The 68,993-nt window shown below is 44.8% G+C and overlaps 1 long non-coding RNA gene across 5 annotated transcripts; it reads left to right on the plus strand.

Moving 5' to 3' along the window:
* The first annotated feature begins 9,685 nt into the window (after positions 1-9,685).
* Positions 9,686-32,694, plus strand: LOC121104595. Of its 5 annotated transcripts, XR_005836923.1 has the most exons (5): positions 9,686-9,919; positions 13,090-13,180; positions 13,281-13,409; positions 18,043-18,283; positions 28,792-32,694. It is a non-coding gene; the product is annotated as an uncharacterized LOC121104595 (long non-coding RNA). The 5 variants fall into 5 exon arrangements; XR_005836922.1 differs by having other exon boundaries at positions 13,090-13,409; XR_005836925.1 differs by lacking the exon at positions 9,686-9,919 and having other exon boundaries at positions 12,550-13,409; positions 28,792-28,970; positions 30,450-32,694.
* The last annotated feature ends 36,299 nt before the right edge of the window (positions 32,695-68,993 follow it).

The raw sequence follows: 68,993 nt of genomic DNA on the forward strand, positions 1-68,993 counted from the left end.
CGGAGGAAGTAGGAGAGGTTGAGAACATTTTGCAGGTGGCCTATTATTCAAGGCCACCTCGTCTGTTGGCTCATATCTCTCTGAGTTTCCCAGTGTACATTCCCTGCCAAGGTCAGGCTGATGTCTAGCCCCGTGCTCCTTGCTTGTTCCCACCCTAGTACTTTGGCTCGGGGTATATCCCCAGCTTTCTGAGAAGGTTCCAACCCCCCCATCTCAGCTGGGCTCAGTGGAACAAGTATAGAACCACTAATTACAGCTGGATAAGCACTGCCCAATCCTGGGGGGCACCATTCACAGTCCAGTGTTCAAGCTGTCCAGTAACACTCAGCAGATTATCCTGCAGGGGTTCAGAAGATTCAGGCTTTGGGGTTAGATGGGCCCAGGTTGAATCGTGGCCCTGCTCACTATTAGCTACGTAACTTTGGACAAAGCATTAACTCTTGTTGCCTGGTGTTCTCATCTGCAAAATGGGGATGTGCCATATTTTATTGATTCTAAGATGCATGGTTTTTCACATTTTACATCTCTGGAATTGGGCTGTATCTCACAATTGATGGTACGCTGTATTTTTAAGCAGTAGCATTTTTTCTTTCTTGGTGGTAACAAAATAATGATGTGTGTTTTGATTGATACCGTTGTAGACTTGTTGAAATACGGAATACAGAAATAGTATCTATCTCACAGGAGGACGGACGAGATTTAATGTGTGAACCACAGCGTCTCATTTGGATCAGTGTCTTGCCCATATTCCCTGAGCCCACCCTGGGGGTCACCAGAAGCTTCGGTGAGCAGTCCCTGTACTTTTTTGTTTTCATTTAGAATTTTTATGCATTTTTACACATATGAGTAACCTTTCTGTCCAAATTGTCGATGACAATAAGCAAAAGTAACATACAGTGCAGCCAAACAGTTCATTTATAACTTAGTTTTTGCTTTGTGTTGTGGTTGTTATGGTGGTGGTTTTTCCAAAGATCAATCCCTGAAAATGGATGATCCTGGAATATGAATAAAGAACCTACGTCTGAAAGGTGAGGATTTCAAACAGTCAACTTCTTTATCCTTCTAACTGCTGAACCGGTGATGGTAGAGATAACACCTTCTGGCTCCTGCTTGCCCTCTCTTTGTAACTTACATTCCTCAGCTCTGGGTGGGATCAGGCCAAGGCTGAAGTCTAGCTCTTGTCTGCCCTTTTCTCCTGCCTGTCTTCCACACCCACATCCAGCTTCTCGTAGGAGCACTTACTTAACAAATCACTGGTACAGGAATCCTTCTTTGGGTCTGCTTCTAAGACCATCCCACCCCATGAAGGGGATCAATGGCTCTAGGCAAAGTTGGGTGTGATTGTGTGACATTTTCCCCAGCTCATGCTTGGGAGGGCCTAGACCCCCACTTTTGGATGTTCTTAAATCAATATGGCTCAACTTTTCAGATAGTCTTTCTTTCTTTCTTTCTTTCTTTCTTTCTTTCTTTCTTTCTTTCTTTCTTTCTTTCTTTCTTTCTTTCTTTCTCCTTCCTTCCTTCCTTCCTTCCTTCCTTCCTTCCTTCCTTCCTTCCTTCCTTCCCTCCTTCCTTCCTTCCCTCCTTCCTTCCTTCCTTCCCTCCTTCCCTCCTTCCTTCCTTCCTTTTTTCTTTCTTTCTTTCTTTCTTTCTTTCTTTCTTTCTTTCTTTCTTTCTTTCTTTTGTCTTTATGTTTTAATAGGAAAATACAACCTAATTTTTTTACATTTAAAAATTATTTTATTTTTAAAAATATTTTATTTATTTATTTAACACAGAGCACAAGCAGGGGGGCAGCAGGCAGAGGGAGAGGGAGGCAGAGGGAGAGGAAGAAGTGGGCTCCGCTGAACTCGATCCCAGGACGCCGAGATCATGACCTGAGCTGAAGGCAGATGCTTAACCAACTGAGCCACCCAGGAGACCCTAAAAATTATTTTAAAATTTATGTACAGTTAGAGTCACTCTTTTTGGTGTATAGTTCTAAGGGTTTTGAAAACGCAGAGTCGGAAACCACCATCACCATCCACAGTGAAGATCCTGAACAGTTTGATTTCCCCCCCGAATTCCCTCATGCTGCCCCTTTGTAGTCAAACCCTCCCCTCTCCCTGAACCACTGGCAACTACCCATCTGTTGTTCATCACCATAGCTTTGCCTTTTTCAGAATGTCTTATAAATGGGACCACACGATAGGTGACCTTTTGTGTCCGGCTTTCTTCACTTAGCACTTGAGATTATCCAAGTCGTTGCAGGTATGACTCGATTGTGCTTCTTACTATTGCGTGGCAGTCTGTGATACAACTGTATGACAGTGTGTTCATTCATTCCGCAACCGAGGGGTGTTTGGATTGTTTCCAGTTTCTCGTGATTATAAATAAAACTGATATAAATATTTGCATGTGGGTTTTTCATTTCACTTGGTAAATACCAAGAGGTGGGATTTCTGGGTCATTTGGTAACTGTATGTTTAACGTTGTAATAAACTGTCCAGGTGTTCTCCAGAGTGGTTGTACCATTTTACATCACCACCAACAATATGTGAGAGTTTCTGTGGCTCAACATCCTCCCCATCTTGGTATTGTCAGGTTTGGGTGTTTTCTTTTCCCCATTCTGATAGATCTAAGGCCTCAATTTTAAAAAATCAGGTTGGTGTGCCTGGGTGGCTTAGTTGGTTAAGCGATTGACTCTTGGTTTTGGCTCAGGTCATGATCTCAGGGTCATGGGATAGAGCCCTGTGTTGGGCTCTGGGCTCAGCAGGGAGTCTGCTTGAGGATTCTCTTTCCTCCTTCTTCTCTGCCCCTTCCCCCACGCTCTCTCTCTCTCTTTCAAAAAAAAAAAAAAAAAAACTTCAAAAACAAATAAATAAATAATCAGGTCCGTTGAAACCCTCCAATTTAAACCCTCCAGTGGCTCATATCACCCCTAGAATAAAATTCAAGCTCTTACACGGCCTACAGGGCTCTTCTTGCCCAGCTGCTGACAGCCCCTCTGGCCCCTTCCTCTGTTCTCCCTCTCCCTACTCTGGTCTCCATGTTCTTCCTGAGACCTGCCAAGATGCCCCCCCTAAGGGCCTTTGCCCTTGTTGGTTCTCTGGAATGCTCTTTCCGTGGATTTTCACATGGGCAGCTTCCTTCCTGACATTCCAGTATCAGATGGAAGCCACCGTACTGAAGGGCCTTTTCGGGCCTCTCTACCTAATATTGCCCATCTTCCACCCCCACCTTCATATAACCCTCCGTGTTACCTAGTTTTATTTTCTTCATGTCTCTCATCATGATGTGAAATTATTTCAACTCTTCATTCCTTAAGAATGTTCGCTCTTTTAGAAGTTTAATTGAGGTATAATATGCCTGGGTCAAGTACCTATGTCTTATGCGCACAGGCCAATGAATTTGTACATATGTATATGCATAACCACTTTTTGTATCAGGACGTGGAATGCTTCCAACGCTCCTCTGCCTCTTCCTCCAAAGGTAATCACTATCCTGACTTCTGATTTGTCATATTCATTTTGCCTGCTTTTGAACTTCGTATAAATGGAATCATATGGTTTGCACACCTTTTGTTCAAATTCTTTCATCCATCATTGTTTGTGAGGTTCAGCTGTGTTTTTGTGTGTGGTTACATGCAGTAAGCTCTTTTTTATTGCTATGCAGTATTCTACTATGTAAACATACCCCAATTTATTTATCCATTCCTCTGATGATGGACCTGATGGCTATTCCTGATTCGGAGCTATCAGATAACGCTGCTATGAACATTTTTATTCATATCTTTCAACAGATGCACACTCATTTCTCTTGGGTGTATGCCTGAGAATGGAATTGCTAGATCATAGGGAGGGATTATGCTTATCACTTATTTATTCTTTTGTGTGTTTGTTCTTTTTCCCATTAGACTCTAAGTTCTGTGAAGGTAGGAAACAAAACTGTCTTGTGCACACCGTATCCTCAGCATGTAACACAGTGCCTGCCACATTGTAGGTGCTCATTAAATATATGTTGAATAAATAAAAGATCAGCTCAAAGGAAGTTATGGTGGAGCCTGGACTAGAGCAAACTCCTCCTGACTTCCACCCTCTGCAAGCTGAGATTCGGGAGCCCAGCGGACTGAGAAGTAGACAAAGCTGCAGGTGCTGGCTTGGTTTCAGCAACCCGTTATTCTTTGAAGGAAAAGCGCTCCCTCTCCCTCTCTTGGCCTGCATTGTCACAGCTTGAAATATTCTTTTGATTATGAGAACATTTCCCATTAAGTGTACGTCTCCAGCTTCCCCCCCAGGATTTATGAGCCCATAACTCCAGGATCTGTCACAATCAGTGTTACAAAAGTGTATCTGAACGTAACGAAATAATTCGATGAGAAACGTGGCAAGGAGACAGTCGGAATTTTCTCTTGCCTTATAAACCATCCCCAGGGGATGGGTGTATATAAATCAGCACCTCCCTTAATTAAGTAAAACATTTTAAGGAAAAAACAAATTAATTACCACTTCATGGCACCACCCCAGCCGATTACCCAAACGGTTCACGTTCCATAAACCTCGCCTGAATTTAGAACTAATTATCACTCTTTTGGTTTGTTTGTACTTCCCAATACAGCAAAGATCTGTATTAAAAGTGGGTGGTGTGGGTTTTTTTTTTTTTTTTTCACTTTCAAGATGATGTAAGTTGTCATAGACTCAAGAAGTAAGTTTCTTTTCTTTCTTTTTTTTTTAAGCTGAAAACACGTGGTATATAGGTTGTAGAGCATCCGAAGGGGGAAATAGAAATGATCTTGGGGTCTTGGGGTATTGCTGGAGTGGTGGGAAGAAACCCATAGCGTATAGAATGTGTGGGGTCTTGACCTGGATCGGTGGCTGACTTGCTGTGTAACCTTGAGCAGGAACTGGGTATCTCTGGTTTCCATCTGGGCTGGTTGAACATCTTTCATCCAGTCTCCTGTCCCCACTGTAAGCCCAGGCCTCCTGGCATGTGGTCCCACTGGGAGGTGAGAATCCTATTAACAGGAGTCAGACACCTCACCAATTCAGCCACCTAGGTGCCGCCTGATGTCCTTTTCTAATGCTCCTTCCTGCTGACTCTGGCCTCACCCTTGCCCCATGGGCCAGCTCCATTCTTGTCTTTGATCCAGACAGATCCCTGTGGCCAGGGCACCTGTTAACTAACGCTTCATCTATTCCCATCCCAAAGTGACCCTGCCCATGCTGGCCTCTTGCGTCTGGCTGCCTTCTGACTGAGCCAGTTGCCTGATGGAGTGGACTGTCCAGGCCTGGCCTTGGCTCTTTCGGGGCATGTGTGTGTGGGAACTGGGATCTCAGTGGCATCGAACCTGATTGGCCCTGGGTAGTCCCCTCCAGCTGTGATCCTTGTTCTAAGTCCAGAACCACGTGCCAGCTGCTTGTGGGTAGAAAGCCAGAACCTGACCTACCTTTGCTTCTGCCACTTGCCTTCCCTGAGTGGCTGTGTATGCTGTAGATAGTCAGTTAGTGTTGAGTCACCATCCAGATTTTAGTGAAAGGCACGGATAACCAGAAAGACATAATAAGCCAACTCTTCAAAACATGTTTATTAAGGTATGAGCTGTACACGTAAAGTACATACATTATAAATTTATCACCCAGTGAATTTTTACTTGGGGTACACCCACGTAATCCCCTCATAGATCAAGACGCAGGATAGTTCCAGTCCCCCGAATGTTCCTTTGCAGTCACTAGCTTGAAGAGAACCATTATCCTGACTTCTGTCACCAGAGATTGGTTTTGTCTGTTCTTGAATTTCATATAAATGCAATCACCTAGTATCCGGTTTTGTGTGTGTGTGTGTCTGGCTGCTTTTGCTCATCTGCAGCGTCTGGGAGATTCATCTTCAATGCATAGAGCAGTGTTTTTGAACTTTTTTTTAGATTAAAATTTTAAAAGTGATTATGCTTGTGATTGCTGGTTATTGGTATCTAGTTTGACAGTATGTTGTCCTTTCTAAATGCCAAGATATTTGCGGATCTAATGCGGTCATGATAGTATGTACCCCCCCAAAAAAGGGGAATAATTTATATTTTGAGAGTACTCAAGTGCATTCAAGTTCCAAGTGGAAAAGGGGTGAGTGTGATTAGGAAAGTGTCTGACCACATTCCTTCCCTCTTGAGAACCTTCCAGGGAATCTTCTTATAGCTTTAATTTTGATTTCCTCGGTTACTAGAGAGGTTGGGTGTCTTTTCTTGGGCTCATTTGTCATTTATATTCCCTCACATCTTCACATTCCCGCACAACCTTCTCTGGAGGACTGGGGGAGTTGGGAGGTTGAAGGCTACTTCCTCTGGGGGCTGGGGGAAGGGATGGGAATGACCTGGACACCCCTTTGGGGTTCCCCCTAAAGGGTCACTCACCCCTGAATCCAAGGAAAATCAGTGCTCAGGGAAGGTGGGGGGAGTCAGGCTCTACTCTCTCTCAGACTCAGGCTTTGTCTGTCCCCACAGAACCCTCAGTTTCAAGGCTCACCTTTAGCCTGGAGAGTGTCTTAGAGGTTGATGCCTGGGGCCATACTAGAGGCTCTGCTGTGCAGATCCAGGGTGGATCCAGAAATCTGGTATTTTATTATTTATTATTATTATTTATTAAAGATTTTATTTATTTGACAAAGAGAGAGCATGCACAAATAGGGTGAACAGCAGGCAGAGGGAGAGGGAGAAGCAGGCTCCCCGCTGAGCAGGGAGCCCAATGCAGGGCTTGATCCCCTCGATCCCAGGACATGGACCGAAGGCAGATGCCTAACCGACTGAGCCACCCAGGCACCCTATTTATTATTTTTTAAATTTTATTTTGGGGGTGCCTGGGTGGCTCAGTCGGTTAAGCATCTGCCTTTCAGCTCAGGTTGTGATCCCAGGGTCCTGGGATTGAGCCCCACATCGGGCTCCCTGCTCGGTGAGGAGCCGCTTCTCCCTCTCCCGCTCCCCCTGCTTGTGCTCTCTCTCTCTCTGACAAATAAGTAAAATCTTTTAAAACAAAAAAGATCTTATTTTTAAGCAATCTCTACACCCAATGTGGGGCTCAAATTTACAACCCAGAGATCAAGAGTCTCATGCTTTACCGACTGAGGCAGCCAGGCGCCCCACTCGGATATTTTAAAGCTCTCCCAGGGATTCCCTGGAATGATCTGGAGCCAGACTGCTTGGATTTGAATTCCTGCTTGCCTGTTATCACTGTGACCTCAGGCAAGTGATATGCTGTAATTTCCTCATCTGTACAATGGGGATAATGGTAGTATTGATAGAATTAGTTGCATTAGTGCACTAATGCTAATAAAGGACGTTCCTTTTTTAAAATATTTATTTATTTCAGAGAGAGCAGGGGTAGAGAGGGACAAGCAGACTCCATGCTGAGCACCGAGCCTGAGAGCCTGACATGGGGCTTGACATAGGGCTCGATCCCACATCCCTGAGATCATGACCTGAGCCGAAATCAAGAGTCAGAGGCTTAACTGACTGAGCCACGCAGGCGCCCCCAAGCTAGAGGACATTCTGCTAAGTGAGATAAGCCAGTGACAAAAGGACAAAGACTGTATGCTTCCTCTTACATGAGGTATCTACAGTAGTCAACACTCACAGAAACGGAGTAGAATGGTGGTTCCCCAGAGTTCAGGGAAGCGCAAAATGGGGGAGTTGTTGTTTGATGGATACAGAGTTTCTGTTTTGCAAAATGAAAAAGTTTTAGAGATCTTTTGTACAACAATATGAATATAGTTAATACCACTGAACTGTACAGTTAGAAATGGTTATGGTGGGGGTGCCTGGCTGACTCAGTGGGTAGAAAATGCAATTCTTGATCTCGAGGTCATGAGTTTGAGCCCCATGTTGGGTATAGAGATTACTTAAAAAAATAAAATCTTTTTAGAAAAAGTGGTTAAGACAGTAACTTTTTAAAAAAGATTTTATTTTTAGGGGCGCCTGGGTGGCTCAGTCAGTTAAGCAGCTGCGTTCGGCTCAGGTCATGATCTCAGGGTCCTGGGATCGAGCCCCACGTTGGGCTTCCCTGTTGTCATCGGCTTCCCTGCTCAGTGGGCGCCTGTTTCTCCCTCTCCTCCCTGCTTATGCTCCTTCTTGCTATCTCTATCACTATCTGTCTCTCTCTCAAATAAATAAATAAAATCTTTAAAAAATATATTTTATTTGTAAGTAATCTCTATAACCAACGTGGGGGTTCAAACTTCTAACCCCAAGGTCAAGAGTTCCATGCTCTACTGACTGACCCAGCCAGGAGCCCCTAAGATGGTAAATTTCATGTTACATGTTTTTGTTTTTTGCCTCAATTAAAAAACAAAAACAAAAACAGAAAAACACCTGCAAGGCTCCCCATAACCTTTAAGGCAAACCTGGACCCCTTCTCCTGTGAGGCCCTCTGCATCATTTTGGACCCTCCTTTGCAGCTACCTCCCCTCAGTCCCCTCCAGCTACTCTATTCTCCAGCCCCAACAAGCTCTTCTGCTTTCCCCAAACGCAGCTCGCACTTCCCTGGTGGTTTTCTCTGTCTGGAGTAACCTTCCCCACAGATGGTCAACCTTTTGAAATTCTAATCATCCTTCAAGAACCAGCTGTCCTCCTCTTTGAAAGCTTCTCCTAACCCCTCCCCTCCAGAAAGAATCAACGCCCAGAGTATGTGCCTAATAACACTACCCACAGCCTTAGCTAGCATTTAACGGAGAAGGGCTCACTATGCGCTGAGCACCATGCCAAGCAAGCTATATGCCCCATTATTGCAGTTAATCTTCATGATAACCCATATCATCCCCATTTTACAGATGAGGAAACTGAGACTCAGACAGGAAAGATATCATGCCCAAGATCACACAGCTGGTAAGTTGTGGCCCTGAGACTTAAATCTTCCTAATTCCAGAGAAAAGCTTTTTAACGGCTCGACTCTACTTCCCATATACACCCAAATTATTGCGCTGTTCATACATTGTATATTTTTTTGTCTGCCCAATTAGGGGAGGGTCCTGTCTTTGTCATCCTGCTTCTTATGCACTACCTCTGGCCCAGGGCCCGGCCCAGAGGGGGTGCTCATTTTGTGGGAGTTTTGTTGCCCACCCTTGAATAAGTCGGTGTCAGTGCTAGCTCCCCTAATTCCACCACTTCTACTTCCCCTCCAGGAATTGGCAGATTGGCAATTGCAAAAGAAACATCCTCCGCTGATCAATAAATAATAATGTTGGAGAATTTAAAATAAGAATCTGGATTATTAAAGTTACAAATCTTTGGTCTTTATACCTTTAATAAAACATGCATCTATTAATAATGGATACTGGTTCTGGCCTGCTTATGCTGAAAAGGGGAAAAAAATGACCAGTTGAAAGATGCTAATATTTTTTCTCCTTAGCGGGCTTGGCTGCCAACTGCTTCGCTGACAAATTGCTCATCATTTAAAAAGGTTTAAAATTTTTAACAGCACGAAAGGGAAATTAAAGATGAGATGTTTAGCCTTGTGGGCCCTCAGTAAGAGATTGTTTCTTCTGGAGACATCTCTCTCCTGGGCTTTGGTGGACCCATCTCTGCTGGCTCCTCTCCTAGTCCTCTAGCTGCCCCTTCTCTGCTCACTTTTTTTCCAACCTCTTCCCTGTGCCCTCTCCTCTCCCCTCCCCTCCCTCTTCTCTTCTTTGCCCTTCCCCTCCCCTCCCCTCCCAGTTCATCCCCTCCCCTGCCCTCCCTTCCCCTTCCCTTATCTTTTCTTCTCTTCTGGCTTAACTCCCCTGCCCTGAGTGACCTCACCCATTCCCATGACCACTAGTCATCATCTTTGCATGAAGCCAAGTCACCCAATAGGAGACAAAGTCAAAGAGGTAACAAGAAGACGGACCACGTGGGGCCTTGCAGGCCACATATGTACTTTGGCTTTTACTTCCAAGCATGATGGTGCCGCTGCAGGAGCAGAGGAAGGTACAACCTGACTTACGGCTTAATAGGAATCTCTTTGGAGACTAGGAGTAAAATAGACTGGAGGGTGATAGGGGCAGAAGCAGGAAAAGCATTTAGGAGAATATTATCATGATCCAGGCAAGAGATCATGGGGATTTGGAATAAAGTGGAAGCAGTGAGGAGGTGAGAAGTGGTTGGGTACAAGATATATTTTATATTTTAAAGGTAGAGGCCATAGGATTTGCTGATGGCTTGGAGGAGGGGATACGAAACAAAAAGATAAAGGAGTCAGGGATGTCCCCAAGGGTTTTGGCCTGGGTAGCCAAAAGGGGGGGAGTTTTCATTTTCTGAGCTGGGAAAAGCCATGAGTGGAATAGGTTTGGGGAGAAGGAACTCAGTCTTGGATGTGTTTAGTTTGAGGTGCCTGTTGGATATAGTGTTATAGACTGAATAGATGTTCCCTTAAAATCTGTATGTTTTGCTTTTGTTTTTAAGTAAGCTCTACACCCACCATGGGGCTTGAACTCATGACCCTGAGATCAAGAGTCCCATGCTCTACTGATTGAGCCAGCCAGGTGCCCTTAAAATCCATATATTGAAGCTCTAACCCTCATTGTGACTGTATTGGAGATAGGGACTTCACGGAAGTAATTAAGGTTAAATGAGGTCGAAAGAATGGAGCCTCAATCCAATAGACTGGTGTCCTTATAAGAAGAGGAAGAGACATCCAGTGAATCTATCGTCATGCACACAGAGGAAATACTGTATGAGGACACAGTGAGAAGGTGACTATCTACAAGCCAGGAAGAGAGGTCACATCAGAAACCAACCCTCCTGGCACCTTGATCTTAGACTTCAGCCTCCAGGACTATAAGAAAATAAATGTCTACTGTTTAAGCCACCAGTCTGTGGTATCTAGTTATGGCAGCCCAAGTTGACTAATACAGATGTCTAAGAAGATTTATAAAATTGGCAGTTGGACGTATAGGTTCAGAATTCAGGAGGAAGGGCCAGGCTATTGATAGAAATTTGGGCATCATAATCAGGGAAATGGTCTTTAAAGTCCCAAGGCTAGATGAGATTGCCAATGAAGGTAGTATCACAAAGATAAGAACATGATGAGGTACCAGACCCTCTGACCTTCCTATGTTAAGAGGTTGGGGAGAAGAGGAAGAATCAATGAAAAGACTGAGAAGTTGCCAATGAGATAGGAGGGAAACCAAGAGCTTAAATGGTGCTGAAAGCCAAATAGAGAGAGAGAGAGAGAGAGAGAGAGAGAGGTCATCTGTGTTCAGCGCAGCTGATGGGATAAGTAAGCTGAGAAATGAGAACTGACCATTGGATTTAGCAACATGGAGGTCACTGGTGACCTCAACAAGAACATTGATTTAGTTTTGGGTCCCCTGGGTAAAATCAAAAAAGGAAACCCAAATGGATTCCACAACTATCATTCTCTTCCAGAAATGAACCTACCAATTATTCGAGACAACTTTTTCTGGGAATTTATCTTGTGTGTTCTTACAAAGGGGGCATTGGTGATATAATGAAATCTTGTCAACAACCACTGAAGGTTTTTCCCTCTCTCCCTTCTGACAGTTTGACTCAGGTGCAAGTGAAAGTCCTATGTATCCATCCCAGTCCAGTTGTGGAGGGTCCCCAAGTTAAAGGTATATGGAGAAACTTCACCTAGCAACCCACCACAAGGGCATGGAGGAGGGAGTGACTGCCTGCCTCAGGAACTGAGAAAGAGGAGATGCCACTAAGATGGGCTTTGAGAAGATAAATAGGAATTCTCAAAGAGAAAAAGAGGACAAATGATATTTTACACATAGGAAACAGGTGCAAATTCTAGCATGTACTTTCACTAAAAAAATTTTTTTCCTCTGTTTCTCTCTCTCTCTCTCTCTCTCTCTCTCTCTCACACACACACACACACACACACACACCTATATTCACAAACACACCAGATAACTGTTAGAACTCTTGTCTGCAGCTGATAGAAAATGCACCTCAAAATGGCTTAAAACAAATAAAGGGAACTTTTCGGTTCATGTAATCAAAAAGTCCAACAGTAAATTTAAGACATGGCTAAACTTGGGGACCCAAACAATGGTACTATAATTTGGTCTCTTTCCATCATATGGCTCAGCCTTGCTCCATGCTGGATTGGTGTTCACACTTCACATGTGCAGGAATGGCTGCCAACAATCTTAGGCCTGAATCATCCCAGTGGAACTGAACAGAGCGCCTCTCTGTTGTGCCTCATTGGCTCTGACTGGGTCAGTTGGCCATCCCTGAACAAATCCCTGTGGTCAGGAGATTGAGATGCTCTGATTGCTGAAGCTGAGACAAAGACCCACACTGCAAGGCCAAGGGTAGAATCAACCCTGTCTAAAACACAGGGACCAAGATCTGGGATGGAGAGATTTCACAAAGGAAAATCTTGTTGCCAAAGAAGGTGGAATGGACCTTTGGCCACAAAAGGTTTGTATGTCCACTTCCAGGGACTGACTGTTGAGGATCTCCCTGAGATACTAGAACCCTACCTATTGTGTGGACACTTAGGCCTGGATGCTTTAATTGCCCTCACAGCAGTAGAGCCTGCAGGCCTGTGCTGTGAGGTACAAGAAAGGGAAGGGCCAAGAAATGTAGCTGGTGTGGGACTTAGCTGTCATCCAGCCTTCTCGTTAGAGAAGCGTATGACACCAGAGAGGGTGAGGAACTCGTCTGAGGCCATAGAAAGTTGAAGCAGAGTTGGGATTCGAATTTAGCAGATAAGAAGGCCAGAACGAGGCTCTGTCTGTGTGTCTGGCAGCTGTCACATTCATTAGCTCCCTGACATCTATCTCCTTGTTTCCTTGTATATTTTTACGAGGTTGTTAATTACCAGCCATAAAGCTCAGCAAACATTTTGATAGGCTTTAAAAGCTCATGAAAACAACATTATATTTTAAGGCATGGTTTCCTAATTAATCTAATTAACTGTCAGCTTCACATCCTGCTGTTTTCAAGACAAGGCGAGCTATGCCTCTCAACGTCTGATTCAGCCCCAGTGGACAGGGGGCCTTTCGAGATCACAGTCTTCCAGCCCAGAAACTAGCCAACACATGGCCTGAGCTGTGGGTTCTCTGAAGCAGCGTCTCGATGTTGAGCATTGCTCTGGCTTATTTCCCTGGATGATCTATTTCTAGGATAAGGACACAGTGGCTGGAGATGCCCAAGAGTAAAGCAAGCACACGGATGACTAGCCACCTCAGCTTAGGACTATCGCAGAAGGCCAAGGTGCGGACATATTTGGGGTGCCTTCCCCAACGATGCTTCCTTTCCAGAGATCAGTCCTCACTCACAGTGCGGGCCATGTGGCCCTGTTTCCCCCCAACAGCTGATTGAACTGAAACGGACACCTCACCCAAAGATGGCTCAGTCACTTCTGACTGGTGGCCTGGCTTGAAAAGATGAGCTGGTCCAACCAGAGGCAACTCTGCAGATGAAGAAACAGAAACAGGGAAGGGTGAGTTAGTTTGCATGGGCTACCATAACAAAATGCCACAGGCTGAGTGCTTAAACAACAGAAATGTGTTTCTCAGGGCGCCTGGGTGGCTCAGTCAGTTAAGGGTCTGACTTTTTTTTTTTTTTTTAAGATTTTATTTATTTATTTGACAGAGATAGCAAGAGAGGAAACACAAGCAGGGGGAGCTGGAGAGGGAGAAGCAGGCTCCCCGCTGAGCAGGGAGCCCCATGTGGGGCTCCATCCCAGGATGCTGGGATCATGACCTAGGCTGAAGGCAGACGCTTAACGACTGAGCCACCCAGGCGCCCCAAATGTCTGACTTTTGATTTTGGCTCAGGTCACGATCTCAGGATTGTGAGATTGAGCTCTGTGTCAGGCTGTGCTGGGTGTGGAGCCTACCTAAGATTCTCTTTCTCTCTCTCTCCCTCTCTAAGAAAGAAAGAGAGAGAAAGAAAGAAAGGAAGAGAAAGAAAGAAAGAAAGAAAGAAAGAAAGAAAGAAAGAAAAGAGGGAAGGAAGGAAGGAAGGAAGGAAGGAAGGAAGGAAGGAAGGAAGGAAGGGTGGGAGGGAGGGAACTTCTCACGGTTCTGGAGGCTAGAAGTCAAAGATCAAGGTGCTGGAGGGTTGGTTTCTCCTGAGGCCTCCCTCTCCCTGGCTTGCAGGTGGCCACCTTCTCTCTGTGTCCTCATGTGGTCTTTTCTCTGTGTGTGCGCATCCCTGAGGTGTGTCCAAATTTCTTCTTACAAGGACACCAGTTAGGTCAGAGCTCACGCAAATAGTCTCAATTTAACTTAATCCCCTCTTCAAAGACCCTTTCTCCAAATACAGTCACTTTCTAAAGAATGGGGGGCTAGGGCTTCAACATATGAAGTTTAGGAGGACATAATTCAGCCCATGACAAAGGGCAAGCACTAGTGATGAAAATTTACAGAGCATTTCGCCGGGGCAAGGAAGAAGCCATGACTGATGCAGCATCCATGTGAGATCCCCTGCTCAACACCCTGAACACCATTTACTGCAAACACCTGGGACCTGCCACCTTCCGCCTGAGGGCTTTAATCTGGCTGCTTTCCATTGAAAGTGCATTCACAGGCATACAGGGAAAGCCGGAGTACCATAGGGTTAATGCTCAGGGGGGGGTCCTCCACCAAGGACTGATTGCTGTTGGGGGGTGAACACTGCAGAGGGGGGTGAATAACCCTCACCCCTTGGGTGGGTTAAATCTGACCCATGTTCTGCACCATGTCCAGAGCTCTCTGGTAGGTTCGAGATCCTGTTGCACAGTGGCAACTGGCCAATCATGCATCCTTCCCTTACTTTCCCTGTCTCACTTTCCATTCCCTGACCAGCATTTGCTGGTGTGCCTCTCGAGTAAATGACTTGCACGTGGATCCTTGTTTTAGGGTTTGCTGCTGGGGAAACACAAACTTAGGTGGCATGTGGACATTATGTGGAAATAGGAGCAGGGAAGCTGGCCAAAGGGAACGGGCGAGAGAAAGACTGGACCCGAAGAGGGGGAAAATGTTCCTGTGTTACCAGGTTCAAGTTCTGGTCTCCATGAGCACTGCCCTGGATTTATCCCTCTTGGCTTTCCAAGTAGTCATAAAGTGGGATGTTAGGTGTTCTGGACTGTAAAATAATTTAGCCACTTCCCTATCCAAGTGCAGCAGATTCTCCTGGACTCTTCTAGACCCTTCCCTCTGAAATTGCGAGTTACAAGGATGTTGGTACTTCACGTTCTGGGGAATTGTGCCACAAAGGACATTCTGTGCCTTCATAATTATGCCCCTCAAAGTTAACCCTTGGTTTGCAGAGCTGAAGCTGGGGATGACCTGGGAGAATTTGCATATGGGCCAGGAGCTACCTGGGAGGTCCCAAACCAAGACCCTGTGCCGTTTTCTTTTGAGATAAAACATGATCATAACCTTTCTGGTTGATTGGGATGAGCCCACCTGAGGGCCCTGAAAGAAAGGACATAAAGACCCACAGGGAAAATGACCATAAATGGAAAGGGAGTCTGTAACTGGTGACCAGTGTTCAAAACCAACTCTTAGGCTGTGGGGGTTTAATTCCAGCAGTTTTTGGAGCAGGTGGAGGGAAGAAGGGCCAACTGAGAGAGCATGGGTCCTTTTAGTGAAGGAATCCAATCTTGTTACTTTGAACTTTCCCTATTTCCTTTCCCTTTTACCCATGACCTTGGGCAGAGCTGAGTGTCAAGCTGAAGGGTCAAGATCAGACCCTACCTATAAGGTGAGATCTGGGAGTGTGAAGTCTTGCAGGAAAAGGAGAAAATACATTTCTCAAATCTAAACACTCTTTAACACTTCCTATGGAAATTCCTTAGGCTTTTCAACCCCAAAACAGCATTTGGTGAACGTGGGTATATGGGTCCTTTTAAGAATCAAAGGGAGGAATCAAGCCAGCAGGGGCAAGGGTCTGGAATCAAAGAGGAGTGGGTGGCGCAGTTGACTTCTGAACTAGAGGGGCTCTCAATACAGGGTGCCACAGTCACCAGTGGTGTGTGCCCAAGTGACGGGAGTCTGAAAAGCAGGATGTAGCCGTTGGGTCAGGGATAGCATGATATTTGTAATGATAATGATGGTGAACATGATAATCCTCATAAAATCCCCTGTTTTTTTGTTTTTGTTTTTTAAAGATTTTATTCATTTATTTGTCAGAGAGAGAGAAAGAGCACAAGCAGGGGGAGCAGCAGGCTGAGGGAGAAGCAGGCTCCCTGCTGAGCAAGGAGCCCAATGTGGGGCTCAATCCCGGGACCCTGGGATCATGACCTGAGCTGAAAGGCAGACGCTTAACCTACTGAGCCACCCAGACGCCCCATAAAATTCCCTGTTTAAAGATAAGAAAAGTTCACTACCCTCAGCAGGGCTGAATGTCAGTTCCAAGAAGTAAGATGAGACCCTAAAAAATATGATTTAATTGTCAGAAAGTAGGAAGATGGGGAATAGATTGGGAAATGGGAGTCCTATTTGGGTCAGGATGAGCTGTTCGAGGCCAAGTCTTGAACACTGCAGGGGTATCAGAAGTCAGCTTGGGGGTGGAGTTGGCTCTGGGAAAGGGCTAGTTTTGGTGGCCTGAGGCCCAACAGGATTGTCCTTCCAGTGGGTTCTATCCATCATCTAGCGATTCCTGGCCCCCACCCCGCTTGACACTCCCCTAATGGATTTAAATTGATACCCTCAAAATTGTAAAACCAGGGCTGGTTCTCCCTCCCTTTTGTACCCTCACCTTCAAGAATCTAATGAACTTGTCTAGGGTAAAATGTTTTATTCAAGCCCAATGCTGGTGGTATCACTGAGGAAGTAAATCCTAAACTAATAGAAGTTGAGGGTAATGTAAAATAGCAATTGATCTCTGTCACAGAAAGTAAGAAAAATTAAGAAACTGTTGTTCAAATATTTCTTAGCAGGAGAAACTGGACAGATACCCTTATTCTTTGACTGGAGGCAACTGAAACTCAAGGAATTGTCTTGTCCTAAATGGAGAGTTGGCTCAGAAATAGTTACAGGGGGTCAGAGGACCAGAGCCATCCTTGCGGGTTGGGGAGGGGTGAGACCTGTGGTCTCCGAGGCAGGTCAGAATAGGGGACAATGTCTCCAGATGCTTCTCTCCTCCCCTCTCCCCACTGAAATCAGATTATGGATTTCATCCTGACATGACTGTCACCAGCTCACCTCTGTGATACATGTAGGGGGATTCTGGCCCCTCCCCCATCCAAGAGCTGAGTCCTGAACCTCAGCCTTGACCTTCCTACCATTCTCCTGCCTCTAACAGCATCTACTCCCTCTCTGACAGCCTTGGCAGTCAGTGACGATTCTGGATTTTTCCTACAAATGCTAAGCCTCTCCCATAGACATCACCAACCACCTGTCCTCCTCCATCAGTCCCCCACCTAAGACCTACATAAAGGGGACCATAAAGGCTGGTACCTGGAAGAAAAACTCCAGTTTTCTGGAGTTTCTGGGAGATTGCCTCCAAAGACAGCCACTGTGAAAATTAATAAAGGGAAATCTTGTGAGGCACCTGGATGGTGCAGTCGGTTGGGCGTCTGACTCTTGGTTTGGGCTCCGGTCGTGGTCTAGGGGTTGTGGGATGGGGATGCTTGGGGTTCTCTCTCCTTCTCCCTCTGCCTCTCCCACTTGTGCTCTCTTTCTCTCTCTCTAAAGATAAATAAGTTAATTTAAGAAAAAAAAAATCTTGTTTAAAATGGAATCAGGAGACTGGGGCGGGGAGCTCTCCTGCCCTATCACTTGTGGTCCGTTGTAAACTGAACCGGAAGAGATGGCCTGCACCTGGATACAGCTTCACTGCCTGCTCTCTGGCTTTCCTCTTTCCTTAGCAACAGCCCAGCCAATGAGAGACAGTCACAGCTCAGCCAATGAAAAGACGCTATAATTGGGACTCCCAGTTTACTCCAATGGACTTTGTGTTTATAGCAGCCCGCCCAACTCCTTTCCTCTATAAAAAGAGCATTTTTCTCCTTTGTTTTGTGGACTTGCCTATGGTTTTGCCATAGTTTGCTTTTCTCGGGGTGCAGTTTTCTGCCATTCTAGAGAAAACAAGAAAAAAGCACTTTTTTTTTTAACGGTAAAATAATTGGCAGCTTTATTTTTAAGGTTAACACCATCTTCCCATCCCTCCCGGAGAAAGCGTGCTGTTCTTCCCGTCAAGAGGTGGTGTTACTGAGAAAGAAGTCCAACTCACTTGCAGGAGAGTAAGGCCCAGCCAGCCCCCAGTCATTCCAGGCACCGCCTTGAATGTTGCAGACCCAGGGGCGCCCCCAGCTGAATTTGTGAGTGACTCAGCAAGCATCCTGTGTAAGAAATGCGCAGCCGCGTCTGGCCATCCCTTGGAATGGTAAGAAATAATAAATCGTTGTGGTTTTTTTCTAAGATTTTATTTACTTATTTGTCAGAGATATATATACAGAGAGAGAAAGAGCGCATAAGCCAGGGGAAAAGGTAGAGGGAAAAGCAGGCTCCCCGCTGAGCAAAGAGCCCGATGCAGGACTCGATTCCAGAATGCCGGGATCCTGACCTGAGCCCAGGGCAGATGCTTAACTGAGTGAGCCGCCCAGGAATCCCAGTAGATGGTTGTTTTAAGCCATTAGAATTTGCAGTGTGAGGGCACCTAGCGGGCTCAGTCAGTAGAGCATGCGACTCTTGATCTGAGGGTTGTGAGTTCAAGCCCCACATTGGTTGTAGAGTTTACATTTTAAAAAAAGAAAAAGAAGAAAAGAAAAGAAAAAAAAAAAAAGAAAGCTTTTCAGTGGTCTGTGAAGTAGCAGTAGATACTTGAAATACCAAACCTTGTAGGACTGGAGTCTGACTTTCCCAGCTTTATATTATACTTTGCCGACTTCAGAGCCCCTGATTGACACATGTGTTGGACTTCTGGACTACCTGCCAGGGCTGCTCTGTTCTCCTGCCCGTCAAACTCCAAGCCCAAGTGCATCGTTTTCTTCAGCAGACACTGATTTGTATCTGTTACTTGAATCACACCCGTTTTGGTCATAGGGATTCAGAGACACACTCCCAGACTCCAAGAAGTTCACAGGCCAAGGAGGACACAGGCAGGAAGATAACATGCAAAGTGTGCAAAGTGCTGAAATAGCGGGACATAGTACTGGCAGGTGGGAAGGAGCAGTCATGCCCAGGTAGTCTTCATGGGGAGTATGTGTGTGGTCAGTGCGGAATTCTCCAGGCATGTCACTCCCAGGGTGTTGTGATTCTGTGCTGTGCCTTGCGGCCCTTCTCAGTGCTGCTGCCTGTCCCACCACCCCCTGGGCCTCCCGTATCTCACCCCTGCAGGCTCTGCCTTCACCAGGACTGGGCTCTACCGCTGGGGGAGAATTTTAAGTAGAGGAAGGGCATGATAGCTGATGTTAGGGCTACACGGGGAGGAACCAGGGACCTGGCCAGAGACAGGAGCTCAGTGAGGAGGCAGGTGAAGTGGTTAAGGTGAGAGAATCACCACAGGCAAGGGGCAGAGACTGTGCCTCGGATGGAGAGCCTAGGATTCAGAGGTTTAAGCCACCAGCCCAAGGTCCACTGACTCCCAATCCAGGGCTCATTCCACTACTGACCAAATGAAGATTAAAGGTGAAGAATATACAGGAGAGGGGCGCCTGGTTGGCTCAGTTGGTGGAGCATGTGACTCTTGATTTCAGGGTTGTGAGTTCAAGCCCCACGTTGGGGCTTGTTTTTTTTTTTTTTTTCTTTTCTTTTCTTTTAAATACACAGGAGTATGTGGAAGTAGGTACAAAAATGCTCCAGGCAGGGGTGCCTGGGTGGCGCAGTCATTAAGCGTCTGCCTTCGGCCCAGGGCCTGATCCCAGGGTGCTGGGTTCGAGCCCCGCATCGGGCTCCCTGCTCCGCTGGGAGCCTGCTGCTTCCTCTCCCACTCCCCCTGGTTCTGTTCCCTCTCTCGCTGGCTGTGTCTCTCTCTGTCAGATAAATAAATAAAATCTTAAAAAAAAAACAAACAAACAAGAACGTTCCAGGCAGCTTTGTTTGTGATGTTAAGAATTTAGAAATAATTCAGGGGCACCTGGGTGGCTCACTTGGTTAAGTGTCTGACTCTTCGTTTCGGCTCAGATCATGATCTCAGGGTCCTGGGATGGAGCCCTATGAAGGGCTCTGCACTCAGCAGGGAGTCTGCTCGGGAGTCTGCTCAGGATTCTCTCTCCCTCTGCCCCTCCTCCTGTTTACATGCATGCACAGTTCTCTCTCTCCCTCTCTCTCAAATAAATAAATAAATCTTTAAGAATTTAGAAATAATTTAAATGTCTTATCATTTGAAAAATAGCTACATAAATGTGGTCCATCCTTACAGTGGAATATTAGAGAGGAACTAAAAGGAATGTATATATACATTTAGCTACATGTAACAATGTGGGTAAGTCTTGTAAACATGTTGTTGCATTTAAAAAGTTCCATAATGATATACATAGTAAAAAACAAACAAACAAACAAACAAAAAACTATCCACTAAAAACACATAAAACAGTGTTACATATTTTCTGTCGCTTTTTATAAAATGGGTAAATGTATTTTTAAAAGTTCTGGAAGGCACTTGCCAAATTCAGTATTGAGAAAGGGACCAGGCACCAGGATTGTGTGAGGTGAGCAAAGAAGACTTGTGCTTTATTTATAATGCTCTATTTAAAAAAAAAAAAAAAAAAAGCAGAGAAGGATGCCTGGGTGGCTCAGTCAGTTAAGGTTCTGCCTTCAACTCAGGTCATGATGGGATTGAGTCCTGCGTTGGGCTCCTTGCTTGGAGGGGAGCCCGCTTCTCCCTCTCCTTCTGCCTGCCACTGCCCCTGTTTGTGCTCACTCGCTCTCTCTGAGAAATAAATAAATAAAATCCTAGAAAAAAAAAAAGACAAATATCTTATTATTTCACTCGTATGTGGAAATTGAGAAACAAAACAAATGAACAAAGAAAAAGACAAACCAAAAACAAACTCTTAACTATAGAAAACAAACTGATGGTTACCAGAGGTGGGGGTGGGGGTCGGTGAAATAGGTAAATGGGATTAAGAGCACACTTACCATAATGAGCCCTGAGTAATGTATAGAACTGTTGAATTATATTGTACACGTGAAACTAATATAAAACACTGTATGTTAACTTCTGGAATTAAAAAAGCAACGGCTCAATTAGAACTGATATAATTACCTTTCTCTTTAAGTTTTATTTATTTTTCTTAGTCGTCTCTACTTCCTACATGGGGCTCAAACTCACAACCCCGAGATCAAGAGTTGCATGCTCTACTGACTGAGCCAGCCAGGTGCTCCAGAACTGATATAATTAAATATTAATTAAAAAATGGAAAACAATCAATGGAGGGGAGCCTGTCTGGCTCAGTCAGTAGAGTGTGCTACTCTTGATCTCAGGACTGTAAGTTTGAGCCCCGTGTTGGGTGTAGAGATTACATGAAAATAAGGTCTTAAAAAAAAAAAAATGAGAAGAATGGATTAAAGATTTGATTCATAGCCATTGTTATGCCTCCAAATAATAAGCTCAAGCCTCTCTCTCAGAGAGCTGAGAGTGGGAGCTGAGGTTTTGCTACTGGGTGCCCCTTTATTCTGTGTCAAGCTCTGGGTGGCAGGAATGTCACTGAAGAAAGGAGGGGACAGGGACAGGCTATACCGAACTTGCATTGTCTGGCGTGCTCCGTGGGCGTGTAGCCAGTCCGGTGTCATGGTACCATCACAACACCTCTAGAGGGGGGTATTATTGTTCCTAGGTACAGATGAGGCAGGAGGGGCTCAGAAGGATCAAATAGGATCACACAGCATACAAGTGGAAGGGTTGGAACCTAGGTCTGTCTTATTCAGAGCTGTACTTTCTCTGTACCAAGGAGCAAGAAGATAGACAGGTAGGAAATTACGTGAGAGCTTTTGAAGTGAGCAAGTGCCAGGACCCCACCTTTAGAGATTCTAATGGAATTGGTCTGGGGTGAGGCCTGGACTTCTTTTAATTTTTATTTTTTTAAAGAGGTGGTTTGGGGGCGCCTGGGTAGCTCAGTTAAGCGTCTGCCTTCCACACAGGTCATGACATGACCCAGGTTCCTGGGATTGAGCCCCACATCAGGCTCCCTGCTTAGCGGGGAGTCTTCTTCTCCCTCTGCCCTTCCCCCTGCTCCTTCTCTCTCTCTCTCAAATAAATAAATAAAATTTATTTTATTTGTTTTGAAGATTTTATTCCTTTATTCATCAGAGAGAGAGAGTGGGAATGGCAGGCAGAGGGAGAAGCAGTCTTCTGGGTGAGCAAGGAGCCCAATGCAGGACTTGATCCCAGGCCCCTGGGATCATGACCTGAGCTGAAGGCAGGTGCTTAACTGACTGAGCCACCCAGGCATCCCATCAAACAAATTAATTAAATTTAAAAAAAAAAAAAAAAGGTGATTTTATTCTCTGCCAGGCTTGAAGACACTGCCTTAATCAGAGGCAGGTTCATATCCCCCTGGATCAGCCATCATGGGGTGACCTTTCACCTCTGCCCTGCACTACCGATGTTCTATCCTTTTCAACAATGACTTCGTGAGAAGTAAATGTTTCTTAAACTCTGGGATGCATTTTTGAGGGGTGACTTGCAAAGTCATTGTCAAGTTTGGGTTCCCAGTTTCTCATTGTCTTTAATAGGGATGTGAGACTGTTCTTCAATAAAAAAGATTACCCTAGGAAATGACCACCAGTAATAATTAATGAGTTTTAAAGTCGGCATTTCCCAGCTTCAAGCATTTGGGAATCACCTTCATATTTGCTGTATGTAGAGGCTGCTTTTAGGCAACAAGCTTGAGGAATGGACACTTGAGCAACACAAAAGGGCCCGTGGTGACCACTGACGTGAATGAAACAGGCTCATTAAATGACCCACCTCAGAATGACCATAGGCCCTCACTGACCAATTACAACCAGGTACAGTTCCTAAGATTACCAAAAAAGGGAAAATTCCATAGTGTCCATTTTCCCTCCCTCATGCTGTGGCTTCTCACCACTGCCCCATCGCAGTCTCTCCTTTGCTGCCCTGTCTGCTGCTCCCTTGATGTGTATTCAGTAAACTATTTCCTTTGTTCTGCCTCAGGTGAATCCTTTCTCTCGTTCTCTCTCTCTCTCTCTCTCTCTCTCTCACACACACACACACACACAGACACACACACACACACACACACCCCTCACCACTGGCCGCCATCCAGTTGGGACCCCCACACTATATGTGCTTATCACCCCTGCTAATTTACTTAGTATTGTACTTTAAACCAGTTCCCACTTTGTAAACTTAAAAACTTTTGTTTTAAAAGATAACTGTAGGGGTGTCTGGGTGACACAGTTGGTTAATCTTCTGATTCTTGGTTTCAACTCAGGTTGTGATCTCAGGGTTGAGAGATGAAGTCCCTCATGAGCATGGGCTCCATGCTCAGCTCAAAGTCTGCTTTAAGACTCTCTTCCCCTCTCCCTCTGTCCTTCTCCCTCTGTCCCTTCCTCTCTCGTTCTCATAAATACACAAATCTAGAAAGAAAAAGAAAGAAAGAAAGAAAGAAAAGAAAGAAAGAGAGAAAGAAAGAAAGAAAAGGAGAGGGAAGGGGGGAAGGGGAGGGGAAGGAAAGGAAAAAGAAAAGAAAGAGGGAGGAAAGAAAGGAAGGAAGGAAGGAAAGAAGAGAAAGAAAAGGAAGGAAAGAAAACTGTAGGGGTGCCTGGGTGGCCCAGTTGGTTAAGTGTTAGACTCTTGGTTTTTGCTCAGGTCATAATCTCAGGGTTGTAGGGTGGAGCCCTCCATTGGGTTGCTTGAGATTCTCTCCCTCTCCCTCCTTCTCTGCCCCTCCTGCTCTCGTGTGCACTCTCTCTCTCACTCTCTCTCTAAAATAACTAAATAAGGGGCACCTGGGTGGCTCAGTTGGTTGGTTGTCTGCCTTCAGCTCGGGTCATGAGCCCAGGGTTCTGCCCCATGTCAGGCTCCCTGCTCAGCCGACAGTCTATTTGTTCCTCTCCCCCTGCTCCTTCCCCTGGCTCATTTTCTCTCTCTCTCTCACTCTCTCAAATAAATAAAGTCTTAAAAAAAAATAAAAAGATAAAATAAATAAAATCTTTAAAAAGATAGCTGTATATCACCACTAAAAATGAATACCGAAAATACTTGTAATAAACACATAACTGTTAAATAATAGGCAGTATAGACTACTGTAAGATCCCTCCTGGCTCATTCCTCACTTCCCTCAAGTTGACTCAAGTGCTACCTTTCCATGGAGTCTTCCCTTCCCTGATCACCCTTTTAAACTTTGCACCCCCCCTCTTTGATTCTTCTCCAGAGCACTCATCACCTTCTCATCTACTGTCCATTTACTTTAAAAAGAAAATTGTCTCATGTCCTCCCACTCTAGTTGACACTCCGTTGAGGGTAGAAATTATTAAAAAAAAAAATTGAACTAAGTAAATTAATTAATTAGAGAGAGTACAAGGAGGGGGAGCGGCAGGGAGAGGAAGAAGCAGGCTCCCCTCTGAGCAGAGAACCTGACGTGGGACTTGATCACGACCCTGGAATCATGACCTGAGCTGAAGGCAGATGCTTAACCGACTGAGTCACCCAGGCGCCCCATCAACTGAGTAAGTTTAAATACCAAATTGGCTTTATCCAACGACTCACGGATCAGGCAGCATCCCATCTAGCAAACAGAAAGGAGTTCTGAAGAGCTGAACAAAGTGGGGGACTTTTTATAGCGTTAGGGAGCAAGAATTCCTGTCCCCTCAAAGATCCTTCTAGCTGGACTAAGAATCAAATTGACATGAGACAGATTAACAGGACAAATAATCAAATTTAAAGCATATGTACAGGGAATCCACATAGACACGGAAATGCCAAAGACAGGCAACATAAGGTATATACATCATTCTGAATTAAAGAGAAGGGTGTCTGTGATTTCAGAGTAAAGGAATGCATTTCACAGTGCTATGAGAAGAGCAGATGTTTGGTAATTAGATGTTTGCCCTACCATACGGATGAGTCACTCATAAAATTTATCTCTGCTAATAATCCTTATTCTGGGAAAGACCCCCCCCCCCAATTTAAATTCTTCTACATAGGAACGGACAAAAGTTTCTCTTGAGCCCGGAGGGTGTCAAGTGCCTTCAGCTTAAAACAGTCCCCATGTCAGAGTGGTACATTGGTGTGAGACTATCCTGAACCCCTTCACCAGGCAGAAGACCATGAACAAGGAAAAAGCAGAGTACCTCATCTTTGGGGGCAGAAAGCAATCTATCAGCAGATTGCCTCACCAGTCCTGACCAGGAAATTCCAGATTTAACTGATTTAAGATTACATTCTTGGGAGGGGCCCCTGGGCGATGCACTCGGTTAAGCGTCCAGCTCTTGGTTTCAGCTCAGGTGGTTATCTCAGGATCCTGGGATCAAGCCCCGTGCTGGGCTCTGAGTTCAGTGCAGTCTGTTTCAGATACTTTCTCCCTCTGCCCCCCCCAATAAATAAATCTTAAAAAAAAAAAAATTAAGAGGACATTCCTGGGAGAGGTTGAAGCAGCAATTAGGTTAGATAGTAAGTCTTGGTTTGCTGATGTGGGGCTTAACACAAGTGACTGCATTTTGAGCCTATTGTCTCTTTTTCTTTATTAAAATGTTTGCTTTTTTTTGTTCACTGCTGTGGCCCCAGTGCCTACAGCCGTGCTTCACACATAGTGGGTGCTCAGTAAATATTTATTAAGTAACTTGAGCAAAGGGCAGACCTGGATGTAGCCTTCAGAAGTCATCAAGTTCACTGGTCTTTAAACTTATTTCACGTGAAATCTGACATGGAAGACCTATATTAAAACAGATAAAAAGGAACAACACCCCCAAGTACCGTCTGCAGATGTCCTGGGGTTCCCCTCCCTGTGTTGGTCTTGTGTGCTTTTCCAACATTACTAAGCTGTTCTCCAATTCTCAGTGGATACTGATTGGTGACCTACAGATTTAACTCAGTTCTGACATGACCTGGCGATAGTGTCAGAAACCACAGGCCAAGTGCTCAGTCCCACACGTCTGCCCCCCGCCCCCCCATTCAGATGCCAGTCTAAATTCCAGGTTGTCACCTGTGCTTTCAACCAACCAACCGGCAATAAATAGGTTCTCATGACCCCCCTCCTCAGACTGAATTAATTTGCTAGAGCAGCTCACAGAACCCAGAAAACCAGTTGACTTACTAGATAACCAGTTTATTACAAAGAATATTAAAGGATACAAATGAACAGGTGGATGAAAGATTCATAGGACAAGGTAGGTGGGGAAGGGGCGCAGAGCTAACACGCTCTCTCTGAACAACCATCCTTCCCATACCTTCACGTGTTCACCAGCTCAGAAAGCTCATTAAACCCCATCCTGGGTTTTTATGGAGGCTTCATTACTTAGGGGCGGGTGACTAAATCATGGGCCATTGGTGATGGAGCCGTATCTCCAGCCCCCCTCCTCTCGTAGGAGGTCAGGGGGTGGGGCTGAAAGTTCTAATCCTCTCATTGTTGGTTCCCTGGAAACCAGCTCCCATCCTTAAGGGCTATTCAAAAGTCACCATTAACATAAATTCAGGTGTGGTTGATAGGGGCTTGCTATGAATAACAAAAGATGCTGCTTTCACCTTATAGCACTTAACCACTGGGGAAGTTCCAAGGGTTTTGGAGGCTCTGTGCCCGGCAGAGGACCAAATATGTATTTCTTGCTATAAATCACGATATCACACTTAGTGACAGAAACACTGAGCCCAGAGAGGGGATGTCTCTCCTCCCACATAACTCTACACTCAAAAATAACAGACATAAATAAGCTGGAGTTGCTTTTCTGTTTGGGACTATTGCTTGAAGGCCTAAAGAGAAAAAGGAGCACACCCTAAATGGAATGTTCCCTGTACTGAGAACTCTCCTAGTCTCTGCAAAATCCCTTCCTGAACCAGGAGCCAGGGAAGTCAAGTTCTCAGTTCACAGTGTCCTGGTTTACAGGTGCTGGGAGAAAACCCGTTATTTCAGAAGCAGTTTGTGCTTATTGCGCTCTATAGGCAGATGTTAGACTTCTTCCTTAAGAGAGTATTGATCTTTTTGGGGGGAAAATATTTCAAGAGACCTGTTGATTTGTAAAGGGATACCTGCTGAGGGGCCAACCTTGCTGTTCTGTTCTGGATTAAGCGACAGGGATTTTCAGTTTTACCTAAGTACTCTTTTCACACTTCCCTCATATATCTCTCCCTGACTTCCAACCTTTATTTAGCACTATTTTTTGAAGATTTTACTTATTTGAGAGAGAGACAGAAGCGAGTGAGAGCACAAGCAGGGAGGAGAGGGAAAAGCAGGCTCCCCGCTGAGCAGGACCTCCAGTATGGGGTTCAATACCAGGAGTGGGGGGGTGGTCCCTGAGCTGAAGGCAGACGCTTAACTAACTGAGCCACCCAGGTGCCCAGGACTTGTTTTAACAGATTTTTTGTACACAGTGTATAGAGGGAAGATGGGGAAAGAACTTGGGAAGAGGCCAAGGCAAAAGGAGTCAGGTATCCGGTAAGACGTTCCCAGGTGGGGAACATTGGCCACAGTGATGTCTAATGCTCAGTTTAAAGATATAGTTCATTCTGTGATGACACTGCCCCAGATCTTCAGGATCATTGTTATCCCAATGGGTTGAATTGTGGCTCCCCTAAAAAGATAACATTCAAACTCTAATCTACCTATAAATGTGACCTAATTTGGAAAAGGGGGTTTTGCGGATATAATTAAGATAAGGATTTTGAGATGAGATCATCCTGGATCATCTGGATGAGGCCTAAATCTAATGAATAGTAAGTGTCCTTATAAGAAACGGAAGAGGGGTGCCTGATGGAACATCCAACTCTTGGTTTCTGTTCAGGTCATGATTTTGGGGTCATGAGTTAGAACCCTGTGTTGGGCTCTGAGCTCAGTATGGAGTCTGCTTAAGACTCTCTCCCTCTCTCTCTGCCTCCTTCTCCTCCTGCCCCTCCTGCTCATGCTCTCTTTCTAAAATAAATAAATAAATCTTAAAAAAAATAAAAGGAAGAAATAGAAGAGAGGCACGTGGCTGGCTCAGTTGGCAGAGCATGTGGCTCTTGATTTTGGGGTTGTGAGTTTGAGCCCCATGTTAGATGTAGGGATTACTTAAAAATAAAATCTTTTTTTTTTTTTAAGAGAGAGCACAAGCAGGGGGAGCAGCAGGCAAAGGGAGAGGGAGAAGCAGGCTCCCCACTGAGCAGGGAGCCCGACATGTGGCTCGATCCCAGGACTCTGGGATTATGACCTGAGCCGAAGGCAGCCACCCAACCGATGGAGCCATCCAGGCAGCCCTAAAAATAAAATCTTAAAAACAAAAAAGGAAACAGAAGAGGAAAACATAGAGGAGAAAGCAAAAAGCCAGAGACAGAGATGGAGCCAGAGGTTGGAGTGACATGGCCCCAAGCCAAGGGATGCCTGGGGCCACCAGAGTCCGACAGAAGCAAGAAAGTATCCTCCCCTAGAGCTTTCAGAGGGAGCCAGGCCCTCATGTCCCCTTGATCTCAGATTTCTGGCCTCCAGAACTGTGAAAAAATAAATTTCTGTTGTTTTATAGCACCAAGTTTGTGGTTATTGGCTATGACAGCCCGAGGAAACGGATACACCCCCCACGGGCCTTGTGTTGGTGGAGCTTTGGGAATGCAGGAGCGGGCACAGTGAAGGCTGCCACAGGACATTAATGGGAAAAGATCTTTTACTGAAGATTACTCGGGAGACAGAGCAGGGGGTTTGCCTCTCACATCACACATCAGGCGCGAATTGGGCTTCCCCATCTATACCCTCCCACACTACTCACTTCTCCTGTGTCTCGTCTCCTCTTCTCCCTCAACAGCTCTCTGTTTTCCATGCTGCTCAGCCCCACCGGAAGCTTGCTTCCTGTTCTCAGCTGAACAAGAGTGCCATAGTTATCTGACTGGTGATTTTCTCTGCCTCCTCCTGTGAACCCTTGGGAGTCTCCGTTTTTGAGGAGTTTTCGCCTGATAACCAGCAGAGTCTTTACTAAGGCATAAGGTATGAAAGGAACCCCAGTGGAAGGAAAGAGGATTGTTTTCATTGACAAACCCCAGCCCTGGGCTGGGCTTCATCATGATGTACCTCTCTGGGCTTCTCACTGTCTCCCCACTCCCCACCCTCCACCCAATAGCTCCCTCTAAAAAGTAATGAGGTCTAAACAAATGCCCGGAACACATGGAATAAACCTCAGTATTTCCTGTTATTTAATATTTATTGGATTGGAATGAAATAGTGGATACAGTGAGGTGTGAACAGGTCCCTGGATCCCAAGGCACTGTGGAATCTGTTGCACAGGAGGGAAGCGATGCCATGCAACCAGTGCATCATTGCTGCAGCGACACTGCAATGTGCAAGGCACTGTGGCTTCGCAGATTTCCAGTCTGCCCCCACCCTGGGCCTGGCACTTAGCAGGTGCTCAGGAAATGTGTCAAGCTGAACTGTGAATCTGACTTGCACGTGTGGTTAGCTCCCACTCAGTACTGCTCTGAGATCCAGTGTGGGGGGGTATCCCTTGCTCTAGGCTCATGCCTCAGGAGCCTCGTGCTTTGGAGTGCGTTCCTCGAAGGATGTCCTCTTCTGGTGTCTGGAATCAGGTGGGGCTGGCAGTAGTATTCAGGCCTGGTACTCTTCGCCTGTACCTTGTCCTGTGTTAAGTTCTGGTTGCCAGAAGCACCTACCTCAAAATTTTCTTTCTTTCCTTTTCTTTCTTTCTTTTTTTTTTTTTAAGATACATTTTATTTTTAGAGTGAGCGTGCACAAGTCAGGGAGGGGCAGAGGGAGAGGGAAGAGAATCTCCAGCAGACTCTCCACTGAGCATAGAGCTTGACCCAGGACTTGATCCCCTGACCCCGAGATCATGACCTGAGCTGAAACCAAGAGTCAGATGCTCAACAAACAGAGCTACCAGGTGCCCCTACCTCAAAATTTCCTAAGAACCACTCTGACTGGCTAGGGCTGGCAGTGTCATTTAGATGGGGCTCCCTGACCCTGAGCTGGGGTTCACATGGATTCTCGTTCCTCTTTCTCCCCCTCGTTCAAAGTGGTCTCTAACCCTCTACGACTACTTAGGGACTTGACCAGATGACCTGAGAAGATCATGCCTGTGGGGTGTTCCTAGTGTCTTGTGGCTAGGACCTGCTTCAGAAGGATGATGTAGGAGCAGATCAGTACCTCTGGCTTGTGTGGTTTTTTCTTTTGTGGTATCACATGAAATCGCGTCTGCAGAATGATGCCGACACACAGATTTTAGGTGACTCTCACATCAGACACAGGAGGGGTTCAGAGCTCTGAGCTATGAATGATCTACCACTGACCCTTGGGTTTTACCACATATATGGGCCTGCGCTTTGGCTCTCGCCCATCTGTGTTCAGACGGTAGTGCCACCCCTGGTCTGCAGCACTCACAGTAATTTTAGGGTAGCAGCAAGTGTCCTTACTCTGTGTACTTTTTTCTGTTGGACCCAAACCACTCTGCAGGCTTTGGGTCATGTGTCAGTCTTCTGAGTGTAGCTGTGCCTACTCATTGGTCTGCAAGGCCCCTGAGCCCTTCCTATTGATGAGGGAGCAAAGGCAAGCTGAGGACAAAGCACAAGCAGACACCCCGCAACTGCCCCCCCCCCAACCTCCACCACTCCTGGGTGAGATGTGTGTGACAGTCCTCCTGGAAACTCCTAACTGTCTTAATGTTAATGCTAGAGGGAAAAACAACTTTAGCTTGACAACAACAAGGCCTCTGGGATCCCAGAGTCGTCTTTAGCATATGAAAGTCCTTTTGGACACCTCGCTTTTCCTTACCTTCTCTAACTCCCAAGTATGTCATCAGCCACCCCTCACAACCCCCCTGCAGCAGCTCTTTCTGCCCGTGTGTCCTGTCCCTGTGCTTTAATAAGATCATCTTTTTTGCACCAAAGACAACTGTCTCAAGAATTCTTTCTTGGCCTTCGGCTTCAGACCTCACCAACATTCCAAAAGTACATCGTTATCAATGTCCTTTCTTGCCTCTGATTGATAAGGCAAGTCTACTGTTCTGGGTTAGCCATAAGCTCTACTGCGTGAGCACAAACATTGTTTGCCCTGTTCTTGTTCCGCCCGTGGTCCCCCTATCTGTGCTTCCTGCTGGCATCCTGTGTAGCAGGCAGGAGTGAGGTCAACATTGAAATAGATCACATTTTAGGAATGCCATGATGCAGCTCAAAGAGTTAAAGAGAGGTCGTGCGTAGACACTATGAAACTCCAAATGATAAATTTAACATGACCAAAAATGAATTATCATTCACAGATTCCCCATACCCTGGGTAAGACTTCTCTCAGTGGCCATCCTCAATGAGGCACTGCCTTTGAGAGAGTCCATGGAAGCCATTGTTCACTGGCAGCACGACGGATGGTGCTGCCCCATGAGTAACGGTGTAACGAGCATTAAATAAATGTTATTAAGGAAATGCAGAGGCAAGATCTATATTGTTTCAGTATAAACAGGGTCCAGAGAGTATGGCATTGTAAGCACTAAGTTGCTTCCCAGTGTAACATCCCAGAACAGCACATTTGGCAGTAAAGAACAGGAAGAGATGGCTACCGCAAAGAATCCCTGTGTGTACTGACTGAACAATAAACATCAAAGTACCACTTCATACCCATTATCCCCAGTCTTCTCAGTAAATCCCTACCCCTCATATGGGCCCAGGAATTTTTTATTTCTAATCAAATTGTTTACATATGCAGGGCTCCCCAAAACATATTTGTCAAGGGCCCCATGTACCCTTCTAAATACTTCTAGATATGGTTTCTTTCTGGAGCTCACATGTGAACCTCACACTTTCTAGTATTCACACCCCAATTTTCCTCTGAGAAAACACTCTCTGCCCTGTCATCACTCCACATGGAATCAGATGAAACTGAATTCACCCTCTATTCTGGGGGTGAAACTCCTGACTGCACATCTCATCCCTCTGGCCCCAACAATTGGTTCATGGATGGGCACAGGACCCAGCCAAAGCAAATGAGATACAGTGAGACTTACCTGGGATTCCGGAAAGGAGACTGTTTCCTACAGTATGTACAACCTAAGAGTACACAAGAGCTGGATCCCCCACTGCCTTCTTGCTCTCACGTAAGGCCTGGAGCTCAAGGCAGCAACTGAAGAAGAATAGAATCGGGGTAGAGGGAACTAGGATCTGGTGAGCTCTTCTGATCTCCTGATCAAACTGTACCTGAAGCCTGACACAGTTGGACTGTGAGCCATTACTGTCCCCTTTTACATAAGCAGTTTTAGTTCGATTTCCTGTTACTTGCAAGCAGACTGAACCCAACTGATCATCACATCTGAGAGCAGTTGCCTTTATTGCGCATATGCCAGTGCCTTTTCAATTCCAGTTTTTTGGCTTCCTGACAAAATGGTATCATGAAATACCCATTATCCTCTGCCTGGTTTCTATTCCTGCCCCTTTCCTGCCCTACAACTGAGACCTCTTGACATCTACTGCAGGCTCACGCCTTCTCCAGTTACAAAGGGGAAATTCTGCCCTAAAGTGAAGAGGTTGATAACTCCAGCCCCAGGACAGACTCAGTTGAATCATTCTTTCCCATCCCATAGCCTGTCCAGCCTTTCCATTTTATAACTAGGTTCCTCACTCACCAGGTTCCAGGGTCTCGGTCAGTACAAGTCATGTGCTTGAGATTTTTAAACTGGAATAACCAAACAAATAATCCAATTAACAGATGGGCAGAAAACATGAACAGACATTTCTCTAAAGAAGACATACAGGTGGCCAACAGACACATGAAAAGATGCTCAACATCGTTCATCATCAGGGAAATGCAAATCAAAACCACCATGAGATAACACTTCACACCTGTCAGAATGGCTCAAAAAAAACCAAAACCAAAACCACAAGAAACAAGTGTCCGTGAGGATGTGGAGAAAAGGGAGTCCTTGTGCACTGCTGGTGGGAGTGCACACTGGTGCAGCCACTGTGGAAAACAGTATGGAGGTACCTAAAAAATTAAAAATAGAATTACCATATGATCCAGTAATCACACTACTGGGTATTTACCCAAAGAATAGGAAAACACTAATTCAAAAAGATATGCACCCCTATGTTTATTGCAGCATTATTTGCAATAGCCAGATTATGGAAGCAGCCCAAGTGTCCTTCAATAGAAGAATGGATAAAGAAGATGTGGTATAGGGTGCCTAGGTGGCTCAGTCAGTTAAACGTCTGCCTTCGGCTCAGGTCATGATCCCAGGGTCCTGGGATGGAGCCCCACTTCAGGTTCCCTGCTCAGCAGGGGGTGCATGCGTGCGCACTCTTTCTCACAAAAATAAAAACATCTTAAAAAAAGAAGTTGTGGGGGGCGCCTGGGTGGCACAGCGGTTAAGCGTCTGCCTTTGGCTCAGGGCGTGATCCCGGCGTTCTGGGATCGAGCCCCACATCAGGCTCCTCCGCTGGGAGCCTGCTTCTTCCTCTCCCACTCCCCCTGCTTGTGTTCCCTCTCTCGCTGGCTGTCTCTATCTCTGTCGGATAAATAAATAAAATCTTTAAAAAAAAAAAAAAAAGAAGATGTGGTATATATATGCAATGGAATATTATCCAGCAATAAAAAAATGAAATCTTGCCATTTGAAACAAAATGGAATGATCTAGAGAGTATAATGCTAAGTGAAGTAAGTTGGTCAGAGATACTATATGATTTCATTCATATATGGAAATTAAGAAAACAAATGAACAAAGGAAAAAAAAAAAGAAACCAAAAAACAGATTCTTAACTATAGCGAACAAACAGAGGGGAGGTAGGTGAAATAGGTGACAAGAACTAAAGAGCACACTTATCAGGATGAGCACTGAGTAATGTGTGGAGCTGTGCAATCACTGCCTTGCACACCTGAAACTAATACAACACTGCACGTTAACTACACTGGAATTAGAATTTTTAAAGAAGTGTTGGAAGAAAAAAACCCTACCAACCTGGAAATCTGTACCTGCTAAATTATCCTTCACAACAAACAGAAATAAGCCAAAACTGAAGAAATGTGTTGCCAGTCTCCATGTCTTGCAAGAAGTTCTTTAGAGAATGACAATGATATAGGTCAGAAACTCAAGTCTACATAAAGGAAAAGCTTTTAGGAAGGAATAAGTGAAAGTAAAATTAAAAATGGTCTTTTTCTTATTCTTAAATAATCGGCTGGAATAACCAGAATGACCTACATTGCTAGCTTGAGGGCACAACTGAGGCCACTGTTCTTCAATTTTCCACTCGTTCAAATCCTTACATGCACTCATTTGTACAAGGGCCCAGATCTCCCTGTTTAGGCTTCCCCTGATTCTTGGATTTTCAAATCCTGGGGGATAATTGGGGTTTAAAGCATCAGTACAGTTCCAGGGCCACCCGCAGAGAAAACAAGGAAGTCGGATCAGTTCACTACATTGCTTCTCGCTGCATCGCCGTGTCTCTGTCGAAGTCTGGTGTCTGTAGTCCCGTGGATGTTTGTCCATCACTGATGGCTGTCCTTGCTGGGCTCCTGCGCAGGTCTCAGCAGTGCCCCCTTGGGGCTCCTTCAAAGTACGTGTCACAATTTTAATTACATATTTGTTTCTTTACTTGCTGATTGTCTGACTCCCCCACAGTATGGGAGTTCCATGGGTGCAGTTTCCATATCTGCTTTATTGACCACCGCTGGATTGGAGCAGAATTGGTGCTTAACAAGTATTGCTAGAATCAATGTAAGAGTGAAGAAATGTATACATGCATGCATGAATAAACGAATTAAAGCTTCCGAAGCAATGGAGAGACAAGAGAGAAGGTGTTTCTGCAGAGATGGAATCTGGATCCACCCCTTCAGAGAGATTCTGAATCCTCACCGCAGTGGTCCATCCCATAATCTCCCACAATGCATCGGAAAAGGCAGACAGAATAAACTTTTTGCCATTCATTCCCCGTGGTGATAGGATACAAGGGGAAGTTCTCACTGTGGCAGTTTTAAAATATACCCCCAGATTCTCTGATATTCTTTTTGGCAAATAGTGGGCTCTATATCCCCTCCTGTTGGGTCTGGGCTCCGGATGCTGGACCAGTGGTGGCCATGATGTATCAGTTTCCAGGCACGGGCTTTATTCTTTTTCTTTTTTTTAAAGATTTTATTTATTTATTTGACAGAGATAGAGACAGCCAGTGAGAGAGGGAACATAAGCAAGGGGAGTGGAAGAGGAAGAAGCAGGCTCATAGCGGAGGAGCCTGATGTGGGGCTCGATCCCATAACTCCAGGATCACGCCCTGAGCAGAAGGCAGACGCTTAACCGCTGTGCCACCCAGGCGCCCCCCAGGCACGGGCTTTAAGAAACTGTTGGTTTCTACTTTCTGTCTCTTGGAACTTTCATTCATGAAACCCAGCCGCCAAGCAGCTTTGAGAAGAGGTCTGCATGGAGAGGAACTAACAGCCAGCACTGATGCACTAGCCATGTGGGTGAGCCATCTTGGAAATGGATCCACCAGGCTCACTGGGGCTGTCCTAGCTGACATTGCATAAGCAAAGATGAGCTGTCGGGCACCTGGGTGGCTCAGTTGGTTAAGCATTTTTAGCTCAGGTCATGATCCCAGGGCCCTGGGATCAAGCCCCACATCAGGCTCCCTGCTCAGTGGGGAGTCTGCTTCTCCCTCTGCCTCTCTCCCTGGCTCGTGCTCTCTCCCTTGCTCACTCTCTCTCTTTCTCAAATAAATAAATAAAATCTGTAATTAAAAAAAAAAAAGCAAAGATGAGCTGTCTCTCCTGAACCCTGCCCAAATCCTAGGCTCACGAGACAAATAAGTGATTTCTATCTTAAGCTACTAAATTTTGAGTGTTTGGTTATGCAAGTTATAACTGGGATGCTCACAAAACTTCAGCTTCTACTCTTCTATATTCTAGTTTGACTCAGTTTCCCTGTTCCACATGCCAGGCCCCCTTTGGGGCCTGCATTCTTGAGAGGCAGCTTACATCCTATCCCATCTATGGCATGGGGTGGGGGCTCCTTCTGCCCCCTATGTCTCCAGTCCTGCAGGAGGATTGCTTCGGCTGTGGAACCACCACTCACCTGGCCTCTCTAGCAGCCCATGCTAAGACCTTGAATGTTTTGTGGTAGACTGGCCTTTTAGGAATGAAGTGTGGGTGTCCTTTCAAGCCAGGTCCCAGCCCTTTTATTCCCATAACTGTATTTGTCAACACCTTAGCGGAGAACTTAGCAGAACTTAGCAGAGGTGGTTTATCGGTTGGGGAAGCTGTGTGCCCTGTCCAGTCACAGCATTCCTTGTCGTGCCCTGTCACTCGGTGTGGATGCAGACTCTAGACTCGGGGGAAGCATCCCTGAAGCCTCTAAATGGTTCTGAAATATGTTTAGATGCTGTTTAGCCGCTTGGATGAGCCGGTGTCTGCCTCATTAATCTGACAAACTGTTGGAAACAACTTGCTTGCTTCCCTCCTCCTGGCATTGGGCTCCAGCAGCCTCCTCACCTTGAGGACACTTTAAATTTTAGGAGGCCAAGGGAGCCTGGCTTTGGAGCTAGACAGATGTGAATTCAAATTGCGGCTTCATGATGTGAATCTCTCACATTCCTGTGATCTTGGGCAGGGAATGTCACATCCCTGATGCTAGGTTTCACATCTGTTCATGGGGATAATGCCAACTTGAGATTGTAGTTAATAAGCAGTCAATGAGATAGGGCACACAACCTACATTTTATTTTTTTAAATTACTATTTTTTAATATTTATTTTTAGAGAGCGAGCACATGGAGGCAGGGGGGAAGGGCAGAGGGAGAAGGAGAGAGAGAATCTTAAGGAGATGCCATGCTCAGCACAGAGCCAGATGTGGGGCTCAGTCTCAGGACCCTGAGATCATGACCTGAGCTGAAATCAAGAGTCAGATGCTTAACCGACTGAGCCACCCAGGTGCCCCACACAATCTACATTTTAGCTGCATCTGCCAGCCCTCTGAGAGTGACCCAAGATGGATTAAAATCTCCCACTTGACCTTTTATGCAAATTAATACCTAATACGGGCTTAGAACAATGCCTGTGAGAAAGTGCTAGAGAAAGTCCTGTGAATTTTATGCATTGCTTTTGTGCACCTGACTCTAGGCTTTGGTAAGTCTGTCTGGAAAGATAGGGAGGTTTGGTGCTTAACGGTGTGAACTCAGGGCACAAACTTCCTATGTTTGAATCTTGGCTCCAGTACTTGCTCCAAGTGTGATCTTGGGATTAGTTAACCTCTCTGGGCCTCAGTTTCCTCATCTATAAAATGAAGATGAGAATAACACCTGTCTCTTCAGGTTGGTATAAAGATGGGGGTGAGTCACTGTATGTAAAGAACCCAGAACAGACATAGAGCTATGTAATGTTAGCTATTATGATTCTGCACTGTGTTTATCACATGTGAAATCTCACTTCTTCCTTAATTCCCACACATGAACCCCCACTCAAAAAGATTTGTGTGTGTGTAGTTTCAGGACTTACAAAAAACATTTGGATGCAATGGGTAGAGTTAATTTTCTTTATTTATTAGTAAGATTTATTTATTTAGGGGTGCCTGGGTGGCTCAGCCGTTTAAGTGTCTGCCTTCCGCTCAGGTCATGGTCCCAGGGTCCTAGGATTGGGCCCTATGTCAGGCTCCCTACTCAACAGAGTTTCCTTCTCCCTCTCCCCCTCTGCTGCGCTCCGGCCCCCGGCTCATGGTCTCTCTCTCTGCACTCTCTCTCTCCAGTAAATAAATAAAATCTTTTTAAAAAAGATTTTATTTATTTATTTATTTTTAGAGAGAGAGCACGTGCTTGCATGTGCATGGTGGGGAAGGTGCGAAGGGAGAAGGATAGACTTCTTGCTAAATGCAGAGCCTGACTTGGGGCTCGATCCCAGGATCCTGAGATCATGACCCGAGCTGAAATCAAGTGTCAGATGCTTTACCGACTGAGTCACCCAGGTGCCCCTGGAGTTAATTTTCTAAATGACTGGAAGAAAATATGCCAAAATATGCGTGAATGTCTAGCCTGATCATAGACACTGGAAAATCAGCAAAGTGAGAAGAGTTTTTTTCACCACTCATGTAATTGATAAGAGCAGCTTACCATTGGTATCAATGCCTGTAACAATTACATGTAACCCAGATGTACTCTCGAGTCTCTCACCATGGGTGATCTCAGTAAGACTGACTTGATTCCAGGTCTACAGTCACACTCTCTCCAAGGGGGCTCACATGCTCAGTAACGTCTGCCTCTGGGGGCCTGGTTCTGGCATGAATCTCTGTGACCCAGATGTGAGACTCAGCCACACACACAGACAAATAACCACCCAAGTTGCAGAAAGCATTCATGGGTATAATTAGATTTTTTTTCTCAGTTGGTAAAAAATTTTAAATACACAAAAGAACGGAACATAATCTAACAAACACCCATGCCCTCCAACTCTCAGAATTTAATGTTATCATTTTATCATTTGCTTCCTTTTATATTTGCTGTTTTTAAACTAGTAGGGTTAAAAGTGAAATCTTCTCTGTACACTACCCTCCCCAGGGGAATTCACCATCAGAAATTTGGTGTCTGTCCTTCCAAATCTTGTTTTTATAATTTTACTGCATATAGTGTATCCATAAATGCTTGTAACACTGTTTTGCATGGACTTAAAATGCACAAAAAGGGCACCTGGCTGGCTCAGTCAGTAGAGCATGCGACTGGATCTCAGGGTTGTAAGTGTGAGCCCCATGTTGGGTGTAGCAATTACTTAAAAATAAAATCTTTAAAGAAATTAAAAATAAGTAAATAAAATGCACAAAAATGGTATCGTATTTTATTCTCTGGAACTTGCTTTTTTACACAATAATGTGTTTTGAGATCTATCTTTGATGATGTATATATAGATATTAGTTCATTCCTTTAACTGTTATGTAGTATTTTACCAGGAATATTTTAAATTCATCTATCTAAAGTTCTGCTTGTAGACAATTGAGGTTTTTCCAAATTTCCTTTATTACAGACAGTGCTGCACAGAGCAAACACTCTGTGCATGTTTCCTGGTGCACATTAGCCAGGGTTTCTCTGTAAAAACTTAGACATGGAAGTGCCTAAGGTCAAAGGGCATGTGCATTTTGTTCTTCACTAGGTAAATACTACCAAACTGCTCTGCAGTTATACTTCTAGGGCAGAGTGGGAAGGTTCCTGTATTGTAAGAAGATTTTCCTGAAGATTGGATGGGCTGCAAATAAACGGAAGTGGTTACACCAAAGAAATGCAAAAGAAGTTCAGCATGACTATTAGGTTGATCTCTGGTTAATTGTCTTTCTGCCATCTCATCTCCATGCATACAGATCCTCGCCTCCCACCTCCTGTTGGGGGATTCCACTTGCTGTTTCAACCCTATTGTTCCTAGTCTCAAACCATCTTGCTTACAACTATCTCCTCCTCCTGCCTTCACTTCCAATCCCATCTTTCTACCTCCTTTACTGGGGCAAAAAATAAGTTCTTCCCAGGGCGCCTGGCTGGCTCAGTTGGTGGAGCATGCAACTCTTGATCTTGGGTTGTGAGTTCGTGCCCCATGTTGGGCATGGAGATCAGTTTAAAAAAAACAAAACAAAAACACTTCTGCCCATTTTCTCTTGGAAAGCTGTTTAATCATCCCTTGTGTTGCTTGTGGCCAGGTGCTCCTGCCTCCACAAATTTATTTTCTATTTTATCAAGGTGGCTAAAAGGTTCTGGAACCAATTACAACGTGGGGCGGGAGTTCCCCACACCAGTAACCAGTTCTCAGGACACCAGTTGAGTGTGTGACTCGGTTCTGACACTACTACCTGGAGATAGCATCAGATTCCACAGGGGAGGATTCAGTTGCAAGGCTGCTCCTGCCCCCAGTTCAGCCGCCAGTCACCAGCCCAGCTCACCAGTGCTTCTGACTGACTGGCTATACATCAGAGTTCTCCTGACCTCCTCTTCAGGTGTGATTAATTTGCTACAGCAGCTTGCAGAACAAAAACGTTTTATTTACTAGATCACTGGTTTATTATAAAAGGAATCTAACGCAGAAACAGCCAAGTGGCAGAGCTGTGTAGGGCAGGGTATGGGGAAGGGGCACGGAGCTTCCACAGCAGCCCCAGGCCAGCTGCTCTCCCCAGTCTCCATGTGTTCACTAACCTGGAAGCTTTCCGCACTCCATCCTTCTGGGTTTTCATGGAGGCTTCATTACAAAGTCATGTTGGGTGAAATCATTGGCCATTGATGATTGAACTAAATCTCCAGCTTTTCTTCCTTGTCTGGGGGTTAGGGGGTGGGCCTGGCTCCATTGTCAACCAGCCCCCATTCTTAGAGGCTTTCCTAAAGTCATGTCATTAACATAACAAAAGACGCCTTTTGTACTCAATACTTAGGAAATTCCAAAGGTATTGGGGAGCATGAGGCAAAAATGGGGATAAAGATTAAATATATATTTCTTATAACAAATCACAGTATTATAGGTGGTTTCTCAAACAGTTATCTCTCTTATCATTTAGGAATTGCTACATAACAAACCTACCCCAAACTTAATTGACTGAAAACAACTATTGATTAGGGCATAATTCTCTCTGCTCAGCAATTTGGGATGGGCTCGGCTAGGTAGTATTCTCTTCTTGTCTATTCATTTATGCATTGTGGTTAGGTGGTGAGTCTGCTTCTGGGGGGTGGTTGGCTGTCAGCTGGGGAACAGCAGTGACTTGGCCACTTGTCTTTCGTACTCCAGCAGTCTAGCTTGGGCCTGTTGTCATGGTGGTGGCAGGGCTCCAAGAGTGAGAGTAGAAACATGCAAGACCTCTGGAGGCTCAGGTTCAGAACTGGTACAATATTACCTCTGCCTCATTCAGCACAGCAAGTCACAAGGCCAGTCTAGATTCAAGGAACGGAGAAAAAGAATCTCTTGATTGGAGAAGCTGCAAAGTCACATTCCAATGGGCATGGATGGGGGTGGGGGTTGGATTCTCTGGAAAGTGAACTCTGAGATAGACATACAGGAGGTTGGTTGGGGGTTGTTCTTGGGAGCACCTGTGGAAGAGAGAAGAAGGAATAGGATAGAGCAGAGGGAGAACTCTGAGCTACCAATGTCAGAACATACTGATGGTATGGGAAACTCTGAAGCCGGGACAGGTCTTCCAAAGTTGTCCTGACTTGGGGCAACAGGACCAAGCCTCTCTGTTCCCAAGTTGATCAATCACTGTATGTAGGCTGCCTCAAAAAGACAGCAGCCAAGGAAATTGCCAAAGAAGTCTTTCTTTCTTTCTTTCTTTCTTTCTTTCTTTCTTTCTTTCTTTCTTTCTTTCTTTCTTTCTTTCTCTCTCCCTCTTTCTCTCTCTCTCTCTCTTTTAAAAAATATTTTATTTATTTATTTATTTGAGAGAGAAGAAGAGAAAGAGAGCATAAGCAGGGAGAACAGCAGAGGGAGAAGGAGAAGCAGACTCCCCGCTGAGCAGGGAGCCCGACACGGGGCTCGATCCCAGGACCCTGGGATCACAACCTGAGCTGAAGGCAGACACTTAAGCGATTGGGCCGCCTAGGTACCCCAAGACATCGTTCATCTAGAGGTCATCTCCTGACAGTACCTCCAGCAGCTGGTGGAATAAGTCCTTCATTCCTCAGGGCAGGATTGTCTGTGTGGGATATCAGAGTCCACATCACTATCACATCTCCCCAAGAATTGTGATGCTATTTTTTTTTTTTTAGTAAAGCTCTACACACAAGGTGGGACTTGAACTCATGACCCCAAGATCAAGAATCAAGTGCTCTACTGATTGAGCCAACCAGGTGCCCCTGTGATGCTAATTTTTGTGATAATATGATGCTGGTGTCCATCTTGTCAGTTCAGGCGAAAGAATGAACACTAGAGGTCATATCACCCCTAGGCACAGCAGGACTGGCCAGGGAACACATAGGCCTAGACTCAGAAGTGCAAATGCTTGCTTCTCATTCAAAGGAAACTGTAGGACAAGTAGTTAAGCAGCACTAATGAAATCTCTAACATACAAAACAAAGATTTTCTCAGATTCCAAGTCTCTTGAGGTGGAATAGACTTCTGGGGCACCAGAGAAGCAGCACTAGAAACCATTAAGTAGTATCTAAGGTTAATAGCCTTATGGGCCTCCAGGCAACAGCATCCACCTTCTCAGGAAACCCCTGCCCCATATTTCGCCTTGAAACCCTCACTTGCAAGCCATCAAGGCATTCAGGACTTGAGCATTGGCTTCCTGTTCTCCTAGGTGGCGCCACACCAATAAATTGCCTATCTTTGTTCACTGCAAGGGGTTTGTATCAGTTTTTATTGGCTTCCCACGCATCGGGTGGGCAAACTCCTTTGGTTCAGTTACAATTGTCACTTGTTATATATGTCTACATTAAACATTTGTAATCACTTATTGGGTATGTTTCATAAACTGTGCATAGATTTTATATGAACCATTGCTAAAGGTCACTCCTTTGAGCTCAGTCTTCACAGTTTCTTTTTTTTTTTTTTTTTACAGAATCTTTTTTTTTTTTTTTTTTAAAGATTTTATTTATTTATTTGACAGAGATAGAGACAGCCAGCGAGAGAGGGAACACAAGCAGGGGGAGTGGGAGAGGAAGAAGCAGGCTCCCAGTGGAGGAGCCTGATGTGGGGCTCGATCCCATAACGCCGGGATCACGCCCTGAGCCGAAGGCAGACGCCCAACCGCTGTGCCACCCAGGCGCCCCCAGTCTTCACAGTTTCATTGCTCATTCATCTAGGTCACCCATTGAAAACTTAAAGAATGAGGAGAAACTTTGCTTTTTCCACCAGAAATCTAGGCAATAACAATTTCAAACCAGGCTGGCGATGGAGTCACCGAACTGCAGTGAAGATAGAGATGTGATGTTGTTCTTTGCAGTAGGAGGAGAGAGAGAGTCTAAGGTCTGGGTCATGGGGAGATGATTGCTCAGAGGGGCATGAGGGAAGCCAGGACGGGAATTTGGCTTGAGGATCAAGCTGTGAGAGGAAAAAGAGAATGAGGGAGGCACTAAAGGATAAAGAAACAGCCCCATCAGGGCAGTTCTTGAGATCTGGAAAGACATTTTATGCCTGAAAAGTTGCTGTTTTGATAGAATTCCAGGGGAGTCACCAAATCAGAATTTGGAGAGCTGGATGGAGAACTGTTTCCACCTACAGCAAAGGAGAATCTCTGGGAGCACATAGAGAAGACTGCTTTTTGGGAACAAAGGCACTGACCTTTATATGGAGATTGACATAGGGATGAACTTACGGGGCAGCCAGAAAGGAGGAAATTACAGGAGAAGTGGTCAGCAGGAAGGCCTGAGTGAACCACAAAATGTCAGGGCCCTCAATTTACAGTGAAGAAACCAGTTCAGACTGATTAAATGATGGGACTGAGATCACACCATGGTTGCTGGCCATTCTGTTTAGCTTTCCAGATCTGCCTTTCACCCTCCTTTTCCCAAGGGGGCTGCCCCAGAGGCTCACCTCTATGGATTATGTCAACAGGATCCTTTATTCTCTGGCTTCCTGTTTGGTTTGCCCAATGGGAGGCACCTGCAGGAGACTAGAGGATGGAAGGAAAGAGAAATGAGGGTATTTATTGCCCCTGTTCCCTTTCTACTGGGGCCATTTCAGAAGACCCTCTTCTACAACCCAGTTCTTTTCACATTCCCGTAAGTATCCCCTCTCCTTGCCCCTTTAAGCCTGGAGTCCCAGTGCCTCCCCCCAATTGTTGGTTTATACGATCTGAAGAGAAACCAGAGTACTCCCCCCAGTTGTTGGGATCTCTGGGGTGCTTCCCCATCCCTCACTGGTTTTCCTTGACCCTTCTTGCACCTTTATAAACGATTTTTTCTCTTTATTCCATTTGAGTGTGCTCTTTCCTAAGGCAACCTTGAACTGAGAGCTAGCTAGTTTAAAAGTAGTCATTTATAGTTGCCCCTTTTGGCTGCCCAGACTCAGAAACTCATACTTGTACCTGGAGAATTTCCTACCATATGAGGCTTAGTGGGAAGTAGAACTCACTTCCCAGCCTCCCTTGCAACTAGAGTTTGGGCATGAAACCTAGGCTCAGGCAGTCAGAGGTATACACATTAGATTTTGAATGAGGAGCCAGTGATTCAAAAACCCAGGGACAGTGGAGAGGCCTAATCTGGTGATGGTGGCCACAGAAGCAACACTATCCCATCTCTGGGGCAGCCCAGGCAGTAGGACCAGTGGCAGTCCCTAGCATCAGGTGTGGAGCTCCAGCAAGGTCTGATGGGCAAGCTGAAGGGTCTGGTACTCTGATGGGGGCAGCAGGGTCTGCACCAGACCAGCCTGTGCTTCTCCCACAGTGGTAGCTGGGTCTGGTTCTCCAGCCTTCCCCACAATGCCGAAAGCTTCCCAGTATCTTTTCCACTGATTCCTTTTCTGCATAAATCTACGAGAATCAGTTTCTGTTGCTTGCATTTATGAATCCCAGCTAGTGGAGGTTTCCTTGGAACCTGAGTGTGGAGCACCTCCAGGCCTCACAAAGAACCAGAAACCAGCCAGGGCCATGGCAGCCATTCCCTCCTACCTGAGCCACTGCTGCAGTTCTCCCACTCTCTGTGCCTCTGCATTTTTCTCCAGCTGTGGCTTGGTCTTAATTCATGAAAAGGCGGTATAGTCTTTTGATTGGGAAGCATCCACTTGGACGTCAGAATGCTCGGATTTGAATCCCAGACGTGTAGCTTACTGTGAGGCTTTGGTCTAGTTACTGTACCTCGTTCCTCTTCTGTACAGTGATCATGGTAGGGTCTTCTTATTTTTTTTTTTTAAGATTTTATGTATTATTTATTTGTCAGAGAGAGAGCGCGAGCACACAAGCAGGGAGAGCAGCAGGCAGAGGGAGAAGCAGACTCCCCGCTGAGCGAGGAGCCCGATGCGGGACTCATTCCAGGACCCTGGGATCATGACCTGAGCCGAAGGCAGATGCTGAACTGACTGAGCCACCTGGGTGTCCTGAGTCTTCTCGTTTTGAGGATTGAATAAGATGATGGATGTAAAGCCCTCACCATGCTACTTGGCTCAGAGTGACCATCAATAATTGTTGCTGTTGTGGTCTTCAGCAGCAGCATTTTTTTTTATTTTAATGTTTTGTTATTATAACTAACATAATAGTTAGTTACCATACAGTACATCCCCGGTTTCCGATGTAAAGTTCGATGATTCATTAGTTGCGTATAACACCCAGTGCACCATGCAATACGTGCCCTCCTTACTACCCATCACCAGCCTATCCCATTCCCCCACCCCCCTCCCCTCTGAGTCCCTCAGTTTGTTTCTCAGAGTCCAGTCTCTCATGCTTCATTCCCCCTTCTGATTACCCCCCTTTCTTTATCCCTTTCTTCCCCTACTGATCATCCTAGTTCTTATGTTCCATAGATGAGAGAAATCATATGATAATTGTCTTTCTCTGCTTGACTTATTTCACTTAGCATTATCTTCCTCAGTGCCGTCCATGTTGCAGCAAATGTTGAGAAATCGTTCTTTCTGATAGCTGAGTAATATTCCATTGTATATATGGACCACAACTTCTTAATCCAGTCATCTGTTGAAGGGCATCTCGGTTCCTTCCACAATTTGGCTATTGTGGACAGAACTGCTATGAACATTGGGATGCATATGGCCCTTCTCTTCACTACGTCTGTATCTTTGGGGTAAATACCCAGTAGTGCAATGGCTGGGTCATAGGGTAGCTCAATTTTTAACTTTTTAAGGGACCTCCACACTGTTTTCCAGAGTGGCTGTACCAACTTGCATTCCCACCAACAATGTAGGAGGGACCCCCTTTCTCCACATCCTCTCCAGCAATTGTTGTTTCTTGCCTTGTCAATGTTCAGCAGCAGCATTTTATCATCACGATTCAGGGCCTTATGGAGGCTAATTAGGTCAGGTGCCTTCAGCTTGAGCGCCTGAAGGAGGCAGGCAGGCAACAGGAAGGAGCGAGGCAGAGCAGGTATAAGAACACCTGGGGACGAGGTGGGGACTGTGGGCTATGGAAGCGTGGCCCCTGTCTGGAGGGAGCAGCTGCTTCTCAGCGTGGCCTTTATTGCCGCATGGAATGTGAGCCCAGTGATGCCAGACTTTCCACTCTTTCAAGAGAAGCCAGAAATCTAGATTTTTATGGGAAGCCTGATGTTTTCTAATATCAATAATCTAAAAAAACCCTGCTGCACAGGCCAAACAAAGCCTCCCAGGGCCCTGATGGGCTGCAGATGCCAGTGTGTGTGTTCTGAATGCAGATCTCTGGGTTCAGTTGAAATTCTCAGGGAGAGAACCCAGTTGAGTCAGATTTATTCCACTGACTCAATTAGCTATGGCCATGGTCCACTGTCCACCCAGCAGGGAACATGGTGAAAACGCTCTGAGAAGCAGATGTGGGCAGGAGCGGTGATGACCACATGTTGGGGAGGAGAGGCAGGGACTGAGGGGGTTCCCCAAGAGTTGCTTCTCTGTGGATGACGGGGCACTGGAGGCAAATACATCAGGCATATGATAAGCTCTAGTAACTGCAAACTTAAGATGGGGGATTATTTACCTAAGGTAAAAATGTGTCTGGAGGGGCACCTGGGCGGCTCAGTTGGTTAAGTATCTGCCTTTGGCTCAGGTCATGATCCCGGGGTCCTGGGATCAGCCCCGCTTCGGGCTTCCTGCTCATCAGGGAGTCTGCTTCTCCCTCTCTGCCCCTCCCCACTGTTCATTCTCTCTCTCTCAAATAAAAAAAGAAAATCTTAAAAAAAAAATTTTTTTTAAAGATTTTATTTATTTATTTGACAGAGATAGAGACAGCCAGCGAGAGAGGGAACACAAGCAGAGGGAGTGGGAGAGAAAGAAGCAGGCTCATAGTGGAGGAGCCTGATGTGGGGCTCGATCCCATAATGCTGGGATCATGCCCTGAGCTGAAGGCAGACGCTTAACTGCTGTGCCACCCAGGCGCCCCTAAAAAAATTTTTTAAAAGAAGTGTCTGGAAAAGAAAGTGTCTGGAAGAGGCAGACCAGGGCTGGTACAAAGGCTCAGATATATCCACATGATTCCAGACTCCCATCTTTTCACACCTCCACCTAAGCTTGTAGGCTTTTGTTTTCATGCTTGTAGCCTCACAGTGGCAAGATAGCTGCAGCTCTGACCATCACGACTATGTTCCAGGCAGGGAGGAAAGGAATCAAGAAGTAAGGGATGGACCTTAGGTAAGGATCTCCTAGAAATTCCCAGCATATTTCCCCTTCCATCTCAGTGGCTAGAACTGACTTGCATACCCATACCTAGCCACAGGGAAATTGTAAAGGTGAATATGTTTAGCTCCAAACAATATCAGGGTTCTATTCATTGGAAACAAGGAGAGAATAGACCCTTGGTAGGCAATCAGCAGCCTCTGCCACCCCTTCTGAATATGTACGATGTACCAGACTCTGGCTAAAGCACTGAGGACTGAAAACCAGAGCCTGAACAGCTGAAAGATACAGAAGTGCTTGAGAAACCCAGTGCAGCCGGGCCTGGTTTCAAAGTGAGAAAATCAGGTTCTCATTCCTTAGAGCTCCACCTGGTCTCCCATCCTTCTGACCCCATCCTGGCCCTCCTGCTGTCAAGGTGGCCCCGCCATGGCCCAAGCAGGGTGGGAAGAATGTGTGATTAACACCAGGAGCGGTTTCAGGAGGCACCCAAGAGACATTCTAGAGAGAAATATGTAACTGGCACATCTGTTTTATAATGTATATTAATCCCTGACACGTAATTTGAGTAATATATGTAAAGCAAAAAGTCCAAGTGCTGATTTAGGAGCCTTATTATTACCCTGTCAGCAGAATTCATGTTGTATTTGCACAGTGCTCCGGGTCCAGCATCTCATCTAGGGCAGCAGGAAGGAGAAGGCTTGCTGACGGATGCCCGCTGATGGCAGAGGCCCCTGCTGATGGGGATGGGGCATTAGTCAAGTGGTCGGAGCCCCTGGTAGGGTTGGCAGGAGCTCATCTTGGCAAAAAGGACTGTGGAGCTAAAACGAGTTCCAGCTGGGGCTAGGGGCATATCGATCCCCACCCCTCAAAGGAGGAAGTCTAAAAAACTGTGGGCTTTGGGGTTCAAAGCCAGCTCTGCCACTTTCTCACCATGTGACAGTGAACAAGTTCCTTCCATTTTCTGAGCCTCAATTTTCCCATCTGTAAATGGGAATCATGATAGCACCCACCTAAGAGGACTGTTGTGAGATTTAAAAAAAACATTTAACCGTTTTCAGAACCAAACAAATCAGGAACTGAGCATTTACTATGGGCCAGGGTAGTGATCCTGAGTGTTTTACTCTATTATCTCATGGAGTCCTTACAACAACCTACTCTGAGGTAGATACTACTATGATATACTCCCAATTTACAGTTGAAGAAAATGAGGCACAGAGAAGCGAAGAAACTTGCTCAAGGTCACACAGCTAGTGACTGCAGAGCTGGGATTCAAACCCAGACAGTCTGACCCCAGAGCACTACTCTCTGAGATGCTTTTGCAGACTGCTACCTTATAGGAGGCACTCAGTAAAGGGTAACTCTGTATCTCAGCAATGCCCCATAGCAGTGCCTGTCGTGTTGGAAATGCTTTATAATTCCATGCTGTCTCATACGTAGCCACTAGCCACAGATAGCTACTGAACATTCGAAATTTGGCTAGGTTGACTAAGGACCTTAATTTTTTTTTAAGATTTTATTTGTTTGAGAGAGAGAGAATGAGAACGAGAATGAGTGGGGGGAGGGGCAAAGGGAGAGGGAGAAGGAGACTCCCCGCTGAGCAGGGAGCCTGACACGGGGACTTGATCCCAGGACCCCAAGATCATGACCTGAATCAAAGTCAGATGCTCAACCAGCTGAGCCACCCAGGGGCCCCTTAAGGACCTTAATTTTTAACTTAATTTGATCTTAACAAATTTAAATTTAAACGGTAGCTTGTGGTTGGTAGCTATTATATTGGACATGGAGCTCTAGGCTCCCTACCCCCAACCCTGGCTGGCAGGGTTTTAACCCCTTCCATCTGGTGGGCTAGAACCTCAGGGAGACCGGTGGCCTGCCAGGTAGGTCTCCAATAATAGAGTTGCATGAACTGAACAAAGAGAGTGATAGTTCAGTCCTTTCAGTGCCAGTTAGGACATGCTCCGGGCATCACCTTTCAGGATGCTGCTCCTTTAAGGTGAATGGGGGCTCAAGATCCAAAACTTTTCAGAGAACCCCTTAGCAGTAAGCTCCAGAATCCTGGACACTGCCCCAGTCAATGAAATTATATGACAGACATGATCCCCACCTTCCTGAAATTGGCAGTCTCGTGGGGGAAGAGGATATCAAACAAATACCACTCAATTATTTAGTAACAATTAATTAAAGTCATGCCCGAGTGTATGCCAATGTCACAAGTGATAAAATGGCAGTTAGAGAAAGTACCTTGGGAACCCTCAACAGAGAGCAATTAATTGTGCATGGGGAGATGGATTGGTCAGAAATTTTAGGAGATGAATTGGTCAGAAAAGCATCCAGAAAATAGGAGTACCTGGTGTTTGGTCTTAAGGAGTTGGAGATTGTAAGGGTGAAGTGTGCAGGAAGGGCATTCCAGGCAGAAGGAACATGGGCAAAGGCACAAAGGTGTGACAATACTCAGGTATTCAGGTAAAAGGACATTGTGATTGAAGGGGCAGTGAGAGAGGATGAGCCTGGAAATAGCAGCGGTAGACCACGTTGTGAAGTGTTTTGAATGCCATGCTGAGTGGCTGGCCATTATCCTAGGGGTGAAAAGATTTCCTCAGCAGAGTAGAGCAGTTACTTTGTTTTAAAACATAGATGAGAGGGGCGCCTGGGTGGCGCAGTTGTTAAGCGTCTGCCTTCAGCTCAGGGTGTGATCCCGGCGTTGTGGAATCGAGCCCCACGTCAGGCTCCTCCGCTAGAAGCCTGCTTCTTCCTCTCCCACTCGCCCTGCTTGTGTTCCCTCTTTCTCTGGCTGTCTCTCTGTCAAATAAATAAAAAGTCTTAAAAAAAAAAAAAAAAAGCATCTGCCTTCAGCTCAGGTCACAATCCCGGAGTACCAGGATCGAGTGGGGCTCCCTGCTGAGTGGGGAGTCTGCTTCTCCCTCTGACCCTCCCCCTCTCATGCTCTCTCTCTTACAGTCTCTCCCTCTCTCAAATAAATAAATAACATTGTTAAGAAATTAAAATTAAAAACATTTTAAAAGATTTATTTATTTATGAGAGAGAGACCATGGTGGGGAGGGGCAGAGGGAGAAAGCATGGAGCCCTATGTGCGGCTCAATCCCACAACCCCAAGATCACGACCCAGCTAAAACCAAGAGTGGGTGTTCTACTGACTGTGCCACCCAGGCACCCCTTAATATAGAATTTCTGTAGATTCACAGTTAGTTATAAGAAATAATACTAAGAGAGCCTATGTACCCTTTATTTATCCAGTTTCTTTTTTTTTTTTTTTTTTTTTTTAAGATTTTATTTATTTATTAGAGAGAGAGACAGCCAGTGAGAGGGAACACAAGCAGGGGAGTGGGAGAGGAAGAAGCAGGCTCCCAGCGGAGGAGCCTGATGTGGGGCTCGATCCCAGAACGCTGGGATCACGCCCTGAGCCAAAGGCAGACACTTAACGACTGAGCCACCCAGGCGCCCCATATTTATCCAGTTTCTGCCAGTGGTGACATTTTGCAAAAACTCTGGTACAATACCACCAGCATATTGACATTGCTACATTCAACATACAGAATAGTTCCATCACCACAAGGATCTTGTGTTGCCCTTTTATTGCCACATGTACCTTCCTCCCCATCACTTCTTCATCTTTTCTTACCCCTAACAACCATTAATCTGTTCTGCGTGTCTATAATTTTGTCATTTGAAGACTGTTATAAGAATGATTCATATGTGTAAACTTTCGGGATTGATTTTTTAAAAAGATATTACTTATTTATTTAACAGGGAGGAGAGAGAGAGCACACAAGCAGGGGGAGTGGCAGGCAGAGGGAGAGGGAGGAGCAATCTCCCCACTGAGCAAGGAGCCCCATGCAGGGATGTGGGACTCGATCCCAGGACTCTGGGACTGTGACCTGAGCCAAAGGCAGACACATAACATAACCAACTGAGCCACCCAGGTGCCCCATGGGATTGATTTTTTTAAATTAGCATAATTCCTTGGAAATTCTTCCAGGGTGTTACGTGTATCAGTGGCCTACTGCTTCTCGCTGCTGACCAGTATGCCATGTATGGACATACCATAGCTTGCTTGACCATTCACCCATTGAAAGACATCTGGGCTGTTACCAGTTTTGGGCCATTACAAATAAAACGTCTCTGAACATTTGTGTAAAGATTTTTGTGTGGAGATAAATTTTCATTTCTCCAGGTTAACTGCCCCAGAGTGCAATTGCTGGGTTGTTTCAAGTTTCTCTGCATCTTCACCAGCATTTGGCATTGTCACCATTTTTCATTTTAGCCATATAGTGATACCTCATTATAATTTTGATTTACAGTTCCCTAATGGCTAATGATGTTGAACATATATGCTTATTTGCCTTCTATCTGTCTTTTTTGGGGAAATGTCTATTCACGTCTCTTGTCCATTTTCTAATTGGATTATTTTTGAATTTTTTGCTGTTGAGTATTGAGAGAGTTATTTTATATTTTAGATACTAGTCCCTTGTCAAATATGTGAATTGCAACAATTTTGTCCCAGTCTGTAGCTTGTCCTTTTATCTTAACAGAGTCTTTCCACAGAGGAAAAGTTTTTAATTTTAATGAGGTCTGCTTTATCAGTTTTACTTTTTATGGATCATGCTTTTAGTGTCAAGTCTAAGAACTCCTTGCCTAGCTCTAGATTCCTTTATTACTTTGCTAGTGCTGCCATAACAAAGTACCACAGACTGGGTGGTCTGAACAGAAATGTATTTTCTCACAATTCTGGAGGCTGGAAGTCTAAGATCAAGGTGTCAGCAAGATTGGTTTCTTCTGAGGACTTTCTCCTTGGCTTATAGGTAGCCATCTTTTCCTTGTGTCTTCACATGATTTCTCCTGTGTGTGAGTCTATGTCCTAATTTCCTCTTCTTATAAGGATACCAGTCATACTGGATTAGGACCAATCCTAATGACCTCATTTAACCTTAATATCTCCTTAAAGACCCTTCTCCAAACATTCACACTGTGAGCTACTGAAGTTTAGGACTTCAGCATGAATTTTGAGGAGGACACAAAGCCCATAACAATCCCAAAGATTTTTTTCCAATTTTTTTTTTCTGAAAGTTTCATAGTTTTACATTTTACATGTGAGTCCATAATCTAAGTTCATTCTTGTACAAGGTGTGAGGTTGTGAGGTTTAGGTCAAGGTTTTTTTGTTTTTTGCTTTGTTTTGTTTTTTTCTTTATGGATGTCCAATTGCTCCAGCCCCATTTGTGGAGAAGGCTATTCTCCTCCATTGAATTGTTTTTGTATTGGGCATATATGTATGGGTCTATTTATAGATTCTCTATTCAGTTCTTTTGATCTATGTGTCTGTCCCTCTTCCAATTTTGAATTGCTTTATCATATTCATGTAATAGGCTTTAATGTCAGGTAGAGTAATTCTTTCCACTTTATTTTTTTTTCAAGATTGATTTAACCAGTCCTTTTTAAAAAAAAATATTTATTTATTTAAGTAATCTCTACACCCAATGTGGGGCTCTAACTCATGATCACAAGACTGAGAGTTGCAGGCTCCTCTGACTGAGTCAGTCAGGCACCCCAGTTTAACCAATCTAAACTTGTTTATATCTATTTAAAAAAAAAAAAACACCTCACTGGGATTTTGATAGGAATTAGATAAAACTTATAGATCAATTTGAAGAGAATTGACACTTAATGACTGAGCCATCTAGGTACCCCTATCTTTTATTTATTTTTTCTTGCCTTATTGCACTGGCTATAACTTCTAGTAGTGGGAACAGACATCCTTGAATTGTTCCTCTTATAGAGAGAAATAGTCAGTCTATCATTGTTAGGTATGATGTTAGCTATAGGTTTTTTGATAGATGTTCTTTTTTTTTTTCCAAGATTTTATTTATTCATTTGAGAGAGAGAGCACAAGCATGGGGAGAGGCAGAGGGAGAGGGAGAAGCAGACTCCCCGCTGAGCTGGGAGCCTGACATGGGGCTTCATCCCAGGACCTGGAGATCATGACCTGAGCCACCCAGGTGCCCCTTGATATTCTTTATAAAGTTGAAGTAGTTTCCCTCTATTCCTAGTTTGCTGAGGTGTGTGTGTGTGTGTGTGTGTGTGTGTGTGTGTGTGTGTGTTTAAAGATTTGATTTATTTATTTGACAGAGAGAGAGCACAGGCAGGGAAGAAGCAGAGGGAGAAGTAGGCTCCCTGCTGAGCAGAGAACCTGATGCTGGGCTTGATCCCAGGACCCTGGGATCATGACCCAAGCCAAAGGCAGCCACTTAACCGACTGAGCCACCCAGGCACCCCTTGCTGAGAGTGTTTATCATGAATAGGTTGGTGTATTTTGCCAGTGCTTTTTCCACATCAGTTGATTTGATCATATAACTTCTCTAGTTTGCTTCAACTAGGCTTGTAATTACGTGTGTGTGTGTGTGTGTGTGTGTGTGTGTGTTTGTGGAGTGGAGAGTTTTCTCCACACCAACAAGCAATTCTCCCACACTAGCTGGGTGTCCTACAATTCAACTCAATTCTAACACTGTCTACGTGGAGATAGCATCAGATTCCACAGGTTGAGGGCTCAGTCCCACAAGATTGCCTTCCACTTCAGATGCCAGTCACAAACCCAGGTTGTTAACCTGTGTTTCTGACCAACTGTCTGTAAATCAGTGGTTCCTGTGACCCCTCCATGGGGTTGATGAATTTGCTGGAGTGGTTTACAGAACTCAGGAAACCCATTTATGCAGTGATTACTGATTTACTGCAAACGATATTAAACAATACAAACCAACAGCCAGAAGAGACTTGTGGAGTTTGGGGTCTCTAATGGTGGCATGTGAAAGCCTTCTGGTTCACCAACCTGGAAGCTCTCTGAACCCCATCCTTTTGGGTTTTTATGGAGCTTTCATTACAAAGGCATTATAGATTAAATCATTGGTCATTGGTGATTGAACTCAGTCTCTAGCCCCTCTACCTTCCCCCAGAGGTCAGGGAGGTAGAACTGAGTGTTTCAACCCTCTCTTTTGTGTGTGTGTGTGTGTGTGTGTTTCAACCCTCTAATTCCATGGTTACTTCTACTGACAGCTCGCTCCCACCTTAGGTGCTTTCCTGAAGTTACGGCATTAACATAACAAAAGTCACCTTTATAGCTCTCCACAGGAAACTCCAAGGGTTTTAGGAGCTCTGTTTCAGAAACTGGTAGGAAGATCCGATATCTATTTCTTATTATGAATTACAATACCACAACTTGTGGGGCGCCTGGGTGGCACAGCGGTTAAGGCGTCTGCCTTTGGCTCAGGGCGTGATCCTGGAGTTCCGGGATCGAGCCCCACATCAGGCTCCTCTACTATGAGCCTGCTTCTTACTCTCCCACTCCCCCTGCTTGTGTTCCCTCTCTCACTGGCTGTCTCTATCTCTGTCAAATAAATAAATAAAATCTTTAAAAAAAAAAAAAACAAAAAACAATACCACAACTTGTATACCTGTGAGGGGGAATAAAATATTGACCCAAAACATGCCACTTTGGTGCGTGGATTATTTTGAGCTGAAGGCAATCAAGATCCAGCAGACTAAGGGGTACCTGAACGGCTCAGTTGGTTAAGCAAGCAGCTCTTGGTTTCAGCTCAGGTTATAAACTCAGAGTCGAGGTGGAGCCCTTGCATCGGGCTCTGTGTGCAGCAGAGTCCCTCCCCCGCTCCTGCTCTTCTCTCTCTTTCTCTCTAAACTAAAAATAAATAAATAAAATCTTGAAGAAAACAGTCCAGTAGACTCAAGACAGACTTTACCTCTCCCTTAACTACCTAAAAGAATTTAGACAGGGGGCCTGGCCAAGAAAGGGAGCTATTACTCAGAGATAACTTTTTGTCTGAAGGACCTACCTGTACCACAGGGCAAATATCTAATTACCAAACATCTGCTCTTCTTATTGTCCTGTAAATTACCTTCCTTCCCTTTGAAGCCCCAGACCCCTATCCCATTCCCTAGCTCAGGATGGCATATAAGCCTCAAATGACCAACTTTTCCTTGGGTTTTATATTTCTTCCTGGATGGGTGTAATTACACTTTTCTTCTGCTAATCTATTTTATATTGATTTATTTTTATTTTTGTTTATTTATTTTAGCAAGAGAGTGAGTTAGTGTGAGTAGGGGGAAGAGCAGAGAGGGAGTGAGGGGGAGAGGGAAAGGATCCCAAGCAGACTCTGTGCTGAGTGTAGAGCCTGATGCAGGGCTCAACCTCATGACCCTGAGATCCTGGCTGGAGACGAAACAAGAGTTGGATGCTTAACCAACTGAGCCACCCAGGCTCACCTATGTTGATTGAATTAATAAACCAACCAAAAGAAACTAGAAGGGTAGAGAAAAAATTTTCCTCCCCGATATCTGAAATAAATCCCATTTGGTCATGGTGTATAATTATTTTTATACACTGCTAGATTTGATTTGCTAATATTTTGTTGAAGATTTTTGCATCTAAATTCATGACAGCTATTGGTTTTAATGTACCTTCTCCTTTCCATCCTTCAGAGTCGTCTTATGCTTGTTGTTGTTATATCCATGGTTTTTTAGTTATAAGCAAGAGGACCTAGGAGAAATGGGGCTATTTTATCTTGGTGGAATCAGAAGTTCCACTCATTCTTTTTGACACTTGTGTACCATTGTTTATATACTGTAATGTATTTAACCAGTTTCCTGATGAACATTTAGATTCTTTCTAATCATTTGCTATAATAAACAATACTGCAACAAATAACCTTGTACCTTCATCATTTTACACTTACTGGTAAATGTTGCTGTTGAAATTCTCAGAAATGGAGTTTTTGGGTCAAAGGGTATATGTATTTTATTTATTTTATGTATGTATGTATGCATTTATTTATTTATTGGAGAGAGAGAGAGAAGGTGGGAAGTGCAGAAGGAGAGGGAAAGAGAGAATCCCAAGGTGGTTCCACTCCCAGCAAAAAGCCAGATGAGGGGCTCCATCCTATGACCCTGAGATTATGATCTGAGCTGAAATTAAGAGTTGGATGCTTAATCAGCCGAACCATCCAGGTGCCCCAGCTTATGTATTTTTTTTAATAAAAGATTTTATTTATTTATTTGTCAGAGAGAGGGAGAGAGCACAAGCAGGGGGAGTGACAGGCAGAGAGGAAGAAGGAGAAGGAGACTTCCCTGCTGAGCAGAGAGCGCAATGCAGGGCTCAGTCCCAGAACCCTGGGATCATGACCTGACCCGAAGGCAGACACTTAACGAACTGAGACACCCAGGTGTCCCATATGTATTTTTGATTTTGGTATTTCCAAATTGTCCTCCATAGGGGTTGCACCAATTTATGTTGTTCATTCTTTTCACTGGAGAGAAATAAGACCACTATGGGCTCTCTACCAGAGTGTAATGTTGGTTTTTTTGCCAACCTGATGGTGAAAAATAGCAGATCCGTGTGTTTTAATTTGCATTTTTCCTATTCTGAGTTAATTTGAACATTTCTTTATGCATTTCCTTTTTTGTGAATTAGCCGTTTTTATCCTTGCCTATTTTAATATTGGGTTGTTCTTCTTTTTGATTCCCAGAGCTCTTTACATATTAGGGGATTGACCCTTTGTCTGTGATATGAGTTACAGAAAAAAATATTCCCAATATATTGCTTATCTTTTAAATTTGATTCTGGTATTTTTGCCATGTAGACTGACTGACTTTCTTTCTTTTTCTTTCTTTCTCTCTTTCTCTTTCTCTCTCTCTCTCCGTCAGATTTATTTGGAATTTGAGTCATTATTAAATGGGCCTTTTCCATGCCAAGAGAATAAGGGAATTTCCCCATGTTTTCTCCTAGTATCTTTATTTTTTAACCTAAATCTTTCATTCTTGTAGAAAGTATCTTGGTGAAGAGAGTGAGGAATGGATCTAACTTTTTCCCCCCATATGGGCTACCCAGCTGTCTGATCAACTCTCTTATTTGTTTGTTTTCCATCAACTCTCTTGAAATAGTCTCTCTTTTCTCCTCTGGTGTGAGATGCCACCATTACCATATACTTAATTCCTGTATTTTGGGTGTATTCTGGACTTTCTCTTCTAAGTAGTTATTCCCTGTCTATTCATGTGACATGGCTGCCCTGTTTTGTTGTGGTTATGCAATAATTTTGAATGTCTGATGGCACTGGTTTCCCTCATTCTTCTTTTCAGAGTTTTCCCAGGTATTCTTGTTTGTTTATTTTTCTTATGGAATTTAGAATCACCTTGTTTACTTTAAAAAATAACTGTTGGTATTTCTATTGGCATTAGGATAAATATAGTGCAAATGATATCTTTGGGTTATTGAGTCATTTTATCCAAGTACATGTCTTCCTATTTGTTCAAATCTTTGATGTTCTTTGGTAATATTTTAAAGTGTTCTGCATATAGTTATTGTACCTTTATTCCTAGGTGTTTTGTAAATAAATGATTAAATTTCTTTACAATTTGAATCCTTTTGCACCTTTTTGTTGCTATTGTAAATGGGATATTTTCTTCCATTAAGGCTTCTACCTGGTTGATGTTTGCATATATGAAAGCAGTTGATGATGTTTATTAATTCTTTACCATATTATTCTACAGAATTCTTTTATTGTTTGCAACATTTTCTCAGTTGATTATCTTGGTGTTTTCAGTTACATACTGCTCTTGACACCCTGGGCCGCTGTGTGAGAAGTTGACTACCCTGAGCCTGCCATGCTGTGAGGAAGCCCAAGCCACATAGAGGAGTCATGTGTAGGTTCTGTGTTTCATAGCCCCTGCTGAGTTCAGCCTTTGAGTCATGCCAGCCTAGGTGCCAAACATGTGAGGAAGAGTCTTCAGATCATGCCAGCTTCTGCCAGTTGAGTTGCCTCCAGCAGTTAGTCTTCCTTGATAAAGCCCTAAACATTGGGCTCTCTCTCTGAGAGAAATCCTCCTCTCTGTGCCCTGTCTGGATTCCTGATCCTCAAAATCTGTGAACATATGTCACAAGGTGGGAAGCTTTGTTATATAGCAGTAGAAAACTGGAACATCCAGACTTTGCATTATGTGAGTTCATCACATTTGGCTCTTACGGTTTAAGTCATTATAAAGATTTTTTTTTCTTAGTTCCAGTTAATCACATCTAACTTATGCACACTTGTAGCCTTAAGTATGTGTGTGTGTGTGTATATATATATATATATATATATATATATATATATAATTTTTTAAAAAGATTTTATTTATTTATTTGACAGAGAGAGAGAGACAGCCAGCGAGAGAGGGAACACAAGCAGGAGGAGTGGGAGAGGGAGAAGGAGAAGCAGGCTCCCAACGCCGGGATCACGCCCTGAGCTGAAGGCAGACACTTAACGACTGAGCCACCCAGGCGCCCCATAAGTATATATAGTTTTTAAAGATTTTATTTGTATATTTATTTGACAGAGAGAGAGCAGGAGTGAGGGGCAGAGGGAGTGGGAGAAGCAGACTCCTCGCTGAGCAGGGAGCCCCATGTTGGGCTCTATCCCAGGACCCTGAGATCATGACCTGAGCTGAAGGCACTTAACTGACTGAGCCACCCAGGTGCCCCTTGTTTAAATATATTTTTAAGTTAGCCTATTCTTTTTCTTAAATATGTCTTTAAAGAGGGAAACCTTTTTTTCTAACACATATTAGAAATAATTGCCACTAAAATTTGAAATCATGCTTTTCCATATATCATCTCAAATCATCTTGTGACCCACTAGGGATACAGCCCACTTTCTAGGAATCACTGCACTGAGCTTTTCTTCTGATCACAAGGGTTCTTTCTAACTTTTACATTTCAGAATTTATGAAGTTCCCTTTCCCAGGTTGGTGCTTCACGTTGCCCTGGGTGGGGGGGTGGGCTGCTCTCTAGAGGAGTTCACAGACTTCATTCCTGTGCAGTGCACGAGACAGTTAACATTCATGGGAGGTGACCCATGTCAGGAGCTGGGAAGGGACTGAGTCTTTCCCCTACTCACAAGCCGAGAAACTAGGCTATTTCATGGGTGCTGGCAGAAGACAGGCTCCTGGGGCAGAGACAGGGACAGGGTGTAGCCAGAATGTCAGGGTTCTACTGATTGCCCCTGTCTCCTAGGTCCCCAGGAGGTGATACAGATGGGCCTGCACACACAGTGAGTTTTGTTTATAGGACAACACGGAGCTTGGAGAATTTACCGCTTTTACGGTGAGCGATAACAGACCTGCTCTTTACTGGAGGGGAAAACGTTACTTCATCCTTCAACGTTGCTTGTCTTAAACACAACCCTGAAAATGACCTGGATAAAGGGTAATCAGGGCCTACATTCTTGGCATATCCAGTAAAAACATTCATGAGTGCTCAGGGCTCATGGTGGACTGCCTCTTCCAACAAATCACACCCATGGATAGCCCAGTTACAAGCCGCATGACCCAGATCAGATAGGTTAGGAAGTGTTGTGACGTCCCGGAGCTGAAACTCCACCATTTTTTTTCCAGTTCCTGACACTATAGCATAAGGTTAGCAGGTTGGGGGGGGGGGACGGGGGGAGGGTAATTATATTATAGTGTTCACCTGGATTCCTGATCAGTAATAATAAAATCATAATAAAAGGTAAAATATTTGCCCACTTTAGGATTTTAACTTTTATTAGTAAAATAACCCAAATGTTACCTGGGTTCTCCAGTTTGCATGTTCAAGAGAAATCACACCAATGTCTTGTATCAGTTAGCTGTTGTTATAGTAATGCCACATAACAATCAACCTCAAACACTCAGTGGCGTATGACATTTGGTTTCTAGTTTTGAGTTTCCTGGTCAGCTGAATGGCTCCCTTTCCTACTTGACAAGTTGGCTTGGGTGGCTGTACTCCCATGTGTCTCTCATCCTTCCCCTAAATCCAGGGGGCTAACCAGAACATATTTCCTTCCTTCTGAATTGTAAGAGAGCATGCCCAACTACACAAGTGTATCGATCCCAGAATGCCGGGACCATGCCCTGAGCCGAAGGCAGACACCCGACTGAACCACCCAGGCGCCCCTACGCAAGTATATTTTAAGCTGGTTAGCCACAGGAAGTCTAATGGCCAGGCCCAAAGTCCGGAGATGAGGAAGTATACTCCACCTACTGAGGTGGAAGGAGATATTCCTGACAACAATCTAATCTATCATCTATCAAAAGCCCATGGTTCCTCTTAGTTGTTTTTTACTCACACAGGACCTCAGGCCCCCTTTGCAAAGCCTTCCCCATATTTTCCCTTTAATCCCAAAGTATCAACATACAGTTAACCCTCAGACAATAAACATTCACACAGTGGATTCCTCCCCCACCTTCCGGAACAGGGCTTTAAAAACACTTACATTCACTTTTCTCAATTAACCAACATTTCTTCCCAATAATAAAAAAGAAATAAAATATTGGTGCCAAGTTTATGCTTCTAAGCTCCCTCCTCTGCCCACCAGGCTGGGGGCTGCTCCTGAAGGAATTGACAAATAACCCCAGTGCTTTCCGTTCAAGCTTTTGTCACATGCACAGGAGGCCTTCTGTTGGAGAGGAGATACATACACATTGTGCAGTTCTTCATAAAGAATGGATCTGTTCTAGTTTTTATGGCTATTTAAAGTTATAAAAGGTAATACATTAATTTAGAAATGATTCAGAACAGAGAGAGAAGAAGAGTCAGAACGGTAGGTAATGTGTCTAGTTTTCTGCTGCCTGATGGAGTTAGAACATCCGAGGCTCAGGGTTTCCAAGGGGGTGAGATAAGTACCTGACTCAGAGTGTTCTGTTATGGCAACACCTTTTCCTTAAAGCTCTTTCCCCCCTTTATCCCTGGTGTGTGTGTGCTTGTGTGTGAAAAGAATTATGCGTATTCCCCAGCAGGTATTTCCTGTAATCTTATAGACTAGCTATTGGCAGTCATCCCTATGTGGCCCCTCCTCTGTTGTCCGAGCCCCTAACTGTGAACCTCTGTTGCCTGGGAGGCTACTTGAAGGCTCCTCATCTTTTCCGTTGCTAAGGATGTCTGTATTAGTCAAAGATCCTTTGTTGGACGTGGTAGAAACCCAACTCTAACTAGTTTGAGCACAAAAGAGGGTTTATTGGCTCACATAACCAGACCGTGGACAGCACAGCGTAGACCTGATCCTAGTGATGAGCGGATTCAGATATCCAAATGCTGTCAGGCTCTTCTCTCCCACTTTGCTCTGTGGCTCTACGCTTGTTGGGGCCATTCTTGCTTATCACAGATGGGCTTTCCCCCCAGGGAGGGGAATGTGGCCTCTAGCAACTCTAGAATTGTAACAGCCTTTCAGCTTCAGCAGCTCCTGGAGGATGGAGAAGGTCTCCCTTCGCTCCGGTGTAAGAAATTCCAGGAGATGTCTCTAATTGGCCTGGGTTTTTTTTTTTTTTCTTTTTTTGTTTGTTTGTCTGTTTGCTTTTTGTTTTTTTAAAGAGATATTTATTTATTTTAGAAAGAGAAAGGGGCACCTGGGTGGCTCAGTTGGTTATGCGTCTGCCTTCAGCTCAGGTCATGATCCCAGGGTCCTGGGATCCAGCCCTGCACTGGGCTCCCTGCTCAGCGGGGAATCTGCTTCTCTCTCTCTCCCTGCCCCTCCCCTGCTTGTGCTCAGCTTCCTCTTTCTCTCAAATAAATAAATAAAAATCGTAAAAAAAAAAAAAAGAAAAGAAAAGAAAAAGAAAAAGAGCGCACAAGCAGGAAGGGCAGGGAGAGGGAGAGAGAACTCGGGGCTCAATCTCACAACCTGAGTCAAAATCAAGAGTCGGATACTTAACTAACTGTGCCACCCAGGCGACCCCCTCTTTTGTTTTTTTAAAGATTTATTTATTTACTTTAGAGGGGGGAGGGGCGGAGGGAGAGGGAGAGAGAATCTCAAACAGACTCTGTCCTAAGCATGGGGCCCAACACCAGACTTGATCTCAAGGCCCCGAGATCACGACCCCAGCAGAAACCAATGGACTGTGCCACCCAGCCGTCCCCTAACTGGCCTGTTTTGAGTCACATGCTCATGGCCTACACCAACCACCAGGACTTCATTTCCAGTGGGGAGCACTGGCATGGCCACTGGGGAACCGTGAAACCACTTTAGTTTGCATGAACTATAGTGCTCCTTATGAGAACTATAAAGTTGGTAACAAGTCCTTTCCTTAATCTGCACCTTAGGAGGCCCATCTATACACTGGCAGGGGGTGGGGTGATCTGGAAGACTTCCCAGATGGATGTCCTGTGACCCTGTTACAAAATGACACACTATTCTGGGAGGCAGTTCCCTCTCACACTCTCTTTGAAGGCCCTCTGTATTTGGTCTCTGTGGGTCACTGGGTGGAGCAGGTTAAATGCCACCGGGATAGTTGTCCTAGGATGTGAAACTGGACTGGACAGCAGTTGCCCACCTCTTTGGGGCAGTGGTGCTGGGAAATATGGTTGCCCACTGTCCCTGGGCCCCTGGGAGGGCTGGTTCCTGGCCAGCTTCACTGTAATTGTGACTACTTGAAGCTTGGGGGCATTTTGACCTTAACACGAGGGTTGGAACTCACAGCCTTGAGTTCTAGAGCAGGCTCTGCCATGCCACTAGTTAATTCCCTTCTGTCATCCCTTTGCCTCCTCAAGTTCTCTCCAGGTATATCTCTACTCATCCTGAAGCCTTTGTGAGTAATGTTGAATGTTCTGAAGATTGGTCTTCTGTCAAAAGATTGGCATCTAACTTCACATTTATTTATTTATTTATTTATTTATTTATTTATTTATTTATTTTAGACCAAATGAAAATGTTTGAGAATGTGTATCATATATTATAATTAATCTACATTCGGACTAATATTTTTGATGCACTGATCAAATATCTGTCTTGATAACATGAGATAAAGGGGCTTCTGCTGTATTGGCTTAAATATAAATTTAAATATGACATTTAAAAGCTATTAAATGGATGGTGCCTTAGGGTTTGCTCATTGTAGACCTTGGGACAAGAATTTGAGACCAAGTAGTTAATTTGGGGGATGATCTCAAGAAGCACTGTTGGTAGGGTGGGGAGCAAGGCAGCAAAGGAAAGGCTGCTGATGAATTATGTGTGATCGTGTAATTTACCACTGTGGGCAACTGGGGCCAATCCCACTGGGGAACTCTGGGAGATAAGAACACCTTCTGAGTTATCCCAGACGGTGGGTAAGGATGCTCGGGTAGCCATCAACTTCCTATCTGTAATTGGTTGAAGGATATATGTGGGCATCATTACCAGTAATGCTGCATTGTCTGGTGCATGGGCCAAGCGTGCTCCTGTGGCTGAGTCTTTTGGGGCATAGCTGTAGTAATCATCTTGGAGCATGGAGGTGAGTGCTGAGGAGATATGGGAGGGCTCTGGCTTTTGGCTACAGATGGGTCTTCCTTCCACTAAGCCATGGTATCCTGGGGTTTCCCACCCTCCCACTGAATCAGTGGGGAGGAGGGGTAGTCCACATATGGATCCACATACTCTCCCAACCTCTTAGATAACTGTCCCAGAGGATAGCACAAGGATCCATGTGTGGACTGGCTGACACCCACATGCCACCTTGAGTTGAGGAGGGGCTAGGGGTCAAAGAAAGATGAACCTTTAACTGAAAAGATACTAAATACCTACATGAGACTGTTTTCAACTGGCAAAGACTAAGGTACTGTTAATAATCATGTTTCTATTTTTCTCTCTTAAAAATAGGTAGGGAAGACACAAGAAAAAATTAAGTCACTTATAAAAAGTAACCTATACTTTTGTGTGTGTGTGTGCCTATGAGTTGTAGAGGGTAGATTTCAATCCTCCCACAGATATAATCTCCATGAAGGCAGGGCCTTTACCTGCTTTGGCCTTTGCCATATTCATAGTTCATGGCACTGTGGCTGGTGCATAAAAATGCTAATTAAATATTTGTTGAGTGAATTGATACTCTGTATTTCCCTACCGGTGTCCCCTTGCCTTCTGAGATCCAAGCCATTTAATTTCAATTAGTTTATTGCAGCTTTGCCCAGAGCTGGGCAGGACTGCTGGTATTTTCTCTCGGACAATTAAGCTCTTTAGTAGAGAGCCAGTGTGAGGGGCCGCTGTCTGCACCCCACGCAAGCATAGTTGGACTTATAGAGAACAGTGAGGCTGTCAGAGCACTGGCTGGTAACTGAAGGGCTACGCGTGTCCCTTCAATTTAATGCCCTCTTAATTAATATAAATAATGGTTGGATTGTCACTTGCTGCCACTACATTTCTGTCTTCAAAGCTCATTATGATCAGGAATGAACAGCCCTCCTCCAGCCTCTATGTCCCCATAGTTATAGAGTAGAGCTCCATGGATCCCAGGCCCAGCATTGCCCCTTTCTAGTTGGATGAACTTGGGCGAGTTGTGTTCCCTCTCTGAGCCTTGGATTCTTCATCTGGGTGGAGCAGCAGCCTTGAAGATGATTCTAGGCTTTTTTCTTTGCATAGCCCCTCATCATGATGCAAATATATGTGACTCTTCAACATTACAGGCCACACACCTCTTCACCCACAGGGATTCCCTTAATGATGTGGGTCTGGAGTCAGCCAGACATGGGTCCAAATCCTGGATTCAAATTTACCACCTCCTCCTAGCTGTGTGGCTTTAGACAAGTCACAACTTCTATCAGCTACGTTCTGTTTTTCCAATTAAAACACATACAAACACACACGCACACACACGCACACATCACACATCCCCAGATGCCAGACACTATCCTAAAACTGGTAAGTTTAAATCCTGGATCTTCTGTTTGCTAGCTGAATGACCTTGGGCAAGTCTCTTAATCTCTTTGCTCTTAGTTTCCGCATCTGTTAGGTGGAAATGATAGTAACATTTTCCTCCGGGGATGCTGTAAGGAGTAAGGGAGTCAACACTTGTGACACACTTAGAGCTGTGCCAGGAACAGAGCAGATGCTGATAAATGTTCGGTGTTATTTTGGTGACCCATTTCATTGAAACTTTATGACCCACTCTGGGAAGACGTCTGACTTTCTCCCTTTTAAACTGAGGGTAATAATACTCACAGCGTAGGGGTGACTGGATGGCTTAGTTGGTTGAGCATCTGACTGTTGCTTTCGGCTCAGGTCATGATCTCAGGGTCGTGAGATTGAGCCCTGTGTTGGGCTCTGTGCCCAGGGTGGAGTCTGCTTTAGATTCTCTGTCCCTCCCACTCTCTCTCTCTCTCTCTCAAATAAATAAATAAATAAAATCTTAAAAAAATAATACAGCATAGGTGGTTATGATTATGAAAAGTAACGTAGGCAAAATAACAAAGGTAGTATTTGAGTACTATAATGAACCAGATATGCTGTATGAGTCAGAAATGTGCTTGGTGGCAAGAAGCAAAAATCAAAGGTAACAGTGGCATGACTATATCAGGTTCATTTATCTCACATAAGAAGTCTGGAGGAACCCAGGCTCTTTCTGTTTTTCTGCTTCATCATTCTTATCAAGTCAATCTTTGTTCTCAAGATTTCTAGATGGCCGCCGTGCCTCTGTGCATCACGTCTGTGTTCTAGGCAGAACACAGGGTAAGTATAGAAGGCTGAAGAATGCCAGTTGTCTATCTCAAAAAAAAACCAACACAACTTTCCTGGAAGTACACTTACCATGATGAGCATTGAGTAATGTACAGAACTGTTGAATCGTTATATTGTACACTTGAAACTAATATAGCACCGTATGTTAATCATACTTGAATTTAAAAAATACTTCTCAGATAAGTAACATCAAGCAACTTTCACTTACATATCACTAGCCAGAACTCTGTCACCTAGGTTGTATGGGCAACCCTACCTGCCAGGGAACCTAGGTAATCAAGCCAGCCTTTATGGCAAGGGAGGCTGTAAACAATTTGGGGTAGCCAGCTCACAATATCTGCCACGTATACACTTTTCTATTTAATTCCCACCAAAGCCTTGAGAGACTGGAAGTGTTAAGATTCCGGTTTTTAAAAATGAGTAAACAGAGGCCAGGAGAGGCAAGAGACAAGCCCAAGGATACATAATTCACAAGTGGCAAAGTCAGGATTCAAACCCAGGTCTGTTTGGCTAGAAGGTGTGAGCTCGTCACTGCTATGTGATGCTGCCAAGAGTCTACTGTAATGCCTGGCACACAGTAAGTACTGAGGAGATGTTATTTCCCTTTTACTCCTAGCCCTCTACTGAGGTTCTACCCCCTTTAGGCTTTGGAGGCTTTGGAGGCTAGGCCTTTACACCTCTTTCCCTACAGCAGAAGTGTGGGTGGGCTGGACTCCCTGGAAAAACATGGTGGCCACACCCAAAGCTTTCTTGCTGTTCAGGCTCTATGACTCGAGTGGGATAGATGGAAATGTTAGGTGTGTGTAGGCCAGAGGTAGGACCTGGCAGGGCATTTTGGGTTTGTTTGTTTTTAAAGATTTTATTTGTTTATTTGAGAGAGAGAGCAAGCATGAGTGGGGGAGAGGGGCAGCGGGAGAGGGAGAAGCAAACTCTCTGCTGAGCAGGGAGCCTGATGTGGGGCTTGATTCTAGGACCCTAGGATCATGACCTGCGCTGAAGGCAGACACTTAACCGACTGAGCCACCCAGGCACCCCTGGCAGGGCATTTTGAAATAATGTGGTCAAAAGGTTTCAAAACAGCAGCCCAAAAACTAAATGGATATACTTTTTTTTGTCCCACACAGTATTTTTTTTTTAATTCAAATGAATTTTGTAATATTTTATCATTGGGAAACTTCACATTATAACCTGTATTTCCTCTCTCTCCAAGGGGAAAAAAAATCAGGCAATCTGGCCACACTGGGCCCTGATTCCACATGGTAACACTGCTGGAGCTGGTAACACCCCGCTTAGATGGATGTGTGCTCACCTGCCACCACAACCGCCTGGCCTGCTTCTCTTGTCTGTTATTTGCCTGGTTCCTGTGAGCTTCTGAGCTTTTCCCCTTCACTGAAACATTGGAAAGACAGGCTTAGAGAGGGAAGTGGTTTGAGTTGTGTAAGCTCATACAGCCAACCAATGGCCAACTTCAGACTGGGCTGCTGTGACTCCCAGTCCAGTGCTCCTTCTTTATGACACCTCCTTCTACTGCTGTTTCTAAATTTGTTCATCTGAATAGAAGTTATTGCAGTGAGAAATGCAGTGGAAGGAGCTGACTCAGAAGTGTATGAGTGTGTGCGCCTAGGCGGCTCAGTTGGTTAAGCATCTGCCTTCGGCTCAGGTCCTGATCCCAGGGTTCTGGGATCGAGTCCCACATCGGGCTCCTTGCTCAGTGGGGAGCCTGCTTCTCCCTCTGCCTGTACTCCCCCTGCTTGTGCTCTCTCTCTCTCTGACAAATAAGTAAATAAAATCTTAAAAAAAAAAAAAAAGAAGTGTAAGAGTGGGGCAGCTGGCTTTCTACTTGGCTGGGGATGTTATTTCCCTTTTTTGGGCCTCAGCTTTCCCATTTGTAAAATGAGGTTATTAACAGCCCCACTCTCTTAGGTGTGGGAAGGCTTTGAGAATTTTGTGTAGCTAGGAAAATTATTGAACATTATTGCTGATGTGATTGTCCATTGCTATGTAAAAAAGCACCCCAAAACTTAAGAGTTTAAAACAACCATTTTATTTGTTCATGATTGTGCTGTGTAGGCTGGGCTCAGGTGGGTGGTTTTTGCTGGTGATCACCCTGAGGGTTGTAGTCAGCAGACAGGTTGGTTAATGGCTGGGATTCTGACTCTCCTCATTTGGTCTCTCTAGTCATTCTTATATGGTCGTTCAGGGCGCAAAAGAACAAGCATTCCAAGAGGATAAGCCAGTGTGAAAGCATTTATTAAGTCTCTGCTTGCATTGTGTTTACTGATGTCCCATTGGCTAAAGTTTGTCATGTGGCCAAGCCCACTGTCAATGTGAGAAAAGACTACGTAAGAGTGACTATTGGGAATTGTGGTTCATTGCGGGCCCTCAAAGTAATGGTCTAGCATAATTATTTCATGGTATCTGACCAATGGCTAGAATAGGGGGAGTATGCTTTTACCTGCAGCATGAATCTGATGGTCCATGAATCTTCCCACTCAGAATTCGCTCTCCTGACAAATTGGCCTAGAATCTTTTTGTTTTTTGTTCTTAATAAATCTTTATTTAAAAAAAAACTTCAAAACTGAAATTGTTATATAAGAAGATTGCCAGCCTTTTTACATTGTTTTAGAACATGACTGTTTTTTGGGTTTTTTAAATTTAAATTCAATTAATTAACATATAATGTATTATTTGTTTCAGGGGTACAAGTCTGTGATTCACCAGTCTTATACCCAGTGCTTATTACAACACATACCCCCCCTAATGTCCATCACCCACTTACCCATCCCTTTACCCCCCTCCGCTCCAGCAACCCTTGGTTTGTTTCCTAAGATTAAGAGTCTTTTATGGTTTGTCTCCCTCTTTGGTTTCTTCTTATTTCATTTTTCCTTTCTTCCCCTATGATCCCCTGCCTTGTTTCTTAAATTCCACATATGAGTGAGATCATATGATCATTGTCTTTCTCTGATTGACTAATTTTGCTTAGTGTAATACCCTCCAGTTCCATCCACGTCATTGCAAATGTCAATATTTCATTTTTTTGGCTGTGTAATATTCCATTTTGTGTGTGTGTGTGTGTGTGTGTGTGTGTGTGTGTATGCATGCCACACCTTCTTTATCCATTCATCTGTTGATGGACATCTGGGCTCTTTCCATAGTTTGGCTACTGTGGACACTGCTGCTATGAACATTGGGGTGCAGGTGCCCCTTCAGATCACTACATTTGTATCTTTGGGGTAAATACCCAATAGTGCAGTTGTTGGGTTGTAGGGTAGCTCTATCTTCTTTCTTTCTTTCTTTCTTTCTTTCTTTCTTTCTTTCTTTCTTT

This window comes from Ursus maritimus, unplaced genomic scaffold (genome assembly GCF_017311325.1).
Source record: "Ursus maritimus isolate PB19 unplaced genomic scaffold, ASM1731132v1 scaffold_22, whole genome shotgun sequence".
Lineage (NCBI taxonomy): Eukaryota > Metazoa > Chordata > Mammalia > Carnivora > Ursidae > Ursus > Ursus maritimus.